Source organism: Triticum aestivum, chromosome 2D, assembly GCF_018294505.1.
Source record: "Triticum aestivum cultivar Chinese Spring chromosome 2D, IWGSC CS RefSeq v2.1, whole genome shotgun sequence".
Classification (NCBI taxonomy): Eukaryota; Viridiplantae; Streptophyta; class Magnoliopsida; order Poales; family Poaceae; genus Triticum; species Triticum aestivum.
Genome location: NC_057799.1, coordinates 651,783,825 through 651,855,913, shown reverse-complemented (window position 1 = coordinate 651,855,913; position 72,089 = coordinate 651,783,825). Strand labels below are relative to the sequence as shown.

Below are 72,089 nucleotides of genomic sequence, written 5' to 3'. Positions count from 1 at the left end.
TCACAAAGAGTCTGATGCCCTTTGAGGCTTTTGTACATCCCTGTTTCAAGCAATGTCTTCAACCTAGCATTCTCATCAGCAATAGTAGTGGTATCCTCAGAAGAGGGGTTAGTTTCCACATCAGCAGTTGAAGACATAGCAACTGTAGCAGCAGTAGAACATTCAGCAACACAGACAGCATTATCATGCTCAAGACATTTTAAACATGGTGGCCCAAAGTCTTCCTGAGCGGTACTGATCTGTTGAGCGCGAAGTGACTCGTTCTCCTTTTGAAGATCTTCATGAGATGCTCTCAGGTTCTCAAGTTCTTGCTTCCTTTGAAGATAATCATAGGAAAGCTTCTCATGAGTAGCTGAGAGTGTTTCTTGACGACTTTCAAGTTCTTCGTACTTAACATGAAGATTTTTAATGTCTTCAATTAAGGACTGAGTTCGAGTCATTTCCGCGTCCAACAGGTCATCGCTTTTGTCTAGCAACTTTTGAATATGTTCCATAGCATTTTGTTGTTCTGCTGCAATTTTAGCAAGTGTTTTGTAGCTAGGTTTAGATTCACATTCAGAGTCATCTTCACAGGATGTTTGAAAGTAAGCATCGCGTGAGTTTACCTTGGCACCACGTGCCATGAAGCAGTAGGTAGGAGCAGAGTCATCCTCATCATCAGCACCAGCGTTGGCGACGATGTCATTGTCTTCAGTGTTGAAGATAAACTTGGCGACATAGGCTGAAGCTAGAGCAAGGCTTGCCACGCCTGAATCGGACTCCTCCTCCGACTCCACCTCCGCCTCCTCAGAAGCAGACTCCTCCTCTGAATCCATCTCCTTGCCAACAAACGCACGAGCCTTGCTTGATGAGCTCTTCTTGTATGATGAAGGCTTTGATGAAGACTTTGAGGATTTCTTCTTCTTCTTGTCACCTGAATCATATTCTTTGCTCTTCTTCTTCTTCTTAGTCTCAATGTCCCATTGAGGATACTCAGAGATGTAGTGACCAGGTTTCTTGCATTTGTGGCATGTTCTCTTCTTCTAGTCACGAGAGGAAGATTCATCATTTCTTGAGCTGGATCTTTAAGACTTTCTGAAACCTTTCTTCTTGGAGAACTTCTGGAACTTCTTCACGAGCATAGCTAGCTCCCTTCCAATGTCTTCAGGATCCCCAGAACTGCAATCAAATTCTTCTTCAGATGAGGACACAACCTTTGCCTTCAAAGCCCGGGTTCGTCCATAGTTGGGGCCATAGATATCTCTCTTCTTAGATAACTGAAAATCATGTGTGTTGAGCCTCTCAAGTATGTTAGACAGATCGAGAGTCCTGAAGTCAGGATGTTCTTGAATCATCAAGGCCAGAGTGTCGAATGAGCTGTCAAGTGATCTCAGGAGCTTCTTGACGATTTCGTGCTTGGTGATCTCAATGGCGCCAAGTGCTCGAAGCTCATTTGTGATATCAGTGAGGCGATCAAATGTCAGCTGGACATTCTCATTGTCGTTTCTTTTAAAGCGGTTGAAGAGGTTGCGAAGAACATCAATCCTTGAATCTCTCTGAGTTGAGACGCCCTCGTTGACCTTGGAGAGCCAATCCCAGACTAGCTTCGCAGTTTCTAGTGCACTCACATGGCCATACTGTCCTTTGGTCAGATGACCATAGATGATGTTCTTGGCAGTCGAATCCAGTTGAATGAACCTCTTGACATCAGCAGCGGTGACACCTTCACCGACCTTGGGAACGCCATTCTTGACGACATACCAGAGGTCAACGTCAATGGCTTAGAGATGCATGCACATCTTGTTCTTCCAGTAGGGGTAATCAGTGCCATCGAAGACATGGCACGCAACGGAGACCTTGATTATCCTTGTAGTCGACATAGCTAAAACTCTAGGTGGTTAAACCGAATCACACAGAACAAGGGAGCACCTTGCTCTGATACCAATTGAAAGTGCTAGTTATCGACTAGAGGGGGGTGAATACGCGATTTTTATGAAAGTCTTCAAAACACGAGGTCTTTGAAGAGAAACGATAGAAATGAACCTATTGATATGTAGCGGAAGATAGACTACACTAGACAAGCCATAGTCAAGTATGCAATGAAGTGAAAGCACGAAGACTATCAACATCTAGGTAGTATGGATCAGGATGGAAAACAGTATGAAGCCAAACAGTAAACAGTCTTCACTCAGTTAAGTCAATCAGATCATATAGGCAAGCAATGACTTCACGAAGACAAACTGTAAAGTAAAGGGAAGTGAAGGATAGAACCAGTTGCTTGGTAAAGACAAGGATTTGGTAGACCAGTTCCAGTTGCTGTGACAACTGTACGTCTGGTTAGGGAGGCTGAGATTTAACTGAGAAGACCGCGTCTTCACCTTATTCCCTTTGAGCTGAGGACACCCAGTCCTTGCCCAATCACTCTGGTAAGTCTTCAAGGTAGACTTCCAAACCTTCACAGACTTCGTTCACTAGCGATCCACAATGACTCTTGGATGCTCAGAACGCGACGCCTAACCGGCTGGAGGATTCACAGTCCTCAAGTGTAACAAGTCTTCAGGTCACGCGGGCAGAAAGACTTCAGTGATGCCTAACACTCTTTGGCTCTGGGTGTTTAGGGCTTTGTCCTCGCAAGGATCTCTCTCTCAAATGCTTCCAAGCTAGGTTGCTCTCAAACAACAAAAGTCGTGCACTAACTCTGAGTCACCACCAATTTATGGTGTAGGGGTGGGCTATTTATAGCCAGGAGGCAACCCGACCTGATTTGTCCTAAATGACCCTGGGTCACTAAGGAACCGACACATGTCCAACGGTCGGATTTCAAACACACGCGTCAACTTGACTTGGGATACAAGTAAAGCTGACTCATCCAGCTCTGGATAAGATTTTCTCTCATTGTCTTCGCTGGAAGACATAGGATTCGGTTGAGCATCACTTCAGTCACTCTGACTTTGTTCACTTGGACCCCACTTAAAAGTACGGTGGTTTCTATGACTCAACAAAGAAGAAAAGGAAACTACGAAACAGCTATGTCTTCGCACTCCATAGTCTTCATATGAATGTCTTCTCATGTCATAATCTTCATCGTGAATGTCTTCCAGAACCACAATTGTCTTCAGTGTCTTCACACATTTTTAGGGGTCATCTCTGGTAGGTAAACCGAATCAATAAGGGACTACTACCTGTGTTATCCTGCAATTCTCACAAACACATTAGTCCCTCAACCAAGTTTGTCGTCAATACTCCAAAACCAACTAGGGGTGGCACTAGATGCACTTACAGTCCCCCTCGGTCGTGTCCATATCCGAGATCCCATCCGTCGGCTCGAACAACGGTGGACTTTCCATATCTATCTCTAGCTCATAAATCAAACCGCCGTGGAGCCACTTCACCACATCAGGAACAAGCTCAACATCTAGGACGCTCACCAGCAGACGTGCCACGCCATTTGCACGGGTGAAAGGCATGTCCACCTTCTCAGTCTTACCAATGAGCGACCCCAGGCTCCAGGTGATCCGGGAGTTATGCAAAGGCTTCGGCGGAGCCCCCAAAAAACAAACCCAAATCTGAGGAAGTGGCGTTCCTTGTGGCTCCTTCTTCCAAGGAGCAAACTCCATGATGCAGTTAGTGCTTGGCACTCTGCACATGTCGAACTTGAGGATCTTGATACGTCTCCAATGTATCATTGTTCCATGCTATTATATTATCTGTTGTGGATATTTTATATGCATTAATATGCTATTTTATATTATTTTTGGGACTAGCTTTTTAACCTAGAGCCCAGTGCCAGCTTCTGTTTTTTCCTTGTTTTTCAGCTTCGCAGAAAAGGAATATCAAACGAAGTCCAAACGGAATAAAACTTTCGCGATGATTTTTCATGGACCAGAAGACACCCAGGAGACTTGGAGTTCAAGTCAGAAGAGCCGCGAGGTGGCGGCAAGGGGGAGGGCGCGCCCTAGGGGGGGCGCCCCCTGCCTTGCCACCTCCTCAGGACTCCTCTGACCTAACATGTGTCCTATATATTCACATATATTCTCAAACCACCAGAAGCATCCACGAAAACACTTTTCCACAGCCGCAACCTTCTGTTCCCTTGAGATCCCATCTTGGGGCCTTTTTCGGCATCCTGCCGGAGGGGGATTCGATCACGGAGGGCATCTACATCGACCCTATTGCCCTTCCGATGAAGCATGAGTTGTTTACAACAGACCTATGGGTCCATAGCTAGTAGCTAGATGGCTTCTTCTCTCTCTTTGAATCTCAATACCATGTTCTCCTAAATGTTCTTGGAGATCTATCTGATGTAATCTTGTTTTGCGGTGTGTTTGTTGAGATCTGATGAATTGTGGATTTATGATCAGCTTATCTATGAATATTATTTGAATCTTCTCTGAATTTTTATATGCATGATTTGGTGTCTTTGTATTTCTCTTCGAACTATCGGTTTGCTTTGGCCAACTAGATCGGTTTTCCTTGCAATGGGAGAGGTGCTTAGCTTTGGGTTCAATCTTGCGGTGTCCTCACCGGGTGACAAAGTAGGGGTAGCGAGGCACGTATTGTATTGTTGCCATCGAGAATAAAAAGATGGGGTTTACGTCCTATTGCATGAGTTTATTCCTCTACATCATGTCATCTTATTTAAGGCGTTACTCCTTTCTTTATGAACTTAATACTCTAGATGCATGCTGGATAGCGGTCGATGTGTGGAGTAATAGTAGTAGATACAGGCAGGAGTCGGTCTACTTGACACGGACGTGATGCCTATATTGCATAATCATTGCCTTGGATATCTTCATAACACTGTGCTTTTCTATCAATTGCTCGACAGTAATTTGTTCACCCGCCGTATTAGTTGCCTTCAAGAGAGAAGCCTCTAGTGAAACCTATGGCCCCGGGGTCTATTTTCCATCACATTAGTTGAAGGAAATATGCCCTAGAGGCAATAATAAAGTTGTTATTTTATATTTCCTTATATCATGATAAATTTTTATTATTCATGCTAGAATTGTATTAATCGGAAACATGATACATGTGTGGATACATAGATAAAACACCGTGTCCCTAGTAAGCCTCTACTAGACTAGCTCATTAATCAAAGATGGGTAAGTTTCCTAACCATAGACATGTGTTGTCATTTGATGAACGGTATCACATCATTAGGAGAGTGATTTGATGGACAAGACCCATCCGTTAGCGTAGCATATTGATCGCTGAGTTTTATTGCTATTGCTTTCTTTATGTCAAATACATATTCCTTCGACTATGAGATTATGCAACTCCCGGATACCGTATGAATGCCTTGTGTGCTATCAAAAGTCACAACGTAACTGGGTGATTATAAAGATGCTCTACAGGTATCTCTAAAGGTGTTTGTTGGGTTGGCATAGATCGAGATTAGGATTTGTCACTCCGAGTATCGGAGAGGTATCTCTGGTCCCTCTCGGTAATACACATCATAAGAAGCCTTGCAAGCAAAGTGACTAAAGAGTTAGTTGCAGGATGATGTATTACGAAACGAGTAAAGAGACTTGTCGGTAACGATATTGAACTAGGTATGAAGATACCGATGATCGAATCTCGGGAAAGTAACATACCGATGGACAAAGGGAATTACGTATGCTGTCATAATGGTTCGACCGATAAAGATCTTCATAGAATATGTAGGAGCCAATATAAGCATCCAGGTTCCGCTATTGGATATTGACTAGACAGGTGTCTCAGTCATGTCTACATAGTTCTCGAACCCGTAGGGTCCGCACGCTTAACGTTCGATGACGATTTAGTCATATGAGTTATGTGATTTGGTGAACGAATGTTGTTCGGAGTTCCGGATGAGATCACGAACATGATGAGGAGTCTCAAAATGGTCGACAGGTAAAGATTGATATATAGGACGATGGTATTCGGACACCGGAAGTGTTCCGGAGGGTATCGGGTACTTATCGGGTCACTAGAAGGTGTTTCGGGTACCCCCGGCAATCCTATGGGCCATATGGGCCTTGTGAAGGAACACAGCAGCCCACAAGGGGTTGGTGCGCCCTATAAGGCTATAGGAGCAGGAGAAGGAAAGGGGGGAATGGAAAGGAAAGTGTGGATTAGGATTCCCACTTCCTTCCCTCACCCCCCTCTTTCCTTCCCCTTCATGCATCCATGTAAAGGGGGGCGCAGGGCAAGGCAGGGCCCCTAGGGGGCGGCGGCCAAGCCTAGGGCGGCCTTGTCTGCCTCTCCTCCCCCTCCCAACTATATATATGTGGGGAGGGGGCGCCTAGAACACACACCAACAATTGTTAGCCGTGTGCGGCGCCCCCCTCCACAGTTTACGCCTCCGGTCATATCTTCGTAGTGCTTAGGCGAAGCCCTGCGCGGATCACTTCACCATCACCGTCACCACGCCGTCGTACTGACGGAACTCATCTACTTCCTCGACACTTTGCTAGATCAAGAGTTCGAGGGACGTCATCGAGCTGAACGTGTGCAGAACTCGGAGGTGCCGTACGTTTGGTGCTTGATCCGTCGGAACGAGAAGAAAGTTCGACTACATCAACCGCGTTGTCAAACGCTTCCGCTTTCGGTCTACAAGGGTACGTGGACACACTCTCCCCCTCTCGTTGCTATGCATCTCCTAGATAGATCTTGCGTGAGCGTAGGCATTTTTTTGAAATTGCATGCTATGTTTCCCAACATTAATTTTCGATCTACTATTTTGCAATCTTTTACTTTTAGATCTATAAACCAAAAAATCCAAAAATATTTAATTTATCTTTTGTTTAGTTTTATCTATGTCTATCAGATCTCACCTTCGCAAGTGACCGTGAAGGGATTGACAACCCCTTTATCGCGTTGGGTGCAAGTGTTTGATTGTTTGTGCAGGTATTGGTGATTTGCGCGTTCTTCTCCTACTGGATTGATACCTTGGTTCTTAACTGAGGGAAATACTTATCTCTACTTTACTGCATCACCCTTTCCTCTTCAAAGGAAAAAACCAACGAAAGCTCAAGAAGTAGCAACCCTCCACAAAGCCGCCCGGAGGTCCGTTGAAGCCCTCCGCAACCGCATCACGGTAACCTCCCGACGGACCATTGAAACCACTTGTTACTATGGAAACCAATCCTTTGAGGGGTTTGTTCGGGGTATCTTCACCTCGTCTGGAACCACAATTAGCTACCCCTCAACCTACTGCACCTACTGAAAATATTGAATATGAAATTCCTTCGGGTATGATAGAACAACTGCTAGCTATTCCTTATGCAGGAGATGGAACCGAACATCCTGATATGCACTTGATATATGTGGAACAAATTTGTGGATTGATTAAGCTTGCAGGCTTACCCGGGGATAAAGTTATGAAGAAGGTTTTCCCTTTATCTTTAAAGGGAAAATCATTGGCATGGTATAGGCTATGCGATGACATTGGATCATGGAATTGGAATCGTTTGAAATTGGAGTTCCACCAAAAAAATTATCCTATGCATCTAGTTCATCGTGATCGGAATTATATATATAATTTTTGGCCTCGTGAAGGAGAAAATATCGCTCTAGCTTGGGGGAGGCTTAATTCAGTGTTATATTCATGCCCCAATCATGAGCTCTCAAGGGAAATTATTATCCAAAAATTTTATGCTCGGCTTTCTCGTAATGATCAAACCATGCTTGATACTTCTTGTGTTGGTTCCTTTATGAAGAAGACTATTGAATTTCAGTGGGATCTTTTGGAAAGAATTAAACGCAACTCTGAAGATTGGGAACTCGACAAAGGTAAAGAGTCAGGTATTAAACTTGAGTATGATTGTGTTAAATCTTTTATGGATACCGATGCTTTTCAAAAGTTTAGCACTAAATATGGACTTGACTCTGAGATAGTAGCCTCCTTTTGTGAATCATTTGCTACTCATGTTGAACTCCCTAAAGAGAAGTGGTTTAAATATCACCCACCAGTTAAAGAAGAAACTATACTTTATAATGTTGATCTAGTTGTTCCTTCTGCTTATATTGAGAAACCGCCTTTCCCTGTTAGGATAAAGGAACATGCTAAAGTCTCAACTGTGGTTAACAAAAGCTATATTAGAACACCTAAACCTGATGAACAAATTAAAGTTGAACCTAGTATTGCTATGGTTAAAGATCTCTTGGAAGAGGATTTGGATGGGCATGTTATTTACTTCTGTGAAGAAGCTGCTAGAATTGCCAAACCTGATAAAAAGATAAACATAGACCTGTTGTTGGCATGCCTGTCATCTCAGTTAAAATAGGAGATCACTGTTATCATGGTTTATGTGACATGGGTACTAGTGTGAGTGCTATTCCTTACACCTTATATCAAGAAATTATGAAAGACGTAGCACCTGGAGAGTTAGAAGAAATAGATGTTACTATTAAACTTGCTAATAGAGACACCATATCATCATTTGGGATTGTTAGAGACGTTGAAGTCTTGTGTGGGAAAATAAAATACCCTACTGATTTTCTTGTTCTTGGTTCCCCACAAGATGACGTTTGTCCCATTATTTTTGGTAGAACTTTCTTGAATACAGATAATGCTAAGATAGACTGTAAGAAACAAACTGTTGGTGTTAGCTTTGGTGATGAGTTTCATGATTTTAATTTTTCCAAGTTTAGTAGAAATCTTCATGAAAAAGAATTGCCTAGTAAGGATGAAGTAATTAGTCTTGCTTCTATTGTTGTACCACCTACTGATCCTTTAGAACAATATTTGCTAGACCATGAAAATTATTTTCATATGCATGAAAGAAATGAAATAGATAAAATTTTGTTTGAACAACGTCCTCTGCTTAAACAGAATTTGCCTATTTAAACTCTAGGAGGTCCTCCTCCACCTAAAGGTGATCCTGTGTTTGAATTAAAACAATAGCCAGACACTTTGAAATATGCTTAACTTGATGAAAAGAAGATATATCATGTTATTATTAGTGCTAACCTTTTAGAACATGAAGAAGAAAGATTATTGAAAGTTCTAAAGAAGCACCGAGCAGCTGTTGGATATACTCTTCATGATTTAAAGGGCATTGGTCCCACTCTATTTCAGCACAAAATTAATATGGAACCTGATGCTAAACCTGTTGTTGATCACCAACGTCAGTTAAATCCAAAGATGAAAGAAGTGGTAAGAATGGAGATATTAAAACTTCTGGAAGCAGGTATAATCTATCCTATAGCTGATAGTAGATGGGTAAGTCCTGTTCATTGTGTTCCTAAGAAAGGCGGTATAATTGTTGTTCCTAATGATAAGAATGAACTTATTCCACAAAGAATTGTCACAGGCTATAGAATCGTAACTGATTTTAGAAAATTAAACAAAGCAACTAGAAAAGATCATTACCCTCTACCTTTTATTGATCAAATGCTTGAAAGATTATCTAAGCACACGCACTTTTGCTTCCTTGGTGGATATTCTGGCTTTTCACAAATACCTGTTTCTCAACCTCGATCAAGAAAATACCACTTTTACTTGTCCCTTTGGAACTTATGCTTATAGATGTATGCCTTTTGGTTTATGTACTGCACCTGCTACCTTTCAAAGATGTATGACTGCTATATTCTCTGACTTTTGTGAAAAGATTGTTGAGGTTTTCATGGATGGCTTTTCTGTTTACGGGAAGTCTTTTGATGATTGATTAAGCAATCTTCATCGAGTTTTGCAGAGATGTGAACAAACAAATCTTTTCTTGAATTGGGAGAAGTGCCACTTTATGGTTAATGAAGGCATTGTCTTGGGTCATGAAATTTCTGAAAGAGGTATTGAAGTGGATCAAGCTAAGGTTGATGCAATTGAGAAAATTTCATGTCCTAAAAATATAAAAGGTATTCGTAGTTTCCTAGGTCATGCTGGTTTCTATAGGATATTTATCAAAGACTTTTCGAAAATTTCTAGGCCTCTTACTAATCTCTTGCAGAAGGATATTCCTTTTGTTTTTGATGATGATTGTTTAGAAGCCTTTGAAACACTTAAGAAAGCTTTAATTTTTGCACCTATTGTTCAACCACCTCATTGGAACTTGCCTTTTGAAATTATGTGTGATGCTAGTGATTATGCTGTTGGTGTTGTTCTAGGACAAAGAGTTGATAAGAAACTCAATGGCATTCATTATGCTAGTAAAACTCTAGACAGTGCTCAAAGAAATTATGCTACTACTGAAAAGGAATTCTTAGCAGTTGTGTTTGTCTGTGATAAATTTAGACCTTATATTGTTGATTCCAAAGTAACTATTCACACAGACCATGCTGCTATTAAATATCTTATGGAAAAGAAAGATGCTACACCTAGACTTATTCGATGGGTTCTCTTGTTACAAGAATTTTATTTACATATCATTGATAGAAAAGGAGCTGAGAACCTAGTGGCTGATAATTTGTCTAGGCTTGAAAATGTGCTTGATGACCCACTACCTATTGATGATAGTTTTCCTGATGAGCAGTTAGCTGCAATAAATGTTTCTCATGGTACTCCTTGGTATGTTGATTATGCTATTTACATTGTTGCTAAATATTTACCACCTAGCTTTACATACCAACAAAATAAAAAAATTCTTCTATGATTTAAGACATTACTTTTGGGATGGCCCACATCTTTATAAAGGAGTAGATGGTATTATTAGACGTTGTGTACCTGAGCATGAACAGGGACAAATCCTATGGAAATGTCACTCCGAAGCTTATGGAGGGCATCATGCTGGAGATAGAACTGCTCACAAGGTATTGCAATCTGGATTTTATTGGCCTACTCTCTTCAAGGATGCCCGTAAGTTTGTCTTATCTTGTGATGAATGTCAAAGGATAGGTAATATCGGTAAGCGTCAAGAAATGCCTATGAATTATTCACTTGCTGTTGAACCATTTGATGTTTGGGGCTTTGATTACATGGGACATTTTCCTTCCTCTTATGGGTATACACATATTTTGGTTGTTGTTGATTATGTTACTAAATGGGTAGAAGCTATTCCAACTAGTAGTGCTGATCACAACACCTCTATTAAAATGCTTAAGGAAGTTATTTTCCCAAGGTTTGGAGTCCCTAGATATTTAATGACTGATGGTGGTTCACACTTTATTCATGGTGCCTTTCGTAAAATGTTTGCCAAGTATGATGTTAACCATAGAATTGCATCACCTTATCATCCTCAGTCTAGTGGTCAAGTTGAACTTAGCAATAGAGAAATAAAATTAATTTTGCAAAAGACGGTCAATAGGTCCAGGAAGAATTGGTCTAAGAAATTAGATGATGCACTTTGGGCTTATAGAACAGCATATAAAAATCCTATGGGTATGTCTCCTTATAAAATGGTTTATGGAAAATCATGTCATTTGCCTCTTGAGTTAGAACATAAAGCATATTGGGCAATCAAGGAACTCAACTATGATTTCAAACTTGCTGGTGAAAAGAGGTTATTTGATATTAGTTCATTAGATGAATGGAGAACCCAAGCTTATGAAAATGCAAAATTATTTAAAGAAAAAGTAAAAAGATGGCATGACAAAAGAATTCAAAAGCGTGAGTTTAAAGTTGGAGAATATGTTCTTTTGTACAACTCTCGTTTTAGATTCTTTGCAGGAAAACTCCTCTCGAAATGGGAAGGCCCATACGTCATCGAGGAGGTCTACCGGTCTGGAGCCATCAAAATAAATAATTCCGAAGGTACTAACCCGAAGGTTGTCAATGGGCAACGAATAAAGCATTATATCTCAGGTACGCCTATTAATATTGAAAGTAATATTATCCAAACTATGACACCGGAAGAACACATAAAAGAGTCCTTCCAGAACACTCCAGAATTGTGAAAATAAGGAGGTACATGGTACGGTAAGTAAACGGACTCCGAAAAATCCGCGAAAATATTTTTTATCAGTTTTGGAATATTTTAGAATTTTGGTAATAAAGAAACTTCCAAGAAGCGTCCCCTGGTGGGCACAATACACCAGGGCACGCCAGGTGGGTTGTCCCCACCTGGGACACCTGCTGTACTCTGTTTTTCTACCTTATGCTTGTCCTCCAAGATAAAAAAATCTATATATACTTCCCGTACCTGTTGATCACCATATCTCGGAGAAATCCCATGTTCTCGTTTCTTGCTGTTTCCTGTCAGATCTGTTGGGCCAGGCATCATGTCTTCGTCTTCCTCCAACAACGTGGAAGAGGATGCTTGGTTGATGAAGATCGAGCTGAAGAGAGAAGAGCCCACGGGAGCTGTCGGAGGAGATGAGAGCAAGGAGGTCACCATAGACCATCCTCCGGTCTTCGAACAAGCACTGCCAGCTGATGAGGAGGAGGAAGATATCCTTAAACCTTACCTTATTCATCTTGCTCCTACTGAGATTGAAGCCTTTCGCATTATTGAGATAGTTCGCATACAAAATAAGTATCTCACTCGTGAAAATATTCTGCATCAAGAACACATCACCCACCTCCGAAGCATCATCCGTCGATTGGAGAATAGCTTGATCCTTAAGGATAGAATCGCTTCACCACCACCATCATCCTCTTCACCACCAAAGGAGAATTGAGTATCGGGTATGGGCACTCCCCTTGGCTTCCGCTAAGCTTGGGGGAGGTGCCCCGGTATCGTATCATCCCACTATCTTTTTGCTTTTACTTATTTTAGTTCGATCCTTTTGCTTTAGATGAGTAAAAGTTTAGTTTGATCCTTTCTTCTTTGAGAGTTTGCTTAGTGATCTATCCTTGTAATCGTGTGCAAGTTATATAATAAAGCTTAGTATGAGTTTTTGTTTTCTTTACTTTCATGTTGCAAATAAAAGAAAGAAATAAGAAAGGAAACAAATAAAAGAAAGGAAATAAATAAAGAAAATAGTATATACTAATCCTATGGTAGGTGATGGCACCACATAAGGAAAAGTATAAGTAGAAAATTTTATTAGAGATTGACAAACATAGCATTAGTCAATGATGCAACTCATGAAAGAATTAATAAGGGAAGAGTAGATTCACATATAAATATACTATCCTAGAAATCTTTTGTGATTGTGAGCCCTCGTCAAAATATTATATGCCAAAATTGTTGACGTTGGACAAGGAAGACAACTTAATGATTTATGTTTGTTCATATTCACATAGAAGTCATATTGTCATAGGTCCGTTAACATGTGGTGCTTGCCCCCTATCTTTGCTAGCCAAAAATTCTGTACTAAGTAGAGATACTACTTGTGCATCCAAAAACCCTTAAACCCAAATCTATTTTCAAGTGTCCACCATACCTACCTAGGGATTGACCAAGATCCCTCAAGTAAGTTGTCATCGGTGCAAAAAGGCAATAAAAATTGCTTCTAAAAATGTAAGATCATTTAGTGTAAGAGAAAATTGAGCATTGCACGAACTTGTGATGGTGAAGAATAAAAGCGACAGACTGCATAATAAAGGTCTCTATCACAACGGGCAATGTAACGTGACGTTCTTTTGCACTAAGGGATTGAGCATACAAACAAATAAGTGGATGGCAACCTCTGCTTCCCTTTGCGAAGGGCCTATCTTTTACTTTTATGCAAGAGTCAAAGTTTTTCTCTCTATTCCTTTTATTTTTCTCCTTTGGCAAGCATCATGTGGTGAGGAAAGATCTAGGCACATATGTCCAGTTGAATATGGGTGGCATGAGTTATTATTGTTGACGTCACCCGCGAGGTGAGTATGTTGGGAGGCGAAACCATAAGCCCCTATCTTTCTATGTGTCCGTTTGAAACGTTTTGCTCATGGGTACAAGGTGAGTGTTAGCAATCATAGAAGACTATATGATGGTTGAGTATGTGTACTTTCCTAAAGGCTCCGGCACATGACCCTTCCTAAAAAGATGATGAATTGTAGTTGCAAAGTTCACTGAGAACATAGTTTGTTGGTTTCTAATAGAGTTTTTGCTTTATACTTCGTTTGTGTGATGAACTATTACTTATGCATGAGAAGTATATGATGAAAGTTCTATGATAAAAGTCCTATGTTTAATTTTGTTGCTGTTATAATAATCAACATGATGCTTCTATGTCCGTATTTTGTTTTTTATCGACACCTCTCTCTCAAAGCATGTGGACATGTTTTTCAATTTCGGTTTTCGCTTGAGGACAAGCGAGGTCTAAGCTTGGGGGAGTTGAAACATCCATTTTGCATCATGTTTTCTTACAGTTATTTATAATGTTTTTATCCATAATAATGCTTTTTGGAGTAATTCTAATGCCTTTTCTCTCATAATATGCAAGGTACACACCAAGGGGGAGAATTCTGGCAGCTGGAAATCTGGACCTGGAAAAGCTACATCAGGCTACCTATTCTGCACAACTCCAAATGAGCTGAAACTTCACGGGCATTTTTATGGAATATATAAGAATTATTGGAGCAAATAACTACCAGAGGGGGCCACCAGGTGGGCTCAACCCACCTGGGCGCGCCAGGGCCCCCTGGCACGCCCTGGGGGGTTGTGGCATCCTCGGCCCACCTCCGGTGCCCATCTTTTGGTATATAAGTCATTTTGACCTAGAAAAAATAAGAGCAGGACTTTCGGGACGAAGCGCCGCTGCCTCGAGGCGGAACTTGGGCAGGAGCACTTTTGCCCTCCAGCGGAGCGATTCCGCCGGGGGAACTTCCCTCCCGGAGGGGGATATCATCGTCATCATCCTCACCAACAACTCTCCCATCTTAGGAAGGGTAATCTCCATCAACATTTTCAACAGAACCATCTCCTCTCAAACCCTATTTCATCTCTTGTGTTCAATCTTGTTACCGGAACTATAGATTGGTACTTGTGGGTGACTAGTAGTGTTGATTACATCTTGTAGTTGACTACTATATGGTTTATTTGGTGCAAGATTATATGTTCAAATCCAATATGCTATTTAATACCCCTCTTATCATGAGCATGTTTATCATTTGTGAGTAGTTACCTTTGTTCTTGAGGTCACGGGAGAAATCATGTTGCAAGTAATCTTGTGAATTTGATATGTGTTCGATATTTTGATAGTATGTATGTTGTGATTCCCTTAGTGGTGTCATGTGAACGTCGACTACATGACACTTCGCCATATTTGGGCCTAAGGGAATGCATTGTGGAGTAGCAATTAGATGATGGGTTGCGAGAGTGACAGAAGGTTAAACCCCAGTTTATGTGTTATTCCGTAAGGGACCGATTGGATCGCAAAGTTTAATGCTATGGTTAGAATTTATTCTTAATACTTTTCTCGTAGTTGCGGATAATTGCGGGAGGGTTAATCATAAGTAGGATGTTTGTTCAAGTAAGAACAGCACCTAAGCACCGGTCCACCCACATATCAAATTATCAAAGCAGCGAACACGAATTAAACCAACATGATGAAAGTGACTACATAAAATTCCCGTGTACCCTCAAGAACGCTTTGCTTATTATAAGAGACCGTTCTGGCTTGTCCTTTGCCTCAAAAGGATTGGGCTACTTTGCTGCACTTTTGTTACTACTATCATTACTTGCTCGTTACAAATTATCTTGCTATCAAACTACCCAGCTACTTATAATTTCAGCACTTGCAGACATCACCTTACTGGAAACTACTTGTCATTTCCTTCTGCTCCTTGTTGGGTTTGACACTCTTACTTATCGAAAAGAGCTACAATTGATCCCCTATACTTGTGGGTCATCAGCGGCCAACCCTAGGGCGCCCCTGGCTGCCTCTCCTCCCCCTCCCACCTATATATATATATATATATGTGTGGGAAGGGGCGCCTTGAACACACACCAACAATTGTTAGCCGTGTGCGGCGCCCCCCTCCACAGTTTACGCCTCCGGTCATATCTTCGTAGTGCTCAGGCGAAGCCCTGCGCAGATCACTTCATCATCACCGTCACCACGCCGTCGTACTGACGGAACTCATCTACTTCCTCGACACTTTGCTAGATCAAGAGTTCGAGGGACGTCATCGAGCTGAACGTGTGCAGAACTCGGAGGTGTCGTACGTTCGGTGCTTGATCAGTCGGAACGAGAAGAAAGTTCGACTACATCAACCGCGTTGTCAAATGCTTCCGCTTTCGGTCTACGAGGGTACGTGGACACACTCTCCCCCTCTCGTTGCTATGCATATCCTATATAGATCTTGCGTGAGCGTAGGAATTTTTTTGAAATTGCATGCTACATTTCCCAACATTAATTTTCGATCTACTATTTTGCAATCTTTTACTTTCAGATCTATAAACCAAAAAATCCAAAAATATTTACTTTATCTTTTGTTTAGTTTTATCTATGTCTATCAGATCTCACCTTCGCAAGTGACCGTGAAGGGATTGACAACCCCTTTATCGCGTTGGGTGCAAGTGTTTGATTGTTTGTGCAGGTATTGGTGATTTGTGCGTTCTTTTCCTACTGGATTGATACCTTGGTTCTTAACTGAGGGAAATACTTATCTCTACTTTGTTGCATCACCCTTTCCTCTTCAAAGGAAAAAACCAACGAAAGCTCAAGAAGTAGCAACCCTCCACAAAGCCGCCCGGAGGTCCGTTGAAGCCCTCAGCAGCCGCATCACGGTAACCTCCCGACGGACCATTGAAACCACTGCCTAGACCGCCATCTCCCTGCCATGCATATCCACGGTCACCGCCTGTAGACGAGGAGCCCAGGTGCTGCCCGTTGTCGTATGCCTCGTAGCCGTTGTCCCCCACCGACCTCGCGGGGGATTCTGGTTGGTGTCGAAACCGGCCAACGCCAGGCCAGGCCCGTAGCCGTGCCCGCGACCAGCAGCAGCCGCGCCCGCGCCCATGTCGGAGGCGGGACGCTGCACGCCACGGCCAGCGGCTGGTGCCTCCACGGCCACCCGACCGAAAGGACGCTGCACGCCGGCCCTCGCCTGCGTTTGCTGGGTCGCAGCCATCCGGGGCTGCTGGTGCTGTGTTCCAGCCACATGATGTTGCGGCACCCACGGCGCGCCAGCAGCCGGAGGCACCGACGCAGCAGCCTGTTGCTGCAGCGGTCCGCTGCCACCCCGGCCAGCCATGGCCTCGAGTGTGGGATGCGAGCGGCGCGACCCGGCTGACGAGCGGTGATGTGACCCGAGTCTTTCGTAGGCTCGATCTTTCACGGTACACAAAATTCAGCGACGAACAATTGTCGTGATAATAGAAATAGACATAGAAGCAATAGGTAGCTCTTCGGATCAAGCGATTCGCGAGAAGACCAAAGATCAAAATCTGCGCAAGATCAAATCACACCCCGCGTAGCAGCTCCTGAAACCCTCAAGGATCAGCAAACAAATCACAGCTATTTTGGCGCATCCAACATGATGCCTTTTGTGTATATTTTCCAACTAAAAAATTCCCCCCTTACACGATCAACCTATCGGTCTTTTTATAGTGCACGCAGGCACGGGACTATGACTCCTAATTGGACTCGTATGAATCCAAACAAACCTGCCCAAAAGCTGGCAACCGACCTCTAATCTTTTCCTATTTTAAAGCTCACGTACAGACTTCAAAAACATCTTTAGTACTAGGACTCTCTAATTAGTATAAGGAAACTAATTAAATATTCCAGCCATGTTGATCACATAGCATCTAATCAAATAAAGACAAATGATATATTCCTTGCACGCTCTAGATTACCATCTTGGAAGAGTCCTGAAGTTTGGCATCACCGTATTTTTCTTTGGCTCGGCTGGTGGCACCTTCATGCAAATAAAACCGATGTAAAACACAGATGGAGTTTGTATAGTTGCTTGCACGGAAGCGTTGACGTTACATGCATCTTTCTCCTCTTGATTAATGTGTGGCAGAGCTTCTATAACACATGCGATATCCTTTACTTTGCTATTGATGGTCACATCATCTCCTCCTCCTTTAAGAAAAACCATCCTCGGTTTTAATTTTGTTTTCTCAGTTTTCTTCTATAATGAAACAACAACATCCACCTTGATTGCACTATCAAACATCAGCCGCAACACATGTCGCTTCCCAGCATTCCAGAATGAATACGTGTTGGTTCGACCTTCATGCGTTGCGTTATGGTCGTATTGCCATGGCCTTCCCAATAACAAGTGGCATGCATCCATGGGTATAACATCACAAATGACCATATCAGCATAATCTTCAACAGAGAAATTAACACGCACCTTGTGAGTAACCTTCAACTTCCCAATATGATACATCCACTCGACACGATGGGGCTGTGGGTGCTTCCATGCAGGCAACCCTAAAGCATCAACTAAGCCTTTGCTGACTGCATTGGTGTAGTTTCGACCATCTATGATCACCTTGCAATTGGTCTTGTTGATCTTACACTCAGACTGAAAAATATTCCATCGCTGCCCCTTATCCTATATATGATCTTCTTGCACCCGTTGCACCATTAATGATGGGTATGCTTCTGCAGCTTCAATACTTGCGGTCACTTTTTCATCATCTTCAGATTTCTCACTAGACGTGTCAGTATTTTTCTCTCCATCGCTCGCAGACATGTATCCTTCTTCCGTGAGGAGTACTCTCCTCTCATTCGGACACTCAAACTTCTTATGCCCCCTGCCACCACACTTAAAGCACACAATATCACTGGTACGAGAGTTAGAAGCACGAGACGATTCAACCTTGGATGGAGATAGTTCCTTGGTAGCCGACTTAGAATCAGATTTGAAACCACTATTACCACCACCCTCTCTCTGAAAATTATGTCGCACCGAGTTTGATGAATTATCATGACTGGCACGACGCTTTACTTGTTGCTCCGCTCGAATGGCATGGTGTAATAATCCTTGTAATCCATTATATTCTACCATATCGACACGATCTCGTACCTCTGATTTCAGACCATGCATGAATCGTGCCATTGTAGCCTCTTCTTGCTCCTCTACCCCTGTACGAATCAATAATATTTCCATCTCCTTATAATACTCCTCAACACTAGAGTTACCTTGTCGAAGCTCCTGCAAGCGTGTGTACAAGGTCCTAGTGAAGTGCTCCGGAACAAAGCGTCTCTTCATGATACTCTTCATCTGATTCCAAGACTCTGAATGTCCTCCCGCGCGACATAATTGGTTCCACCATATTAAAGCATAGCCTGTGAACTCAATAGATGCATCACGAACCTTTTTCTCCTCGGTGTACCGCTGTCCATCAAAAATCTGATCCACGCGCATCTCCCACTGCAAATAATCATCCGGTTTGTCTTTGCCGCTAAACGACGGTATGGAAAATTTTATTCTTCCAATACCATCATCTTCGTAGGCGCGCCGCGGACGTTCATGTCCTCCTCCATGGTGTAGACCACCTCCATGATGGTTATAAGCACGCCGTAGAGGGTCATAATAGCTACCAGCCCCCTCAGACTGATGGTCTTGATGCTCACCATTGTTGCGAACTTGTTCGCCTACCCGTTGTCCAGATAATTGTCGATGACGACGCGGTGCAGCAGATCCATCACTAGGTGGTGAACGTGGTCTCAACCGATGAACGGCCTCAGTCAAATCAGCAATCTTTTTTCCTAGACTTTCCTCAACCTTGTCGATGTGCCTCCCCACTAGATTCAGCACATAGTCACGAGTTGCCTCCAATCCTAGCACGATAGCCGGCGCAACACTCGGATCATAGGTGGGCAAGGGCAGCTCGTCTTCCGCATCTCCTTCATGTGCACCATGCACACTTGAATTTGATTTCTGAGAATTCACCATTGTAGCAACTCAAGTAGATCAACTGAAGAACTAGAGAGAGAAAATTATACCGTGATCAACCTTGCTCTGAATACCACTTGATGTGACCCAACCAGACGACGAGTCGTTCGTAGGCCCGATCTTTCACGGTACACAAAATTCAGCGACGAACAATTGTCGTGATAATAGAAATAGACAAAGAAGCAATAGGTAGCTCTTCGGATTAAGCGATTCGCGAGAAGACCAAAGATCAAAATCTGCGCAAGAATAAGATCAAATCACACCCCGCGTAGCAGCTCCTGAAACCCTCAAGGATCAGCAAACAAATCACGGCTATTTTGGCGCATCCAACATGATGCCTTTTGTGTATATTTTCCAGCTAAAAAATTCCCCCCTTACATGATCAACCTATCGGTCTTTTATAGTGCACGTAGGCACGGGACTATGACTCCTAATTGGACTCGTACGAATCAAAACAAACCTGCCCAAAAGCTGGCAACCGAACCTCTAATCTTTTCCTATTTTAAAGCTCATGTGCAGACTTCAAAAACATCTCTAGTACTAGGACTCTCTAATTAGTATAAGGAAACTAATTAAATATTCCGGTCACGTTGATCACATAGCATCTAATCAAATAAAGATAAATGATATATTCCTTGCACGCTCTAGATTACCATCTTGAAGGAGCACTAGTACAAAACAGGGCTTTCGTCACAGGGCAATATTCACATTAGTCCCGGTTCAGTCACGAACCGGGACTAATGTGAGCATTGGCCCCGGTTCGTGCGGGTAAGGCATTAGTCCCGGTTCACCTGGGCCCTTTAGTCCCGGTTGGTGCAACGAACCGGGACTAAAGGGTGCGATGCCCATTAGTACCGGTTGGTGGCACCAACCGGGACTAAAGGTTAGTCCTTTAGTCCCGGTTGGTGCCACCAACCGGGACCAAAGGACATGTGCTGCCCGCGTCGCGGCCAAAGTTTAGTCCCACCTCGCTAGTTGAGAGAGCTCGAGAGTGGTTTATAAGCGCTACTGCGCCCACCCTCTCGAGCTCCTCTCAATCGCAGGCTTTCGGGCCTAATCGTACACTGTGTGCATGTGGGCCTACTGGGCCACCTGCGGGCCTGAATCCTGGCCCATGGTTGGGTTTCTAGTCGTATTCAGGCCGTGGTGGCCCAGTAGATGGCACTTTTTTTTCTTTGTTGCTTTATTTATTTTATTTTGTTTCTACTTACAACAAAATACTTACTGTTGCTATTTTTATTTATTTTATTAAATTTTATTTTTTAATTCTTTTTTGCTTTTAGGTCACAAAAATTATAAACTTTCTGTTAGTGCCATTAGTTTTCGAATTTGAATTCTTTGATTTTGTTATTACTGTGTTTTATGATTCTATTCAAAAACATATTTTGTTATTTTAGTTTCTAACAAAAAATCCTCAAAAACATTTTCAAAATTCTCAAAAACCTAACAGAAAAAAAGATACGGGGCTTTTAAGATCTGGAGAGGCAAAAAAATTCAAAAAATTTCAAATTGTGGTCAAACTGTGGTCAAACAATGGTCAAACTAATTATTCTAGAATATTAGTGTTACTAAATAATTATTTCAGTTTGTTTGAATTTTGGTCAAATCTGGTCAAACTGTGGTCAAACTAATTATTCCAGAAATATTAGTGTTACCAAATAATTATTGTTTTTTAAAACAATAGTTTCAAACTCAAACAGTGAAATGTGTCACTTCATACTCAAGCTAAATTCCTGAGGTTAATAGAATTGACATCTTAGTATTGTCAGGAAAGCAACAAGTGCAGACTTGGAAACGAGGGAGAATAGAACCCGGAAGTTAAGCATGCTCAGGCTGGAGTAGTGAGAGGATGGGTGACCGTCCGGGAAGTTACATGATTTGGAGGGTGATTAGAGATTAGAGGATAAATTGAGCAGTAATGAGGGGTGGTGATTAGAGATTAGAGGTTAAAATAATTAAGAAATTTGAAAATCAAAAATAAAAATAAAAAAAATTCGCAAAAAAAGTTTTCAAAAAAAAAATCATAAAATTTCCTTTAGTGAATTCCAGGCTGCGTCCACGTGGACGGCCTTTAGTCCCGGTTCGTGTAAGAACCGGGACTAAAGGGGGGAGGCATTAGTAACGACCCTTTAGTCCCGGTTCAAAAACCGGGACTAAAGGCCCTTATCAACCGGGACAAAAGCCTCCTTTTCTACTAGTGGAGTCCTGAAGTTTGGCGTCACCGTATTTTTCTTTGGCTCGGCTGGTGGCACCTCCATGCAAATAGAACCGATGTAAAACACAGATGAAGTTTGTATAGTTGCTTGCAAAGAAGCGTTGACGTTACGTGCATCTTTCTCCTCTTGATTAATGTGTGGCGGAGCTTCTATGACACATGCAATATCCTTTACTTTGCTATTGATGGTCACATCAAGCGGGAAACCCCGGCAGCACGTGGCGCGGGCGAACCCTAATTTCATGAGGCGCAGCACGAGGACGGTCACAACTTTCACGAACAGAGCCGTCGATCGACCCCTGGCCGGTTTTGTCGATCGGGGCATTGGGTTCCGAGTCAGCCTGGGCCTCATACCCATCTAGAATCGGCCCAATCACCCTCGGCTCGCATTGGGCCAAATACCCAGCGTCTTGCGAGCCCAAACCATCAACGCACTCGCCAGGTCCATTGCGGCCCAGGAGGCAATTCAAACGCAACGACCGCGCAGCCCGGATATCGCCGATCTGGCTGGTCGCCGGTGCCGACGACAGCGCCATCCTTGAACGTCGTTTCTTCTTCCTCTCAACAACTGTCCATGCTGACTCGGAATCCCCGATCGACAAAACCGGCCAGGGGCCGATCGACAGCTCTATTCGTGAAGATTAGAAGAAAAATAAAAAAATGAAGATTAGAAGAAAACAGATAGAAAGAAACATAGAAAACGAAAAGCCAGCTACGCACTGTTTTTTTTAAGCTGGTGGGAAAATGACATGGAAAATAAACTTCAAATGGACTGGTCCGTTAGCCTCACTTTGGGTGCGCACGTTTGCACTGTATCCACCGTGTTTTACGTTAAATCTAAATAGGATTGAGTTGACTGTGTCTCCATTGTAGCGAGATGGAGGTCAGGCACACGAAAATGGTTAACATGTATATTAAAAAATGTTCAAAACATGTATTGGAAAACTATGTTTATACAGTGTGAAAACCACCATACAACGACCTAGTAGTGAGCGTGTGCTACATCGCCGAGCAGCGACCCCAACGAGCAACGGCTAACTAGAAACCCGGTTGCTGGACCGGGCTAAATGTGCAGACGCCATAGGCGAGGCTGAGTAATGTCTCGATCTCGCCCATCTAGAAAGAGCTATAGGCCTATTTAGTCTTTCTCTTAGTTGGGCCACAACAACCCAACATATGACGCTACACGCTCGTGAAGGGAAATTCCTATTGGACGCTCGTTGCGTCAAAATGTCGAGCGAACCCATAGGGGAGCGATCAGATGGGCCGGCCCATCTACCACTGTAGGCAGTTTCGGTTTTGGGAACTTTCTAGAAGTTTCCCAGCCGGTTTTCATCGGTTTTGGGAACCTTCTAGAAGGTTCATTAAGCTGGTTTTCTATTTTACTTTTTATTTCTTCTTTTTCTGTTTCCTTTTCGTCTGTTTCTTTTTTTCTTTTTTCTTCCTCTCCTTTTTTCTTTTTTATTTTTATTTTTCCCTTTTTCATTTTATTTTTATTTATTTCAAAAAAAGTTTTGCTTTTGGAAAAATGTTCGTCAATTTCAAAAAGTGTTTGCATTTATCATAAATGGTTTCAAATTTCAAAAAATATTTCCACTTTCGAATTTTGTTCAGAAATTCGAAAAATGTTCTCTTTTAAAAAAATTGTGGTTTTCAAAAATTGTGCAGAAGTTTCAAAAATGTTCCTGTTTTCAATTTTGGTTCAGAAATTAAAAAACTGTTCTTATTTTTACGAAAAGTGTTTCCGTTTTAAAATTTTGTTCAGAAATTCCAAAATTGTTCAAGAATTTAAAAAATGTTCTTGCTATTAAAAAAGTGTTGAGAAGTTCCAAAAATGTTCCCGTTTTCAATTTTGGTTCACAATTTATAAAAAGTTCGTGCTTTTACGAAAAATGTTCCCGTTTTCAAATATTGTTCAAAAATTCAAAAAATGTTCTTGCTATTCAAAATTTGTTCAGAAGTTCAAAAAATGTTCATGTTTCAATTTTTGTTCACAAATTCAGAATATTTTGCAAATTTGAAAAATTGTTCGGAATTAAGAAAAAGACAGCTACAGTTCTAGGTGCTACAGTACAAAAATGTTCGCATTTAGAAATTTCAAAAAATGTTTCAGAATCTGGCACTGATGTTTGTTCTTGAACATTTCGGGCTGTGTACTAGACAACAACTGTCGTCATCTCCCGTGGCTAGCTGCATGCGTTTACTAGCGGGAGGGCTGGAGTTTGATCCCTAGCTAGCGTACTTCATTTTCTGCGGGATTTTCAGTTTGCGCCGTTTGCTACCGCACCCGCAAATGGGCTGGCCCAACATAGCGTCGTATGTGCGTTTGCTCGGCTGTTCGATGCAAAACGCGTCGAACAGGAGTTCCCCTCGTGAAGGCTCGTATCGAATTGGAATGGTTGCTAATCGTTGGCTAAGACTATTATTTGAGATGCGAACCAACCTGTGATTGGATGGTTAGAGGTACAGTGATATCCATTATTTCAGGATTTTCGGCGATGCACTTTCAGCGGGAGGAGACGTTTCCGTCGACAACGAGGCACCTACGGTGATTTCGTAAATCTGAAAATGATATGCCGGCTGAGTCTCTCGAAGCTGCTCATTGGGGTAGGTTGTGCGTGTGTACATTCATAGGCGTGAGTGTATGCGCATATGTATGAGCGCTTCTATCTGTACTGTGTTAAAAAAAGATTGTTTGTTGAGATAATAACCAAAATACCACTAATCAAAATCAGACATGCTTTTCTAGGCCTTTTGGTTAAGATCAAGTGTAGTATCGGTCTTATCAGTTTGATATTTGGTATGTAGATTTTTAAGTCTAAATAATATGAAATTAATTTTTTTCTGTTGAGAAGGATCCCGGTATGTAGCTTGCGACATGGGTCCTTTGTGTCGCGCTAGTGCTGCACAACTACTAGGGGTGTGTTTGGTAGGGTGCATGGGAGGGTGCATGAGGTTAAAAGTTCTCAATCCGACTCACTTTTGCTTGTTTGGTAGGGTGCATGGGCTCACATTGGCTATGCTCAACTGATGCAAAAAGGGCCCTCAGCTATGCCCATCTCATGCATCCCGGACACGACCCTCGTCCCCATCCAATAGACCACATCCAGATATGTTTAAATTTTTAAAACTTGTTCAGAATTTCAAATTTTGTTTAATTTTTCAAAAAGAAATACAAAAAATATTCAGAATTTCAAAAAAAAATTGAAAATGTTCACAATTTCAAAAAAAATTGAATTGTTCAGAATTTCAAGATTTGTTGAAATTTTCAGAAAATGTTTAGAATTTAAAACTTCGTTTCAATTTTAAAAAATGTTCATTATTTCAAAATTTATTTAAATTTCAGAAAAGTTCAGAATTTCAGATTTAATTTATTTAAAAAATCAAAATTCAATTTTTCGAAAAAATTTCAAAAAAGTTCAGGCTTCCAAATTTTTTTAAATTTTTTAAAATGTTCAGAATTTTAGATTTTCAAATTTTGTTTATATTCTCTATAAAAGTTCAGAATTTCAAAATATGTTTAATTTTTTCCCACATTTTTTCAATTTCTCACCATTTAAAATAATTATTCGGAATTTGAAATTGTTCAGCATGTCGAAACACATGCAGGATGCCAAACAAAGTCTCAACTCAGTATGTCTCAGCGCATACACCGCTACCAAACAACAGCAAATGCATGGACACAGCATGTCTACACTCAGCATGTATGAGAGGAGAACAACTAGGCTAGGTCCATACATGGTACCAAACACACCCCAGGGCTCGGCACACCCCAATCAAAAAAAATCAAACATGCCAAAATGCCTACCTAAACAAACATGTCAAAGTACAACAAGTGAAAACTAACTTGTCAAAATAGCACTACAGTCTCAGTTTTTCATGCCAAAATACCACTTCCATTACATGTAAAAGGAATTCCGTTAGTCAAGCGGTCAACAACTTGCCACCTTTTATTAAATAGCAAACATACCCTCGTGGGACCTAGTGCTTTTCTATTCCAATTTTTTCTGCAACAGAAAATAAACCAACTGCATGGCGGCGCACCAAAGAATCTCTGTCAGCGCCGGCTTCTGCCATTGACCCCCCTCTCTCCCTAATACCTTGTTCGCTACTAGCCGCCCATCTCCTTTCTCTGCTGCTCCAGGACGATCTCCTTACGGCCCTGGCCCCTGTGTCTTAGCCGCCGCTTGCCGCCCACGACCTTGTAGTGGGACATGCTACACAAAAAAATTATGCTACACGATTACACCCAAGAACACTATGAAGATGCACGTGATCAAAGTCACTGATGAGCAGAGTAGCATAAGCGGTGTAGCTTGTCGATGAAGCGTGATGATTTCCTCAGCTAGGTTATACCTCCCAGACACGAGAATTTAAGCAAGATGATCCGCCGATCGAGATTGGAAGTAGACGACCCCTTCGAGGTAATCCCGCGTTTCAATGTGGTAATCCGGCAGCACTCCGACGTCCAGAAACAAGAGGTTCCAGGAAACTAGACAGAGAGAAGCCTAGCGATGTCCAGGAAGAAGAGCTCCTGATTGACCAACCCAATAGGGCGGGTTTTAGAAACTTTTATGTACAAAGACTCTAGTTTGCAGAACCTTCTGTCTGGTCTTGAGAAGGTTCTGGCCGGGATTTTTGTTTAAATTTTCTCGGTGGTTTTTTGTACCATTTTATCAGTTTTCGTTGGGTTTTCCATTTTCATTTTCTTTCATCTTATTTGCACCATTTTTCTATTTTGAATTCACGTTGGTGTTTTTCCAAATACACGTTGAATTGTTTTGGAATGCATGTTAAACATTTTTCAGATAGATGTCGAACATTTTTAGACACACGCTGAGCATTCGTCAAATGCACATTGACCATATATAGAATACATGGCGAACGTTTAAAAAAATACAATGTGAACATTTTAAATGCAACATTGAATATTTTTTCGAAACACACATCAAACGTTTTCCTAAATGCATGATGATATTTTTTACATACGTTTAAGATTTTTTAAGATACATGGTGAAACTTTTAAATATGTTGAACATTTCTAGGATACATAGTGAAAAATTATTCAATATACAATGATCATTTTTGTTAACCCATGATGAACATTTTAAAAATAATACAACGTACAAACTTTCATACGTGGTAGACATTTTTTAAATAAACGTTGAACATTTTCTAGGTACGTAATGAACATTATACATTCTAACTGTATTGACACCATTTCTTAGTTGTAGGCGCAGGTGACACCGGAACGCACGAAAGAAGAAGATTGTACGGGACGAGACGCTACATCTCGCAATAGGTTAGATATAACATTCGTGCCCATCTATCAAGACCTCATTGTACGGAAATGCCTGCTGGGGCTTGTTTTTTTTTTCTTGATAAAAGCTAAAAATCATATTTTTCACGTTTTGAAATTTCTGAAAAAAATACAAATGAATATAGGGATGTATACTACTTCTCTGTAAATTTTCATGATGAAATACTTTTTGATGAAAGCTACAGAAAAAAATCATGTATTTCTAGCACATGCTATTCACTCTAGTGGACGGTGGCTTATTGGCGCTCCATTTAGCAGTAGCCAAGGGGGCAGTACCGGCGAATTCCCAAGCTGCGCAAGGCTAGAACCAAAAAAAAGTAGCAAGCAGCAGCAGGTCGGCGCTGGGCAAACAAGCCAACAGGAAAACATAAAAAAAAAAGTGAAGTTGTACATCATAAACTACTCATTTGGAAGGAAAGTGGAAATAGGATAGTTCATCATGAACTAGGTAGCTTTATCGAAAAAATCATGAACTAGGTAGCTTTCAAGCAGTGAACTTAGGACCTTACAAATGTAATGGTTCCTGAAGCGAGGAAAGCAAGAACATAATAGAGGATCATGCGATTTTATCTTACAAGAATGTAGACAGTATTCAACACAACAATAGAAAGGGAAATAGGTTCGCTGAGTTCGACGCACACCAGGAAAACCCTCTAGTTACGTTCTCTGGGAACATAACCTAAGGGACAAAAAACCTGGCGCACCACCAAACTAGCCTTATTACACACTGAACAAATCAGTTTCACCAAATAAATATGTACAGGCAAAAGCACACAGAAGTTCATCTCGCTTACACGGAAGGAACATGAAATGAAAATAGTGACCGGGAGGATGGAGAATTGCACGATGGAGAGTCGATGCCGCCAACGAAATCACCTCCTGCTAGCTGAAACGAAAGGCAGAGACAAAGAATCACATACAGTGCAGGTTGCACAAGGAAAATGCTGAAGTAAACAGACAGTGGAGAGCTGAAGAAGATGCTGAAAGAATAATGCGTTTACTAGTTACTAACTAGCACATGCCTGATGTAGAAAACAACCGCACGGACCTTCAGGACACAGGATTTTGTTCATCGCTCGCTCGACTCGACTTGGCCTGAAATTGGAGAAACAATTGTTAAAGAAGCCAAAATAAACAGGGAACTGAATTAATGCAGAAACGACAGAAGTACCTCTCCATCATGTCAGTATTTATCGGCACGAAGGGTGGGGCTTTTGGGATGCTCATCTGCCACATGCCTCAGCACGTCCATGGGTTGAGAATAATCCCCAGGTCTGTTTCCCTCATTGAAAAGGTCAATTCTGAGTTTCTTGAGCGAATCAAGGTTCCTTATGCTCAAATCGAACTCAGGACTGAGAATGTCATTCACTCGGAGACCGAAGCGAAGGCGTTGAACCATTGGCATAGCTCCTGGTTGGAACGTAGGGTGCACCAGTAAAAGATTGTGAAAAAGGCACACTCTTGCTCTGGGGAAGGCACCAACGGTAAGCACCAACTTTTCCACTGTGTTCTTGCCATCACCTAGATCTGACATGAGAGTGACATAACGGAGAGCCGGCAGCATCCCAAGGATCTGGATATCCTCAAATCGCACTTTAGTAACATATAGATATAGGTTGGAGAGTAGGGGAAGCGACGAAGAACAAATCCATGTAGGCAAGCTCTCGAGATGTCCGTCATATTTAAGCCTGCGGAGGTTTGGAGACGGCACCCAATCCTGCATAAGGTTGGCATCCCAAGGACCAGCAGAGGAGATCTCCAGACTCTCGAGTTCGGGCAGGTTGCCTAGGGACTCAATCAAAGCTTTATCAATTTTCAGGTGATTTCCTAGGGTCTCAACTACACCTTCTTTTCCTTTCAGACTAGGGTATATGAAATGAGTCATAGGTTCGTTAGTTCTCCTCCGATTATCCGGCTCCGCAAATAATCGTCTTGGAGTTTTTCTCCTGGAATCCCACTTAAAGGAGAGCTACCTTAGCCTATCCAGGCGGCCCAGCTCTTCTGCACTGTCGGCAGAGAAATGGCCCACCCCGTCTCCCTTCAGCTGTTCAAGGCATGCCAGGTTGCAGAACCCTTTTGGTAGTTGCATATTTGAATCAAGGATTAGGCACATCAAATTCCCCAGCTGAAAAACACTCGACGGCAATTCTGTTGAATTGGTCCAGTGCAAGTCCAGTGTCTGCAAAAGCTGTAGCTTTCCTATTTCCTTGGGAAGATTGCCAACCTTTGTACCCCTTAACCCCAGGTGTCTCAAGAGTAACAAGTTCTCAACATGCCTAAGGTCAACACCTTGAAGATCACAACCTTCCAGATCCAATACCCCTAAAAATTGAAATATAGAAAGAGGGGGGATCCTTTTAGTAATAGCAGGACTAAAAATGCTAAAAGACCTCACTTTTGTCATGCTTGTGGTAGCCATCTGAGCATTGGTGAGATCTGTCATGCTCTTCTGGATGTCCAATCTGCAGAACTTCTTTGCCAAAGGTGTACCTCCCTTGATAACATCCAGTATAGTAACAAAGTTTTCTCCACTTGCTAATTCAAATATAAGATCCAGCATGATATCATGTACGCAACAAGCTTCAACCCTTCCATCAGCATGTATGTTTATCGGCATGATCATGTTTCTGTTTACTAGCTCATTGAAGTAGCTCTCTCCAAGCTCAAGCAGGCTAGCAGTTTCATCTTTTACTTGGATAAATCCTCCACAAATCCATATACTTATCAACTCATCTCTGCTAATTTGATGATCCTCTGGAAAGATACTTAGATATAAAAGGCAAGTCTTCAAATAAGGAGAGAGATCATAATAGCTCAATGATAATATCCTCTTCATCTTCTTGACATGATCATCACCATTTTGAAGTCCATGGCCAATAGAATTGAGCAAAACATACCATTGGTCAATTTGGTTGACCCTCTGATTATTAGCCAAATAACTAGCAAGACTGATGATGGCTAATGGCACCCCGGCACATTTCTTCAGGATCTCTCTGGATACTTGCTCGAATCCAGAAGGACACACTTCACTTGAAAATATTCTTCCATAGAAAAGTTTATGGGAGTCATGGTAAGAGAGAGGTTTCATCTGATGAATCATATCATCTTTAGAAGAGCAGCAAATTTCTGAGACATCCAAAAGGCGGGTTGTAGTGATTATTATACTTCCACACCCATCGTCGATAAGTGCATATCTGATTGTTGTCCATGCCACTTTATTCCATAAATCATCAATAATTATGAAGTACCTATGCACATGGCAACACGAGAGCTACAAGTTAGCAAAACGAAACAAATATTTACCAAAAGCATGGAAGCATGTCAACCACAACCACTTCGATAATGCAATGAGGTACTATTGTTACCACTTGAGCAGTGGGTGTGTTTGATTCTTAGATTTGAATGTCAAGAAACTTTGATGGCTGGGTGTTTGGGAAAGGGGCTCAATACCGACTCACAACCCATAACTTTGAATGTACTACCACGGCCCCACAGAACAGTGTGCACGCGACCACAAATAGTGTGTTATGTACTGGAGATGTATGTGCCACTAGCGTGGATGGCATCTGCAGCAATATAAATGAGTACATGGTTCGTTTGGTGGGTGACGCGTACCTTTTCATTCTAAGCAATTCTCGGACTACGATGATGAGCTGCTCAACGTCCAAGTTTGCTGCATTCAGACTAGCATGCCTTTTTTTGTCAAGTTTAAAGAGAAGATTGCTTAATACTTTATGCATGTCCTGATTCCGAGACACAGAGACAAATGCTTTGTAATCAAATTTTGTTGGAAGGGTTTCATATACTTCTCTGGCAAGTGTAGTCTTGCCCAATCCTCCAAATCCGACAATAGAGAGTATCTTGAGTTGCGCCTTGGACACAAGGTCCCCCTCAGTGATCTTCTTGATAATATCGTCCCTTGCTTTATCTAGGCCGATGATATTCTTCTTATCTCCATATAGAACCTCCAAGAAAGGGTCAACTGTGGTCCTTGTGGCTGCAGGTAGATTAGCAAGATTATACCTTTCATGTCGTCTGGTGACATCTTGCAACCGTTTGTGGATTTCGTTGATTGCTGTGGAAATCTCATGGCGAGCCTTGCCCTTTTTAAACTGGTTTGCCATATTGGCCATGAGCTTCTTGAATCTGGCCTGATTTGCGTCGGAGCCACAACCCTCAACACGCATCAAGAAAGAGTCGACAACGTCCTCCATGTAGTAAGACAGCTCCCTAACATCGGCAGCCCAAAGGTTGACCTGCTCATCGAGCTGATCCCATGGCACATCTGCCACCTTGCCAAGGGCAGCACGCATAACATCCAGCTCGGCAGAGAAGGACTTGACCTTTTTCTGAACTCCCTTCTGTAGCTTGTACTCATCCTTGATAACCTCGCCCAGTTTGAGAAGGAGGGAGCCCATGGCCCCTATGGCGAAGACGAGTGATTGTGCGTGATGCTTTAGGGGACTGGAAACACGATCCGTTCTCGCATGTCTGGAAAGATTGAATGTGATGAAGAAATGGGAATGGTAACCCTAAGAAGATTAGCCAAATGGCATGTTTTGGCCTCAGAAGTAAAACCGTACCTGCTCTCAACTTGCGTTGGTGGTCTGTTTCTTGTCTGTTTCTTGTCTTCCTGAATCTCCAGTTTATTTTTGTCTTGTATCTCCGAAATTTCAGATATCCTTTTCTTGTCCACATTAATCTCCAGTCTATTTTCCTCTTCTACATGAATAATTTTCTTGTCTATGTGAATCTTCTGTAGATTTTCCTCTTGTTCCTCCAAATGTTCCGTGATCTGCTTCTTGCCTTCTTGAATCTCCTGAAGTTTTCCCTCTATTTCTTCAGTCTCGGTACTCTGATCCTCCATGGTGTAAGAAATCACATCAACACGCTGTACTCTGATCACAGGTGTGTTTGGATGATTTCTAATAGCGGCCTCCAATTCAGACTCCGCATCGTTTATGTTGAATTCCTCAGCATCCTGAACCCCAAATTTTATACAGACCTCTCTAAGTCCAATCAAGTGATGGAAGCCAACAATTTCAATGGCATGTGGTTCCATTTTGTTTAAATTGAAGCCTAATTTGAGCTTTTGGACTTTGGGCACTGCTCCTTGCGCAAAGAACATGCATGGTTCAGCACACATGAACTTGAAGTAGGCGAGTACTTGGAATCCTTCGTTGTCCATCAGGATCCTTCCTGCAGGAGGTTTCTGGATATACAGGGTGAGAGCAGTGAGGGCAGATAATTTTTTCAGGATATCAATATCTTCCCCTGACAACTCCCTAATTGCAATCTTTATAATGCACAGTTTCCTCAGCTCTCCAAACCACTTAGGGAGGGTGAAGAAGATGCAACAGTGCCGCGACAGTTCAATCGTCCGAAGAAGCAGGTCCGGAGGAGGAGTCACCATGTTGAAGCCATCCTCAGGGATATTTACACAAGACGAGCCTGAAGCAGATGGTACCAGAGTTAGGGACTGCAAGACGGTGAGTTCGGCAAGAATAGAGCCTAGGAGCTGTACATTTCTTTCCAGATTTTCTGCTGGCTGTACAGTAGTACATGTGAGCTGAAGATCCTGAAGATTTTTCAGCCGTCCAAGATGCAATATATTTTCTTCTGAGTGACTGCCGATATCAAAATACCCAAGAGTGCGTAAAGATGTCATGTGGGCAACTACACTGTGTTGAATATACTCGCTCAGAAGGCGGAGGTGCAGTAATCTATCCAGAAGAACAATATCTGATGGAAAAGCAACTACTTTTGCATGTACTTTCAGTGTCTCCAAGGGTTGCAGCCATCGAATCATGTCTGTGCCTGGAAGTTTGATGGTGTTATTACATTCAATCTCAAGATACTTCAAAAGAAATAAGTCCCCGATTCCAGTGAGGTCAAGACTCTCGTTGTCTTCATCAGCCCAAATATGAAGAATCAGAATACGAAGAAATCTATAATCCACAAAGGAAGAAGATAAACACTTGAAGAAACCCCAAAATATAAGAGACCGAACATTGGATGTTACGATGCTTTCTGGTATGTATGCACTTTTTACCCCTCCAAACTGGGCGGACAATCGGCGAACTTTCTCAGGAAGTCTAGAGTTGATTGATCATAGTCAATAGTGATGATAAAATTTTCCTCTCTGGATTTGTGCCTAATGAAATCCAGTACAATCTGGTGAACTGAACATGACAATACCTCGCCGTGATAAGTGGTGTCCACGGCTTGGACCATTCCTCTGCTGACAAGCTCATCAAAATAACGCTGGGCAATTTCTTCTGGGCCTTGTTCTCCCACGGCACTGAGAAAACCCTCAGCTACCCACAGCTTCAGCAACTCATCCTTCTTGATCACGTAGCCATGTGCATACATGCTGAGATATAGCAGACATGTCTTCAGGCGAGGTGGAAGACTGCTGTAGATAAGGTTTAGCACGTCTTTCATCTGTTCGAAATATTCTTTGTCCTCACGTAGCCACTTTTCCTTTTGGATGTTTGGAACTTCTTTGATGCCGAAGAATAACTCTAGATATTTATAATCATTAAGAGGTTCCATCTTGTATATATGGACTGGGTAATAACCACAGCATGCCAATGCTACATCATCAATTTGTGTAGTCGTTATTATTCTGCTGCAAGAATCACCCAGGGGAAAAGCACGGCTAATAATATTCCATACTGATGCAGTCCATAAATCATCGATTACAATGAAGTACCTGCAGAATTATTTATGTTAGGTCACACAAAAATAACAAAATAATATATACCTTGTTCAAGAGACAACATCTATTGAAAATACAACAAATTATTTATACCTTGTTCACCATTTTAGTTATCAGGAATTAAGCCTACCTAAATTGAAGACATGTCTTTACATTTTAACCATTCTCCATCCTCATAGGTGTTTGCAGGTAAGTTATTTTTTTTTTTGCTTCATTTCACATTAATGGGGACCCAAAAAAATGTTCCTTGTTTATTGCAAGGATAACATAGGTTAGCCCGTAGCGCCCATGCATCTTTTTCGGTCGATCATTCTCTCTGTTCTGTTTTTTGGGGGGTTTTCCTTGTGATTTTTTTGCAGGGCTATAGGGACCAATCCATAAATGTGGTTAATTAACGTAAATTTTTTGGACAAGGTAGGATTTGAACTCTAGTGGGTTGGTTAAGACTTTAGCTAACTATAGCCAACTAGCCAACTTATGGACTAGTGTTTGTTGGTTAGATTGAAGGCAATCCAGAATGTTGTCATTCATGCTAACTATATGAGATCTATGGTGAGACAAAAAGAACTAAAGAGCTTGTAGGAGGATTAAACCTACGACCTTTTGTGTGTAGAAGTAATTTACCCAATGCACTACCAACTCACCCATTTTTTAGTTTTCCTACTAGATTTCCCTTTTCAGCCATCAGAAATATGTTCTAGTGGTGTGTTGTTAAATAAACGGAAAAAAGATACTTGAACTTTCCCTATTTCTATATAAAACAAAAATATTTTTTTCTTTGTTATCTTCAGATCGATTTTCTCTAGTGCATAATTTGTTCATGTTTCCATATATTTTGACCCCGAAAAAAGTTTTTTAAACATACCCGATAACTTCTATGTAAATAGGATCGCAATTTACGTACCGCAAATCTAATAACTTGCCTATAATCACCATGGTAATTTTGCTCGGACGGAAAAAGTTGTTGAAAACATACCCCCGATAACTTCTATGTAAATAGCATTGTAATATACGCACCACGGACCTGATAACTCACATAAGAATACCGTGGTGGCTTTTTGGCCAGAGGGAAAAAAATTATTGAAAACATAACCCCGATAACTTCTGTGTAAGTAGCATGGTAATATATGCACCGCAAACAAAAGAACTTACATACAAACACCGCGGTAACTTTTACCCGGGTATTTTTTTTCGTGAATGCATAACCCCGGAAATAGCATGATAATGTACACACCATAGACCTGATAACCTATGTAAGAAAACTACGATAACTTTTGACCCAAGAAAAATAGGTTGTTGAAAAACATACCCTCAGTAACTTATGTATAAGTAGCATGCTATTATACGTGACGTAGTACTGATAACCTATTTACAGACACCGTGGTAACATTTTTTACCTGCGGGGGGAAATGTTGTTGAGAAACATACCATCGTTAATTTATGTCTAAATAACATGCATTCATGTGTAAACATACATTAGACTTGATAACTTATGTACAAAACACTGTGGTAAATTTGATCCAAGGGGGAAAGTTGTTTAAATATACCCGGTAACTTCTGTGTAAAGTTACCATGATGTCCAAGCGAAAGCTATCATGCTTCTCATGCTATAATTAACAAGCTTCTCATGATATAGCTACATCCTTATCATGCTATTTGTTACCATGCAGTTACTGTAGAAGCTACCAAGATGTTAATGTCAAAGTTATCACGTTGCTCATGCCAAAGTTACCAACCCTAAACTTAATACTTTTTGTGACAAGATAGAAAAGAAGAAGGGTTCAAATTCCCTTATTTATGTGCATTTGTCAACAACAGAAGTATGGATGAGTTGGTTATTGGGCTTAGTAGCTCAGCACGTTTTCTCTCGCATTGGTAGACTAACCGACATAAAACAAGGCGAGTAATAAAAATCTGTGAACCGGGATGAGAATAAAAATCAGGGAGAAAGAAAATTTTGAAAACGGGACAACTGAAACCAAGCCAGGTATCACACTCCTTTCTTTCTTGGTTTTCTTCGTTTTTCTTTGTTGTTTTTGCTGGTTTTCAACAGTTACTTTTTTGTTCAACAAATGTCTACTTTTTTTTAGCACACCATGTACATTCTTAGTGTACATGTGCAACATTTTGCTTCATATGGTTTGAACATTTTTCAAATACATGATGCATATTTTTTCTTCAATACATGTTTCAAACAATTTTTTTAAAACATTTTCCAAATACATGGTGAAAATTTTCTGAAATGGAAATAATTTTTTAGTAAACATTAGAAACATTTTTACATACATGTTTAACATTTTTATACACGTTTAAAATTTTATAAATTCATGAGAATTTTTCATATACAACTGAAACATATTTTGCGTACACGTTGAGCATTTTCAAATATGTTATTAATATTTTTCAATTATAAGTTTTTGATGAGTATTTTATTTTTCATACACATTATACATTCTTGTTATACATATAAATTTTTTTATATCATTTATAAAAAATTCAAAGACATTACTAATATTTGCCGCTGTCTACTTGTTTCCATAGACCGTGTACATTTTTACAAACACCAGGAACACTTTCTATACACGGGTTGAAATTTTTTAAATCAATGATTAACCTTTTTAAATGTATGCTTCTAATGTCTAGTTTTTTTCATAAACGGTGTACCATTTTTATATAAATTTGGAAAAAAATTGTACCCATTTAGCATATTTCAAATATATGTGTATCAACATTTTTTTCAATATGAATTAAATTTTTGTTTGAATATGTGTTATATATATATATATTTTATAATATTTCAAATATATGTGTACCATTTTTGTTTGAATTTTTGTTTGAATATGGGTGAGGAATAGTTATTTTTCACCCTCCCTCTATTTTAATATCAATGCACCATAATTTTACATTTCATAAATTTTGTCTTATTTCGTACGTAAAAAGAGACCATAAGAAAATATATAGTCGCTGTAAAAATATATTTTATGTTATGTAAACTTACAAATGTAAAAACATAGTGTAAAATATACATAAAATGCAATTTTTCTGGTCTTATGGCATATAATTCTGTTTTCTTATGTCAAATTTTACGTAGTGAATCAATATGAATGTAACTATTGGTATTTCAAATGTAATTTATTTGTGAAACGATAGTAAAGTTACCTCGGATGAAAAATAACTTATTCTGCACCCTAGGTGATAAATAGCATTACTATATATATAGGGTAACATCATTCTAAGCGTGAGTGTAGAATAGCTTATTCTACACCCCCTAGTAAGGATATATACAAAATCTAGTAAAATATTGTATAAAATGTAGTAATTAGAAAAATATATTTTTTACTACATAAGTTTGTAATTTACTTCATTTTTACGAAAATTACTATATTTTACATACTGTGTTACTATATTCTGTATGTACCGTTACTGGGGTGTAGAATAATCTATTCTACACTCACGCTATATATTATTATATTAGACAAATTTTATATCATCAGTGGTATTTACCACCACTTCATTTTTATACGTTGTATGTAGTATCTATCAAATCAGAGTATGTACACGTACTATGTAGTATATAAGAATGTTTACGTAGTATATACATACTAGTTTTTAGGTAGTATGCATTGTATTTTAAGTATGCCCTTATTTACATACAAATATATACGTATTTCACAAATATAATAAAAACTATGGGTCGACTCGCAATTTTTTCATGTAACTCACTTTGAAATATGTTATATATAATATATGAACATATTTATAATAATAAAGTTGTATATATAATACCATATGGTACTATATGAGATATGTGGGATAACTACCACTGGGTGGTAGAATGAATTTTGCATATTTTTATATATTCCAAATACATGATTAGCAATTTTGAAATATGTGATGAACGCTTAAAAATGAAAGGAAAAAGGGGAAATAAAATAAAAAAATAAAAGAGAAGAAAGCATAAACAAAATAAAAGGCAAAAATGCAAAACAGAGGGAAACGGAGAAGAAAAATCAAGATTTTGCTGGACCGGCCCACTAGCTATTAGCACTGTTGGCGAGCGCTGGTTTCTATCTCGCATAAAGCGAGGTATAGTCCAGCCCGGCATATGACAACTGTAATGGTTGTTATGGCGACCACACGATGACTAAAGAGATTGGCTCCGCGCGAGTGAAGGGTAGAAGAGGGTGAAGTGGTCAAACGCACGCAAGGAAGGAGAAGATGTGGAGAGCAACTAGTTAACGAGCGCTCCTTTGAAAGCCTCGTAACAATCAGCGTCACTTGGCGCGCTTTCAGCCATTTGCCACGTGTCGCGCTTTGGGTGCATCCTCTGGATTTTTTTTCCGCACGCGTTTTTGGCTTTTTAAACGGTTTTTTAACGGGTGTTTTTGACGTTTTGGTTTTCCACCGGTCTTCCTTAGCTTTTCGACCAAAAAAATTCGTGAAAAAACGCTTTTTCTTTTTTCCCTTTCGTTAGAGTCACGGTTTTGCTTCCGCGAGAGGCGCGATTTTGCTTTCGCGAGAGTCACGGCCGTGCCTCTCGGAAACGAATTTTTTTCCTTTAGCGAGAGTCACGGTTTTACTTCCGCAAGAGGCACAGGTGTGTTTTCGCGAGAGTCAGGGCCGTGCCTCTAGGAAACAGAAAAAAATACGTTTTCTGTTTTTTTATTTCGCGAGAGTCACGGTTTTGCTTCCGCGAGAGGCATGGTTGTGCTTTCGCGAGAGTCACGGCCGTGCCTCTCGGAAACGAAAGAAAAACTCGTTTTCTGTTTTTTTTTTCTTTCGCGAGAGTCACGATTTTGCTTCCGCGAGAGGCACAGTTATGCTTTCGCGAGAGTCACGACCGTGCCTCTCGGAAACGGAAAAAAATGCGTTTTTTTCCTTTCGCGAGTGTCACGGTTTTGCTTCCGCGAGAGGCACGGTTGTGCTTTCGCGAGAGTCACGGCCGTGCCTCCTCGAAAACGAAAAAAACGCGTTTTCTATTTTTTCTTCTTCCGCGAGAGTCACGGTTTTGCTTCCGCGAGAGGCACGGTTGTGATTTCGCGGCCGTGCCTCCTCGGAAACGGAAAAAACCCGTGCTCCTGGTTTGGTTTTTTCGTCCGGTTTTTTTCATGAAAAAAATGTTCGTCAAAACCTGTCAACATGGGATCTAGGTTTGAAGATCTCGACACGAGGAATCGAACAGTGAAAGCGGTTCGAGATTTGGACGCACGGTTTGAGATATAAAACGTTTTGAATAAGCGAATCTATGAAAAAAGGGAAAACTCACAGGTTGTGACAAGTGGCACGCTGCATATGCGCCACTTGTCGCAAATAGGAGAGTTAGAGTAATCTTTGCAACGAGTAATCCACAACTAATGATTTCGAAAGATGTGTTTGTGCTTCGCGGCGTGAGATAATAAACGCAGGCACGCAGGAAAGAAGAAGAAGATGGGCTCAAGAGGCAGAGCGCTGCATGGGCCCATACCGAGACGCGTGGTGATCATGGGAAGCGGCTTATTTGTTGGCAGAAATCAGTTGGGCAATTTGGAGAGATTTCCTGTAAAGCTGTCCAGGGAGAGACACGTAGGGAACAACAACATTGCGTACATGACCGACATGAATGATAAAAACCGAGCGTTTCCCGTGACAAACCGAGACATGTGGTGATGGTGGAAAGCGGCTGATTTGTTCCCAAAAATCAGTCGGGCAATTTAAATAGATTTCCGGTAATTTAGTGTCCAAGAAATACGGCCGCGTGTGAGCAATCTACTACTGGGAAAATGCAGCAGTCCGTGGAGGGATGAAATATTGCGTACATGACCGACATGAATGGTACAAACCAAGCGCTTCCCGTCTGTACCGACTCGTGACAAACTGAGACACGTGGTGATCGCGGGAAGCAGCTGAATTGGTCCCAGAAATCAGTCGTACAGTACAATTTAAAGAGATCTCCGGTAATTAAGCGCACTAGAAACACTGCCCCATGTGAGAAACCTACTGCTGGGAAAATGCAGTAGTCCGTGGAGAGGCTCGTTCTCGTGACAAACAGGTGTATGCTGTTTTGATGCATACCAGGTGTAGGACCTGAATTGTTCGAAAAAGTCTGCAAAAATATGAATATGGAGTGGAATACACCTCCCAGCGCACATCACTATATTCTTTCTTTTTTTGGCGGGTAAAACACATCATCTATTAATTAATCATCGCTTGACCAGTCCAGTTTACAAATAGCCTCAATCTCATCTGGCACACACCGCATCCAGACAACAGTTTAAAGGATGGCTCGCCCATACGAGCTAACGCATGGCTCGCCCCATTCTGGTTACGCTCTATGATATTTATTTCATGTGATCTCAAACTAAGTAAATGTCTTCCCCGCAAAAAAAAACTAAGTAAATGCCTAACATCATTTACCATCCTGCCACCGGTGATCTATCTGAGCTTTGGCCATTGATCATATGTGCTGCCGTCGCACAGTCCGTCTCAATAACAAGATGCTCCATGTTGTTATCCAGTGCAAGGGTCACCCCCTCCTTGATGCGGGCCATCTCCGCTTCGAGTGCACTCACACAGCGTGGGATGAATCGACACGATAAAAAAATGACAGCACATGTATCATCCCGGAGAATCATACCGGCGCCTCCTATACCTTCTTCATGAACCCACGAGCCATCAACGTTTAGTTTCACTGAGCCATGTGATGGCTTCCTCCAGTGCTCCATCGGCTTTATGCAGGTTCTCATTTCATGTGCATTCCGCTTCCCTTTAGGATCATCATAGAGGACCACAGTCTTCCCCTTGACGATATCGGCATTAGGACGCTGCCGGATGTTCAGTAGAGTTTCAATATATTAATCGACATGACGCTTCCACTAACGGAGCTGGCTTTCCATGGTACACCTCATTCTGTACATGCCAATTCCGTCTAAGTGTCATGATAACAGGGAGTCGATTATCCGTTGTGCACCCATCCAAAAGATGAATGATCCATTCAGGGCCAGTATTGGTCATAGTTTCCACCTTGGGCAATGTCCATATATCCGCCATTGCCGACCATAGTTGCTGGGCAAGAGGGCACCTACATAGTGCATGGAATGGGTTCTCGCATTCCATACCACAAAGAGCACATACGTTAGATGTTTCAAGTTTCCTCTTTTTTTTCAAGAGTGGCCAAAGAATTTGTTGTGATCCGCCAGGCAAACACTCGTACCTTAGGCGGGGCAGTGCACCACCACACTTACTTCTAGATGGCACGCATGCCATCCGGTGCCCTGCTCGTGGCGCACATGATAGTGTAGTTCTATTTCTCCAGTGCAAGCCTGTATGCATTTCGGACGTTGAAGATGCCTCATATATCAGGCGCCCACAAAAGGACGTCCTCCAGACGCCGTGGGTTGGCCTTGATAGCCAATATACATTGGACGTCTGGGTCCCAAAAGTGCTGCTGGAGGAGATCGGTGCGCCGCCGTCCGTTGGCATCGAGGAGCTCAGGCACACGCCGAAGGCGGCTGGTGGAGCGAGATGTGATCGGCCTATGTGACGTGGGTCGTGGGAGCCGGGGGTCGAGCCATATGTGAATAGATTCGCCATTCCCGACCCGCCATATGAGCCCCTGTTTAAGGAGCTCAAGACCATGCGGGATAGCATGCCATGTTGGTGATGCATTACCTGAAAAAACAGTGTCATCAAGCGAGCCGTTAGGATAGTATGTTGCCTTCAATACCTGGGAGCATAACGAATTTGGTTTGGTTAAAAGGAGCCAAGCTTTTCTCGCGAGGAGGGCTTGGTTGAACAGGCGAAAGTCATGGAAACCAAGTCCACCCTTCCCCTTTGGCTCGATAATTTTCTCCCAAGCAAGCCAGTGAGTTTTCCTTTGTCCTTGCTTTGAGCCCCACCAGAAATTTCTCACAAGCCGTGTGAGATCATCACATACTGAGCACGACAACTTAAACACTCCCACAATATAGGTTGGTATGGCTTGAAGGAGAGATTTCACCAAAGTTTCCTTCCCTAATTTGGAAAGACTGCCCCCCCAAGCCATGATTCTTTTAGTTAGACTTGCCTGCAACATCTGAAATTTCCCTTTGTGCATGCGCCCATCAGGTGTAGGTAAGCCAAGGTATTTCTCTTTAAATTTAGAATTATGCACTTGAAGCACTTGTTTGACTCCGGTTTGCATAACTAGAGGACATTTATCACCAAACTGGACAAAACACTTATGTGGGTTTATAAGCTGACCCGTGGCACATGCATATCGTTGGATGACATCCTTCACATAAGTGTCATGTGCGACATTTGCTTTGAAGAACAGAAGAGTATCATCAGCAAACAACAAGTGTGATATTCCCGGTGCCCTATTACATATCCTGATAGGTTCTGTAGCTTGTGGCTCAACTACCTGTCTCAACAACGCGGATAAACCATCAACCACAAAAAAATTAAGAAAGGAGACAGGGGGTCACCTTGCCGAAGAGCATGCGACGGTGCAAAGGAATCCAAGATGGCTCCATTAAGTTTGACGGAATATCTTACCGAGGTAACACATGACATTATCCATTGTACCCACTGATGAGAGAAGGCCAACTTGATCACTGCTTTCTCCAAGTAACCCCTACTCCACCCTATCATATGCTTTTGAAAGATCAGTTTGTATGCACAGAAGCTATTTTCTGGTTTTTCCCCATGCTGAATAAAATGCAGGCACTCAAAGGCTAACATCGCATTATCAGTAATCAGTTGCAACCTATTTACCAAGCACTTCACGGCAATTTTATAAATGACATTGCAGAGACTTATTGGTCCGAAATCTGTAAGCCGGATCGGATGGTCAACTTTTGGAATAAGCACCATTACCGTGTCATTTACGTCATCTCGCATATGTCCTATGCGGAAGAATTCTTTGACAGCCAAGACAACTTCCCCCTTCATCACCACCCAATTTTTCTAGGAAAACCTTGATGGAAATCCATCCTTTCCCACGGCTTTCAACGGACCCATCTGGAACAAACTATCTGAAATTTCTTTCTCAGTAAACTCCGCACACAATTGGTTGTTCATCTCAAGTGAAACTCTTTCTTGGAATAAAGGTACAAGGGATGCAAATCAAGTTTATTGTCACATGTAAAAAGTGTTTGGAAAAAGGCCGTAGCCATACCTCCCATGACCGACCTGTCCCCATGGCTGCAATCAGCATCATCTATCAGCGTTTCACCTTGTTCTTTCTAGCCCGCCACTTAGCTCGGTTCTGGAAAAAAATCGTGTTCCTGTCACCTTCCCTGAGCCAATCCACTCCTCTGCGCTGCATCCACATCATTTCCTCATGATATAAGAGCTCATGCATATGATCAGATAGAACACGTATTTCACTACGGTCCGCATTCATATTCATTAGTTCCTCCAAACGACTTCTGGATCTCTCAATATCCCGCGTGATGTTACCAAATTTCATTTTGCTCCAAGCATGAAGATCAAACATGAGCTTACTTAGTTATGCTCGAATGTCACCCAGACTGAATTTGCGGCCTGCTTGCTCCCAAGAAGCAGCAACTTTCTCAGGTAAAGAAGCATCACGTTCCCAAAACATTTCATACCTGCGAAAATTGCACCAGACGCTGTACACATCTTCTTTGATGCATTCCAGTACTAGTGGCGTATGATCAGAGCATGGCGAAACATTGTGGACCACTCTAGCTTCCGAGAAAATATCTTGCCATCAGTTGTCCACAACCGCTCTATCAAGCCTCACCCGCCCATTCTTCCTTCCACGTTGCTTGTTATCATAGGTAAAAGGTAAGCCAGAGAAACCGAGATCAATAAGCTCACACACCTCTAGAGTATCCCGAAATGCCAACATCTGGTAATCATTACATGGTGTAAGCGAGAAGTGTTCAAAGGACCACATTGCTTCATTGAATTCTCCAATGACACACCATGGTAAATCAGAAGTTTGTTTTAGGTCTCTCACGTGTGTCCACATACGGTATATGTTTTCTATACGTGGTTCCCCATACACACAAGTCATTCGCCACAAAGGGTCATGATCAGAGAGCCGCACATACGCATCAATATATATCTTTCATTAGCAGACTGAACTTCCACATATAAAGTTTCAAACCATAACAGGGCTAGTCCTCCACTCAAACCATCACTACTAACTCCCGAAAACTTCTTAATCCTATTCTACCACACAAACGCTTAACTTTTTCCCGAACTTTGTCAGGTCTCACACAAAAAACTAATTTTGCTTTCGCAGATTTCACCATGCCAACCAAGTTGCGAACTGTCAGTTTGTTGGCCACCCCCCGACAGTTCCAGCTTAAGCAACTCATTGCACTTGATGGGGCGTCGCCTGTGACCCCGTCAGTTTACCGGCGGCCCTTGGACCGATTGCCTCCAAAGTGTTTGTAGCCTCCTCCTCCATTGCCAATGAGCCCGCCCCTGTATTTCCTGTACCAAGTAGTTTATGTTCTTTTGGGGTGCCTCTAGGACACCTTCCTCCTTCATATCATTCAGCACCAGTTCCTCGTCCATTACGTCATCCTCACCTTCCACAATTTCTTCTGGTCTTATTAACGGAGTTTTCTCCTTCTGTACTTCCCTGTCCTATTGCTGAACCCGTGGGTGAGGTCTCTCCATCGCCATCGTCGCCGTCACAGCGCACACAACCGGCCTCTCCATTGCCGTGACCGAAGTTTCATCATCGGGCGGCTTCGGGCGGGCAGCATCCGCAGAGGGAGCCCCTTGATCGCCCCCACTGCCGTCAGGTTTCTTGCTGATCACAACAACCAGGATCACCAAGGGCCTGGCGGCCGCCAACGAGTAGGTTTCCGTCAGCACCTTGCCCTCCAAGTACTTCTGCCGATATGGGGGGACACGATCACGACAGGTTGATGCAGACCATGCCTTGCCTCTGATGTGTCCTTGTCGAGCTATTCCCACAGAATCCTTCCTGATCCAAACTCTAGCAGGGACACCAAGAGCGTGAGGCTCATAGGGCAGACGGGCGGACACAGCCGCAATAGAACCATAGTACGCCTGGATGGCGCACATGGCAACAATGCCATAGTACACATGGATGGCACACATGGAAACAACGCCGGCGGCCACGAGGCCGGGGCTAGGCGGCAGCGATGTCGGCGGCGAGGATGGGGGCGACGGCGGGGCGGGTGCGGGGGCGACGACGGGGGCGGGGGCGGGGGCGCCCCCGAGTCGCACATCACTATGATCATTGGGACCCCGAATAGAAAAAGAAAGGCCTATCATGAACTTTGAGCTATATATGATTTGTTAGAGTTGTGTCGAATATAGTGTACGAGGTAGGTTACAGTTGGACTTGTAGTTGTATTGTGTTTAGATAGGATATGGAGTCGTGTCCTAGTAGGACACTTGTATCCTAGACCTCTCATATATAGCGGGGTTAGACACACAATCTAACCTATGCCAACATAATAGCACCGGAACGCAGGGGAAGCCGCCGGCATGTGCCGGTGTCCAGGCCGACTGGGTGCAGTATTGTGACGGTGTCACGGAGAGGAGAGCCCGTAGTCAGGCCCCGGGGATGTAGCCATATCGGTGAACCTCGTTAACAAAACTCGATGTCGTGCTCGTGTGATTGGTTGGTCCTCGGATGATCGATGGTGTGCCTCGGATTTATTCTAACATGATTAGTCTGAACTACATATGTTTTGAGAGTGGTTTTTCTACACCTACCCTTGGTGCACCTACGGTGCGCCCACGCAAGAAAACATATCAAAATATTTCGAAAAAATCTGAAACTTTGTGGGAATAATCATCAACAAATGTTAGAGAGGCTTGTAAATTTTGGTGGTCAAATGACATCCAAGGAGCTCTATACAGAAAACACAAAATTACTCAAAATGTACTTGCACTATCGGAACTCAGATTTTCTGGAACTATGTTGAGAAACTTCCAAAGTACTTAGGATGCAAAAATGCTACACTTATGGAAATCTGATTCGGATTGGTTCGACGGACTCCTGTCTCACCAACCAACCTCCTGATTTCAGTTGGTGGCACCTCTCCTCCCTAATCTTCTTTAACCATCTACGTTGCGCGGATACTTCAGAAAGCGTGCGTATCCAGTCGGATACTGCCCCGATACTCGGAAACTGCCCCGATACGGCCCGATACGTATCCCGTAAGTATCCCTCGGTTTTTTAATTTAAAAAAGAAGAAAATAATGTTTGATACTCCTGGGATACTTCTGCGATATGTTTTGGATACCTCAAACCCCTTGTTCGATGTGAAATCCCCGTGCACCTTTTGAAGATTCACAAGATGGGCGTGAGTTTCATGTCAAAACATGACTGGCAATTTTTATTCAATTGAGAGGTGAGCAAGAGAGAGTCGATGCACTGATTGGAACAACAAACCTAGGGAAATCTCACTGCCAATTGATGGAAGTGGACCAAGTGCAAGAAAAGAAAAGGGGTAATCCTACTGAGGCATTCTTTGTCCTGGAAGCTCCTTATTTTTCCGTATTTTTAATAATTAATATATGTAATATCTATATATAAACGTATCCCCGTATCCATATTTTTTAAAAATTGGCGTATCGGGCGTGTCCCCGTGTCGCGTATCCGATACGTATCCAAGTATACATGCAACGTAGTTAACCAGAACTTTACACATGAGTCAGTAACAAAAATCACGTAGGGATCTGTCCATAAGCCTAGCAATTGTTGCTTAGGATGTGTGTTATGGTGCAACCAGAACACCTATTTCCTTTCTAAGAAAAATAGAACACAATATTTTCGAGAAATAAACAATCAAAAATTTAACGACACTAAAAAAATTTCTCTGATTTTTTGAATTAGACACAGTTATCACTTTTTAAGGTTATATAGTAGTATCGAGATTAATTACCTTTTGCCTCGGAGATGTTTGCTGATAGCATGAATAAGGTCCGGCACATCAGGAAAGCCATTGAGCCATGGCGCTTTAAGCTGTGAGAGCATGCTAGTGAGAAATCCCCTCATATGTGGATTCCGTGACACAGTTACGAAAGCCCGGCACTGAAATTTCCACCCATGCCTGTGATACAAGGCTCTTGCAACTGTTGTCTTCCCCACACCTGCAAATCATTAAAAAGTAAAAATAAAAAATTGTGCAGGAGAAACTTGATGTATTCTAGTATTAATGGAGTTGGAGAAGGCTTGAAATTGGAGTTTTAAGATAGATTTGTACCTACCTGCACATCCAGTTATAGGTATCACCTTGAGTGTCTTCTGGTCGTCGTCTAAAGCTAGCAGCTCCACAAGTTGCTCTGGGAGCTCCACATGACTAACTGTGCTACAGCCGGAGATGGGAACTGTGAGGCCGCTGGCACCGGCTTCCGCCCCGCCAGCCTTTGGAGAAGACAACTGGAAACGCTGTCGCCTTTCACACGCATCCTTAACACGGGCAAGTAATCCTGAAAGTTCATCCTTCGCACGAGCTGGAAAATGGAGATGAAGCCCGATGCCGCTGAACTCGTCTAGGAGATCATCCGTGTCATAACAAAGCTCCCGAGCCATCTTCATCCACCACTGGACCATGCAGTTAGCGTCCTGGTCTTCCGACATAATTTTCAGGCACATGCATAAGTCCTTGAGACGACGAATATCATCATCATCTCTGAGCAGATCTGGAGGCAGACTGTGTGCGAGATGGAGTTTCCGGAGGAGGGGGCCGACAGGCCCCAGCCAGGCAGTAATAGGATCTTGCATCGCCACTTGAAGCAAAACAGGATCAGGATCCGCCATCGCCGGCAGAGACGATGCGGCATCTAGATCCTCCATCTTAGCCGAGAGCGCCAGGAATTAGATTACCAGAACATCCATCTACACCTGAAGTAAAAACCAGATGATTATGTTTTTCTGATTGTACGCATCCATGAGAAGCAAACCTACAGATAATATATGAGACAAACGGGAAATATTACCGAAGGCAATCTCAATTTTGACGAGCACGACGCGGAGGCTACCAGATGGGAGAGAGTTTTTTTTTGTCGAGTTGTCAGACGAGAGATAAAAAGTGAAACAACCCAACTCGACAAGCCGGCGGGTGTCTCTTTGTAGGCGGAGAGAGCGGAATATTCGTTTTTGATCATGCGCCAGCTGGTTCTGTATCGGGCGGTCGATACTTCTCGTGATGGCTTTTTTTATACGGAAACCTGCTAGGCTTTATTGATCGATCGAGTAACAAAATCACAGGTATGATATCGGTGTCATGATACGTACCCAACAAGATATGAGGGCCATTATCTAAGGATAAAGAAAAGCTAGCTAGGCTATAAGCTTCATAATTACAGCTCCTACTTTCGAAAGCAAAGTTACAAGAGGGACAAGAAACCATCCAGTCTCAAATTTCCTTAAGTATGCCGGCATATACCCCTTTTGAACATTCTTGCACATCCTTCATGACACTTTGCAATTTGAAGCAACGTGAAGATGATCGAGACCTAGATCAGTAGCAAGGGCAAGAGCTTCTCTACACGCAACTAACTCCAACGCAAGTCGTCGGGTCTGATAGACCATGAATAGCACCGAAGAAAAGAGATAGCTGGTTTTGAGATTGTGCAGACGTGCTCCTCACCCCCGCGCCGCCTCCCCCGCGGGCGGCTCGGTTGGCGCCGCCGTCCCCCATCTCTAGCCTCCTCCCTCGCTCTTCCTCCACGCCGCCGCTGGCCGGAGCCGCCAGGGCAAAGCCCCTGCGGTGGCTGGCGGCGGGGGCTTCTTCCTCCTCCGCTCGGATGTGGGCGACGCGGGGTGGCCTGCCCGTTGGAGGCGTCAGGTGCACGTGGGGCCTGGCGGCGCTGCGGCGGTGGCTACGGTCGGCGACGTGCCGCGGCACGACGGCGTCCTGGCGGCTGCGGCCCGCAACGCGGCGGCTACGTGCCCGTGACCGTGTCCTGGATCAGATCTGGGCGTCGGTGGGTTGCGGACGGCTCGGGAGGTCTTGCGTCGGTCTTCTCCAACTCTGGTTGGTTCTCTGGGGGCGGATGGTGGCGGCGGAGCAGCGGCTTCGGGTGGTTGCGTGCCCGGCCGGGTCTCACGGCTGGAATCTGGCGGGCGGTGCGGGTTGGGGCAGTGGCCCGGCGTGGTTGCTGCTCCGGCCTTGGGCGGCCGCGGTGTTGTAGGGTCCATGCGGCGGCCGTCCGGCAGCGCGGCAGCTACACGGTGGTTCGGCGGCGCTGCCTGCGGCGACGGCCGGTTCTCCTCCGGTGTCGGCTCGTCTGCGGTCGGACCGTGTCGACCTTCGCTTCATCTCCTTGTCGTTTGGGCTCTACTTTTATCGAAGGGCTGGTGTCGGTGTCAAAATCGGCGGATCTCGGGTAGGGGGTCCCGAACTGTGCGTCTTAGGATCGAGGGTAACAGGAGGCAGGGACACGATATTTACCCAGATTCGGGCCCTCTTGATGAATATAAGGGTTACAAGAGTTGATCTACCACGAGATCGTAATGGACAAACCCTAGATGTCTAGCCTATATGATTATGATTGCCTCTACGGACTAAACCATCTGGTTTATATAGACACTGGAGGGAGCTAGGGTCATACAAAGTCGGTTTACAGAGAAAGAAAACTATACGACTAGCCGTCAAGCTTGCTATCCACGCCAAGGAGAGCCCCATCCGGACAAGAGGAAAGGCCTTCTATCTTGTACCTTCATGGCCCATTAGTCTGGCCCACGCCACATAGCTCGACCATCCGAGGACCCCTTAATCCAAGACTCCCTCAGTAGCCCCCGAACTTGCCTTCAATGACGATGTAGTATCCGGTTTTTTGTCTTCGGCTTTGCAAGACAGGTTCTTCATTATACTTGGATCGATGAGAGTTCGGCTGCCCATTAAATACCGTGTCTTCAGCGCCGTCGCCTCGGCTTCCACGGGTCAAATGAATGTGAACAGTTTTGGTGTTTTTACAAATAACCCCTCGACCAGGCGGGAAAGGTGCCTATATAGAGAGATTGGATCTGAGCAACCATTCCCCACCACGCGGAAATCCTTAGAATCAGCCCAAGGAAATTGCCCAAACATGGCCAGCGCTCCAAGCTCCTCCTCGTGACCCGACGGCCCTAAAAAAGGCGACTGGGAGAGTTGTTCGGTATCCCATGCTCATCTTAGAAAGCTTCAGATGCAGGGGTACCTTCCTCCCACGGATCTAGTCTCCGTTCGGGCTGGATTAACTTCCATCGACGACAAAGCTTTAGCGGAGAATTTCCCCAACCCTTCTAAAGAGGAGCGGGTGTGCTTTGTTTCCTTCCTCTTGAGAGGCGTAGGATTCCCTATTCATCCTTTCCTCAGAGGTCTTCTGGAGTATTATGGCCTTCAACTGCACAATCTGACGCCGGGCTCCATCCTGCATATCGCGGGTTTCGTTGCTCTTTGCGAGCTGTTCTTGGGCTGTGAGGCCCATTTCGAGTTGTGGCGTAAGTTTTTCTGCCTCGTCCCTCGCTCCTCAAACCAGTGTTTATCTGACTCCTTTAAGGATCGCACTAGTCTGGGTTTAGTGCCGCTCATTATTAGGCCATTAGCCCGTTCGACTTGACCGTGTGTTTGAGGGTGATAGACGGAGGCATAATCGAGCTTGCTGCCCAGATTAGCACACCAAGTTTTTACTTCGTCGGCTGTGAAGTTAGAGCCGTTATCGGCGATGATGCTATGTGGGACACCATAACGGTGTACGACACCGGATGTGAAATCTATCACTGGTCTGGCTTCGGCCATTTTAACTGGTTTGGCCTCTATCCCCTTAGTGAATTTATCTACCATGACCAGCAAGTATTTTTTCTTATGGCTTCCCCCTTTAAGGGGTCCGACCATGTCAAGCCCCCAGACCGCAAAAGGCCAAGTAATGGGGATTGTTTGTAGGGTGGTAGGCAGCATATGGCTTTGATTGGAGAAAAGCAGGCATCCTACACAACGTTGGTCGAGGTCTTGTGCGTCTGCTCGGGCCGTAGGCCAGATAAAACCGGTACGGAAGGCCTTACTTACAAGGGCCCGGGCTGCGACGTGATGGCCGCCAAAACCAGCATGGATTTCAGCCAAGAGCTGCCGCCCCTCTTCTTCGGAGATACATCTTTGAAGGACTCCGGTAGTACTTTTCTTATAGAGCTCTCTTTCATGAACCTTGTAGGCTTTCGAGCGTCGAACGATGCATCGAGCCTCATTCTGGTCCTCAGGGAGCTCTTGCCAAGGTAGGCCAGGAAGGGTTCGGTCCATGGGGCGATTACTGCCATAATTACATGGGCCGATGGTGTTATTTCGGTGGCCGAGCCCCCGATGAGATCGGAATTGTGTTTGGAGTCTGGGGGTATGATCGGCTCCGGACTGGTGTTGCTGCTCTCGTCCTGCCATACCACGGATGGCTTTAAGAGCCTCTCTACAAAGGTATTGGGTGGGACGGGGTCGCGCTTAGCGCCCATGCGAGCAAGGATGTCCGCTGCTTGATTACTTTCTCGGGCCACATGATGAAACTCGAGCCCTCAAACCAAGCTGAAATTTTAAGTACGGCGTTGCGGTAAGCCGACATCTTCGGATCTTTGGCATCAAATTCTCCGTTTATTTGGGATATTGCGAGGTTTGAGTCCCCGTGCACCTCGAGGCGTTGTATGCCCATGGAGACGGCCATTCGAAGACCATACAATAGGGCCTCATATTCGGCTGTGTTATTAGAGTCTGTATACAGTATTTGGAGCACATAACGGACTGTGTCTCCTATGGGGGATGTCAAGACGACACCAGCCCCAAGTCCGGCTAGCATTTTAGAGCCATCAAAGTGCATCACCCAGTTGGAATATGTGTCGTACTCTTTAGGGAGTTCGGCCTCTATCCATTCGGCGACGAAGTCAGCCAACACCTGAGATTTAATGGCTCGGCGTGGCTTATACATTATTTCAAATGGTAGGAGCTCAATAGCCCATTTGGCAATCCGGCCGGTGGCGTCCTGGTTGTTTATGATATCATTAAGTGGTACTTCGAAAGCCACTGTGATTGAACACTCTTGAAAGTAGTGCCGCAGTTTCCAGGATGCCATGAAGACCGCATACGCTATTTTTTGATAGTGTGGGTATCGAGATTTGCATGGTGTGAGGACGGTCGATACATAGTATACTGGTTTTTGAAGTGGGAATTTATGTCCCTCTTCCTCTCGTTCGACGACGAGCACCGCTCTCACCACCTGGTGCGTTGCAGATATGTATAGTAACATGGGTCCGCCGACATTTGGCGCGACCAGGATTGGGTTGCTTGCTAACAAAGCTTTTATTTCTTCCAGTACGGCCGTTGCAGTATCCGTCCACGCAAAGTGGTCGGTGCGTCGGAGCAGGCAATACAATGGCAGTGCCTTTTCTCCTAATCTGGAGATAAAGCGGCTCAAAGCTGCCACGCACCCGGCTAGTTTTTGGACCTGCTTGAGATCTGTTGGTGTAGCCAACTATGACAGGGCTCGGATTTTAGCTGGGTTTGCTTCGATTCCCCTACTGGAAAAAATGAACCCAAGCAATTTTCCGGCGGGAACGCCGAAAACGCACTTTTCCGGATTGAGTCGTATGTCGTATCTTCGGAGGTTGTCGAATGTAAGGTGCAAGTCGTCCACCAATGACTCGACATGCTTAGCTTTGATGACGACATCATCTACATATGCCTCAACTGTTTTGCCGATTTGCTTTTCCAGGCACGTTTGAATCATGCATTGGTATGTGGCGCCGGCGTTTTTGAGCCCGAAAGGCATGGTGTTAAAGCAGAATGGCCCATATGGGGTGATGAATGCTGTTGCGGCTTGGTCGGATTCCTTCATTTTGATTTGATGGTATCCGGAGTATGCATCGAGGAAACACAGTGAGTCGTGTCCTGCGGTTGCATCAATAATCTGGTCGGCTTTGTTAAGGTCTTTGAAGTCGACACACAAGCACCTAATTTATCCTTCTTCGGCACCATGACCAGGTTTGCTAGCCAGTCCGGATGTTTGATCTCTTTGATAAACCCGGCTTCGAGTAACTTGGCTAGCTCCTCACCCATAGCCTGTCATTTGGGTTCAGAAAATCGCCGCAACATTTGCTTGACTGGTTTGTATCCCTTCAGTATATTGAGACTATGTTCGTCCAGCGCGCGTAGGATTCCTGGCATATCTAAGGGGTGCCAGGCGAAGATGTCCCAATTCTTGCGCAATAACGCGCGTAATGCGGTGTCGACCGTCGGATCCAGTTGTGCCCCAATGGAAGCTGTCTTCTTGGGGTCCGTCTGGTGAACTTGAAATTTGACTATTTCGTCTACTGGCTTGAAAGAAGTGGATTTAGGCCTTTTATCAAGAATTACGTCGCCTCTATCCACTGTGGAACGCAGAGCGCTGAGCTCCTCGGCCGCCAGGGCTTCGGACAGTGCCTCGAGGGCCAGTGATGCGGTTTTGTTTTCGGCATGGAGTGCTATGTCCGGATCACTGGCGATAGTGATAACACAGTTGGGCCCGTGCATTTTGAGCTTCTTGTACCCGTAATGAGGTATGGCTTGAAAGCGTGTGAATGCGTCTCGCCCTAACAGGGCATGATATCCGCTGTTGAAAGGGGCCACCTGGAAGATTATCTCTTTGGACCTATAGTTCTCTGGCGTGCCGAATACCACGTCGAGTTTAATTTTCCCCGAGCATCTTGCTTCCCGATTAGGGATAATTCCTTGAAAGGTTGTATTACTTTGCTCAATGCGACTCCTGTCCATTTGCATTTTATTGAGTGTGTCTTCGTAGATGAGGTTCAATCCGCTGCCGCCATCCATGAGCACTTTAGTGAGGCGAAAGCCGTCTACAATTGGGTTTAGAACCAAAGCGGTTGGTGCTCGGACTAATCGGGCCCTTGGCTCGTCATTGGCGTTGAAGGTTATTGCCATATCGTTCCAAGGATTTATTGCGGTTACGTGATTGACTTCGGTGAGGTCGCGGAGCGCCCTTTTACGCCAGTTGTTTGAAGAAAAAGTCTCGAAGACCGTGAACACATTGAGGTCGTTGTCCTCGGGGGAATGCCTTGCCGGGGTAGTGTTGGTGAGAATAGCCTCCTCGCTTTTAGCCACCTGCCAGAGTATCCAACATGCCCGAAGGCTATGAGTTGGTTTAGAATTTGGCGTTGCGTGTATCTGACAGGGCTTGTCGAGCCATTCATCAAGGACAGTTATGTGTCCCGGTAAGGGCTTAATTTTTCTTTCCGTGAAGTGATGATTAGGTGCCCCGTAAGGGTGCATCCTTTTTGTCCGGCTGGTCGGTGGCTTAAAGGCCGGTGGTTCCCACCGAGCTGTCTGGGCTTTCCAAGCGCTTTCCATTGCGCAATACTTCTGTACTATGTGTGCCAAATCTGCAAAGTGCAGTATGTGGCGCCGATTGAGGGCATTGAGGATCGCTTCGTCCGTACAGTTGCGGCAAAAGACTGATACCGCATCATGGTCGCGGCAATCTTTGATCTTGTTTTTAACAAGTAGGAATCTAGCCCAAAAGTGATGGACTGTTTCCTGAGGTTGCTGTCGTATATACATTAAATCGCATATGTCCGGGGGACCGGAATTGCTTGGAGAGTATTGATTGTGGTGGGTGGGTGGGCTTAAATCTGAACCCTGACCCACTGTGAAATCCGGATTTTGAAAAATTTCTGAAGTCATTGGTCCAGGATCCGGAGTGTCCTGGGGGTTTTTAGACTCAGGACCTGATTCTATGTTCGAAGGACAGATGATCTCTTCTCGAAGATAAGTATCTGGCTCGTAGGGCTCGGAGATCCGAACATAGATTGTTTTCAGCATAGGAGGAGCGGTATCCTCAACTTGTTCTTCCACGGACAGTCACCAGGTGGGTGACAGGTGGAGACCTGATTTCCCTCTGATCGGGTTTAAGCCTAATCAGATCATAATCTGTTGTGACCCCCAGGGCGCGATGCGATCTAGCAGTTCGTTTAAAGACGAGACATCGGCCGGATCCATCTTATCGACACTTTCAGGGTTGATGCGGAGATGATTTTCGGCAATCCGAGGGGCCGCCTCGGGCTTAATGGTTGGGCAGGCGCCTATGGTGAAATTGCCGATCTGGAGGATCTGCCCAGGAGCTATGGCCCTTCTGGAGGTGATTTTGTCGTTGATGACGAGGCGAGCCATCGATCCTGCTATCGACAACACGGAGGAACTCTCAATGAAAGCACCAATGTCAGTGTCAAAACCGGTGGATCTCGGGTAGGGGTCCCGAACTGTGCGTCTTAGGATCGAGGGTAACAGGAGGCAGGGACACGATGTTTACCCAGGTTCAGGCCCTCTTAATGGAGGTAATACCCTACTTCCTGCTTGATTGACTTTGATGAATATAAGGGTTACAAGAGCTGATCTACCACGAGATCGTAATGGCCAAACCCTAGATGTCTAGCCTGTATGATTATGATTGCCTCTACGGACAAAACCCTCCGGTTTATATAGACACCGGAGGGAGCTAGGGTCATACAAAGTCGGTTTACAGAGAAAGGAAAATATACGACTAGCCGTCAAGCTTGCTATCCACGCCAAGGAGAGCCCCATCTGGACATGAGGAAAGGCCTTCTATCTTGTAGCTTCATGGCCCATTAGGCCGGCCCACGCCACATAGCTCGACCATCCGAGGATCCCTTAATCCATGACTCCCTCAGCTGGTCCTCTCCCAGTTGCGGTCCATCATTCGTCTCGCGCCCAGTGCGGCGGGACCGACCTCATCTCACGCACGGTGTCATCGGACCGAGCTCGTCTCGCGCACAGTGCAGCAGGACCGACCTCGTCTCACACATGGTGCAGCAGGACCGAGCTTGTCCCGCGCCCGGTGCGGCATGACGAGTCGATGGAGGCCTGATTTGGCCGACCTATTGGGTCTCGGCGCTGGGGATGTCCAGGGGTGGGAAAGTCGGGATCTTTCCACTCGTCTCTTTGGTTGGGGTAGCGGCGGATCTCGGGTGAGATGGTGTCTAGGTCTCGGATGCTGGGGCGGCGGCCCTGGGGGTGTTGGTTGCGCGCTGCTTTTAGGCCGAGCCCGTGGCTTGGTGCTGCCTGGTGGCCATGGTCGTGTGGGCGGCCTGGTAGCCGGGGTGTGGAGATCGGTGGCGGTGAGTGTTGTTCGGGGTGAAAACCTGTTCTATCTTCGAATGGACCGGCGGCGGCGAAACTCGTTCCCTTCTTGAAGGCGTCGTCACGGCTCTCACTGCCCTTCGTGCGGCTCCAGGGGAAACTCTGATCCTCGGATCGGGTGGTGGCGCGCTCTGGTGTCCTATCCTTTCTGAAGGCGCCGTCTTGGAGCCTACGGTTCGTCGTATGCGGCTTCGTCTCTTCAAGATAGTGCTAGGGATGGTGTTGCTGCGCTCAACGCCTATGTATCTTGCCATGGGTGTGTGCATGTGTTATGATGGCGTGCATTTGTATCAGGTGATGTTGATATGTGCTTTATATATAAAGCGGGGCGAAAGCCTTTTTCGATAAAAGAGATAGCTCCCATCAATATTTTGTTGTAATGTTCCTTTCTTGTGATGGCCGCATTGCAATTTTTGGATAAAAAATTCAACGGGCCCACCACATTAATTCTTGTTGGAGATAAACGCAGCATTAGTCACACAACACACCAGTGATGAATACTATTTTATTTACGGATCCTTCAAAATGTCGTACAAATGGTCGCTTAGTAGGACCGGGAGCCGAGGTGTGTTGCCGACTATGATGTTTCTTTGCTCATGGCTATATTTTAGAGGTGCTTTTTATTTTTTGGTAGTAGTAGGCGCCGGCCCGCCTAAATTTCGGCGGTTGCGCGCTAGACCTTGGATTGGCCCCCCGCTTCGCGACTATTCCTTGTTCTCCTCCGCACGTATTTTGCCGCATGCAATCCCCCCTCTCCCTCGCGCCCCTGCAACACCTGTTACCGCCCTCACCTCTTTGCCTCGTCCATGCGATGCATGTCATCCAGCCTCGCCACTGATACTCGTCATTGTCAACCGTAACAAAAGCCATTGACTGTATCAACTTTTTTGTCCGCCTTCTGTGTTGCATCCGTGGTGGCCGCCCCACGGCGCCGACCATAAACCCGTTCCTCGTCGGTGCCGCTGACCCACGGTTGCAACATTAATGAAGACGACAGCATCGTTCGTGGTAGCAGCTGCCGGGTGTGGTTCCAGCATCTGGCAAAGGTTTTCCCAGCATTCTGCGGTGCAATTGCGCTCGCCAGCTTGCAAGGATGCAGCTCGCCCGCGTGCCTGCACAAACAATGGCGGGGGAGGGCACCGGGAGGTTGTAGCTCGCCGCTTGCAGGATGCAACTCGTCACCTTGCAAGTTGCAGCTAAAACCGTAAACAATGGTGGGGCAGGGCACTGGGAGGAAGAGAAGATGGGTTGGGGCAAAACGAGATCTGCGGGGGGTGAGAGGGAGGAGAAGGACGGCCGGGTTCAGCCGCGCGCAGATTAGCGTGGGTGAAGAAGAAAAGAAAAAGGTCAATGAGCGTGAGTGGCTGGATAAGGTTGGCCATAGTGGGGGTATCATAGCCGGTATCATGCACTCAGGAATAGTAAACATGATGATGTGGCAGAGAATTAAAGAAGAGAGACAGGGTTAGAGTACCATAGATAGATACCGCAATACAATAAATAATATACTACTTTGTGTCATGCATGGCCATAAATAAGGTCATCTATAATACTAATTTATGATACTATGCACTATGAAGATAGTATCATACACTAGTATCATATGCATGATACTAGTATATGATACTCCTCACTATGAGTAGACTAAGGGAAGAGTAAGGCGTCGTGGGTGGGGGTGGCTCCTCGCACCCCACTTGTCGCAGCTTGAATAGCTGGGTGCGTAAGCGAGTGGACGCGACCGGCCATCGATGCAAAATGTTTTCCTTTTGCTGGCCGAATTAGCACTACCACGACCCTATGAAAGAAATACAACGGTCAGGACCTCCAAAGCTTGTTCAACACATAGAGCAAAACAGGAAAGATTCAACCTAAGTACAGATGACACAACATTAATAGCAAAAGTTGTTAATTTAAAGGAATAAAACAAAAGGTACAATAAGTGGAAGGACTGATCTCTCCGAAACATCAAAGCAAAAGATATAATGATCCGATGCACACCCCTAACATGGAAATTGTAAATCGAACACATATGAAATCTTATTGTAGTAAAAACTCCATACAACGAGAGAGCAAGCTCCTAAAACATTTGTTCATAAACAATGCCATGACGTTTTTTTTATTTGCTCTCATTGTACCCTTCATTGTGGGTGCATGAAACTTTTTCATTGTAGAAGGATTCAGGTCAAGTTGTTGCATAGATCCAGCAGGCAGCAAAGCTGGGGGTGCCTCCATTGTTCATTTGCACTGCACCAACATAGTGAAAGAGTATGCATGCTTTAATTAACTAGAATGAAAGATATATACTCCAGGTGAAGACGAAAGAGGGGAAGAGATGAGAACTAACCTTGTTTGATGAAATCTGCATTGTCGATCAGGGGCCTTTAATGAATGATAGGACGGGCTTATTGGGATGGCCACTTGTTCCTTCTTCCCATTTAGTTCTTATTCCACTCGCGAGCTGATGATGGAGCGTGATTTTCTCCAGCTTGTTCATGTGGTTGATTTGGATGTTGGCAGTTGCAGGACTAACATCCAGAGCTTGACAGAGGATTTGAAGTGACACAAGAAGTGGCAGCTCCTCATCTGGGATTGTTATGTCTAGCCTTCGCGAGGACACAATGGATATCCGCTCAATGCTCCTGAGGTGGTCAGCTTTAGGCGGCATGTCGAAGTGCACAAGGTTATCTTCAACAAGCCTGAGATATTTCAGCCCCTTCACCATGATCAACCCATTTTGAATAACCTCCCAGCTCAGACCAGTGGAACAGAGGCACAACTCCTCAATAACACTAAGTCCTGCAACAAACGGAGGGAATTGGCTTAGTTTGCCGTGTAGCTGGAGCGAGGCAAGTATGCCGGCCGTCACTGGGTCTATTTCATTCATGAATCCTCTCAAGCATGCTTCGAAGTCGACCGATAAGGACCGACCGCAATGAGGCTCATCGGTCCCACGACGAATGAACTTCCTAATGGCGCTTGAAAGAATATCCAGGTTTGCTTGACTTGCGTCGGATTTGCACCATATCTTCACTATCCTCAAACACTTCATCAGACTCATCAGAGCTTGAAATCCATATCTCGTACCGGTCACAAATCCTTCCAGCGTCTCCAGTGTACTCTTGTTTGTCAGGAAGTCCCTTAGACCCGAGTGAGACTTCAATGGGTTGCTCTCCATTATGTTAAGCTGGAACTTGCCAAGGAGATGCTTTAGTTTGGGCAGCAGGAGGACTTCTTTGTGCACCGTCACTGTTTCGCTAGCAGTTCCACTCAGGTCAAGTGTCTCTAACTGATTCAGTTCCATGATTGACCTTGGAAGCTCGTTAATGTTGCCCAAATTGATGCTCAGATATTTCATCAGAAACTGCGGGTGCTTGATTATGATATCCTTGAGACGTTGCTCACTCAAGGGAGCACATTTTTTCAGATCCAACACCCGCAGCACTTTATACCTGAAAAAATCAAGAGCAGCTTCATACCTGTCGGGATTCGCCTCATCAGCAGGGAATACCGCCAGGGTCCGTAGACGAGGTAAATCATCAGGCAAATTCAGCTCCGGAATGCCGTTTGCGGGAGGATGCACAGATAGCCTGCGGGCCTCGGCCAGCTCTGTTATGCGGGCCGCGCCGTCACACACCAGGACGAAATTCTGGGACTTGGACTTCTCAGAGATGCACGCGTGCATCTGGCTGGTAGATTGACATGTCTCCACCTCGCCATTGTTGCTTGTGTGGATGGATCTGATGATACTTTTGTCGATGAAGAAGCGCAGATTCTCAGCAGCGACATTGGCTCCATCCACTAGTCCTTCAGCCACCCATCTCCTCATTAGGGGCTTAGTACTGACATCTTGATTAGGAGGGAACAAGCACAAATATAGCAAGCAGTTGAAATTCTTATCAACCCAAAAACGGTGGTTCGAGTCATCAAGAAGATCCCGAAGCTCTTGGGGGACAGCAGCAGCCCATTGTGAAGCTCTTTCGACGCCCCAGTGTGAAGTCCCTAGCAAGCGTCTGTGGTCTTCAACAAGTCTATCAGTCCCAATGGGGACCATCTTTTTTTCTATCTCCAAATATGTGTGTATCCGTTCTCTCATCTCAAGTGATTTGGTCTTGAGTCGATCAATATCATAAGTCAAAGTATTGGTCTTGCCGGTGTGGAACAAATCTACGCAGTCTTCGATTTCACATGCCAAGCGACTCAGTTGTACAATGCATTGAGTCTGTAAGGGCGACAGCCCCAGCTCCTTGGGCATCGACTTTATGAGACTATTGATAAACCGGACTTCATCTTTGATGAATTGGGCTTTCTCCTTCACCGTCGCCTCACAATGTCGGTTGCCTATCAGGGTGGTGAGCTTGGACGCAGCGGTGGTAGCAGCAGCGGTAGCTATGGCACCGACTAACGCTGCGGCAATCTCCATCTCGCTTTCCCCTAGATCTGCATGCATGTCAAGGCGAGGTCAGTGTTGCTTCAATGGAAAGGAGAAGCAGAAGGAGGGGGTGAGGAGGCGCATACCGCTGATCGAGTAGTGGATGGCTCAGAACATCACTACTGCTGTGGAGGGAGCTTCAGCCGTGTTTCCTCTCGCCTTCAGCGCGGAGGCTGGGCATGGTCAAGGCGGAGTGTGCGCGCCAAAAGACTCCGGCGGCAGCGGATCTATACTGGCAGTGGTGATGTGGAGCTTCAGGTGTGATTATCCGCCATCCTCTCGGCTGCAGGGTAGAGGCAACACGCTCAAGACAGAGTGTGCGCGGCAGCCTCAGACGGGCAGTGGTGATCAGGTCCTCCGCTGGGACTCCAGGATCAAGAGAAGATCAGCGGGTACAGGCAGCGCTATGCCCATCCAATTCCACGGTTCCACTTCCACTTCCACTTCCACATCACCTCCCCATAGGTGTGAAGAGCAAATTTCCAGACCTGTAGGGCCATAGGCCGCCGGATCTAGTGTCATGGTTGTTTCCAGCCGTTGGATCACCTCTTGATCCTGCCCAGGTCTTCTATATTGCAAAACAGAAAAATACGTACAACCCCCAGGGTAATGCCAAAAATCTGAAGACGGAATTTTAAGCATGGTGAATTGAACATTTTTTATGACAAAGTTAGTTAGTGGCCAGGATGACAAATTTAGTTTACGAGCACGGCAATTTTCTGAAAAAATAATGAATTGAGATGAATTTGCCATGCTTGCTAAGTAAACTTCCATCCTCGGCAAATACAAATTGCCATAAAAAATGTTTGATTTGCCATGGTCAAAAATCTGATGTCAAATTTGTAGTGGAGTCCAAATTTTTATTTTCATGTATATTCCAAAAGTCTATTTTTTGCTGGAAAAAGTATCCTTGTAGCTAAAAACAAGTATTTAGGTGGCGCAACAACGTTCACAAAGTTTGAGAATGAATACTCGTGTACTTTTAAAGCTCATGTGATTTTCTTTCGCCCTGTTGTCAATCCTTTGTCGGTGTTGGTTTCATTTGGTGTGCCGATTTGAGCGACCGGCCGGCAGTCATGTTGGGGGACCAGATGATATAATCTCAAAGTTTCAACATCACATCATTGGTCGGGAAATAAGGGGGTCAGACTCGGTGGGACATTAGCTTACAATCGGATTCGAGGAGGGTGGGTGGGCCGGCCATCAGCAACTACAGTGGTGTGGCGGAGAGCGTGCGAAGGTTGAAGTCGTAACTAATTGATGGTTTCATGGCCCCTGGGTATACCCTTTAGCACCAGGGTGGATCAAGCCGATGACTTGGAGTCCACGAGCTATATGGGGTGGTATTTCTGGTTCCGTTTCCGGGGAGGTGAGTGCTTGAAGGTATATCTTTAGATCTTGCAATTGATTATTCTAGTTTCTTGCTTTTCACTAATTTTGTTTATAAAATAAAAATAAAAATGAAATTGAAGTTGCATCAAAATTCTTTATCTTTATGGAGTCTTTCTTGAAAATATGAATTCCGATAATTGCTATGAAGTGTTAAAATAAGAATTTAACACAATGTTTTGTGTGAACGTTAAGCATGATTGCAATGATATTAGTATAAATTCTTTGAATATACATGATCCTAATGATATGCAAAGCCATAAGCTTGGGGATGGTATGTTTGATGAATATGTATTTTTTAGTCCCCTCTAATTTTGATGCGGAGATTTATTATGATGATAACATGCCTCCTATTTATGATGATTACAATAATAAAAGTGGTTTTGAAAGAGCGTCAACTTCATGTAATAGTGATCCCACTATTTTGGAGGGTGTAGAATCTCATTGTAATAATTATGAAAATTGATTTGAATAGGTCATGACTTTATTTAATGATGATTCCACTATTTTGGAAGAGGTTTCAACTGATTATGACAACAAAGTGGCTAGCTATGATGATTATGGTGATGACATGTATGCTATAAAAAGTAATGATAACAATGAAACTTGTCATCATGATTTTAATGTTCAACTGGGTTATGTCAGTCAAGTACCACATGATAATCATTTTGTTGAGTTTGCTCCCACTATTATGAATGAGAATAAATTTGCTTATGTGGAGAGTAATAAAATTTCTATGCTTGTGGATCATGAAAAGAATGCTTTATGTGATAGTTATATTGTTGAATTTTCTCATGATGCTACTTGAAATTATTATGAGAGAGGAATATATGCTTATATATATTTCAACAACATCAAGTTTCCTCTCTTTATGTTGAAAGTTTTGAAGTCATGCTTGTTTTACCATCCTATGCTAGTTGATTCTTGCTCCAATAGATTGTTTGAGTACAAAATCCCTATGCATAGGAAGTGGGTTAAGCATAAATGTGCTTGCCATATTATTCATGATGCTCTCTTATATGTTTCAATTCCTATTCTTACGTAAGTATCACTAAAATCATCATGCCTAGCTAAAAGGCTTAAAAAACGCTTGTTGGGAGGCAACCCAATATTTATATTTTCTATTTTTGTGTGTTTACAAGTTTAAAGCTAATGTAGTAATCATGTTTTGTGTTTTTCTTTCAATAATGTGCCAAGTAAAACCTTTGGGATAGTGTGTATACTTGTTGATTTTATTATGTGCAAAAATAAAAACTTTTGCGTCCAGTATATGAATTTTCAGATTTTACTGAAGCATGATAATCTTCTAAAGAAATTATATTGTATTGTGATACAAATTTCCTACGTTGCCCTAATTTTTCAGAATTTGTAGAGTTACATAAGTGTAGTTTTAGTTCAGATCATTACAAATGGTTCTGTTTTTTGACACATTTTGTTTTTATTGCATAGTTGTCTTGTTTTAGTGTTTCCATTTACTACTAGGGAAAAGCCAAGCAGTAGCGCGGGTATTTGGTGTATCAGTAGCACGGGTTACCGCGACACGTGCTACTGCTTTAGCAGTAGCGTTTTCCTGTCCCCTGCGCTAAAGAGCGCCACTGCTATATTTTCTCATATCTTTTTTTTCTGCGTATTTGCGATGTTTTTGTATAGGTTTTATACAGTATTCTAATCATATCATAAACATGCAATATGCTTCATTATATCATATACATAATAGTCTCATCATTCATCCAACACAAATCATGTCGTCACATCATAATCACGATATAGCTATACAAGTAACATGACATGTCTCATCATACATAATGTAGTACTTCTTGAGGCGTCGATTCGTATCCCTCTCTCGCACTAGCATGAACCTAAACTAACTACTGGATGTCGCTCCGAAACCAGAAACCGGTACACCTGGGCCTGACACTCCGGCCACTCATCGTACACTCCTGGCGTAGCACTTCTTCGTCATCGATGATCTATGCACCTGCATTGTCACATGAGTCGATGATATGCAACATATATAGTTGAGCAACAGAAAGAGACGGACTTGACAAAAATAGAAGCAACATATCATAAGCATAAATAACAAAGTTCATCATACCCAAAATGCCCTAACTAGAGTGATCTTCGCTAGTTGAGGAGGACGGTTTAATTACATCACAAATGAAGTTTCATCGTGCATAACTCAAAGTTTTGTCATTCAGAAAGTATGGACTAAACGGACACATTGTCATATATCGACAATCACTCCAACATGTCGCGCCATCCATCCAAGTCAGGGAGATAGTCCCCGAGCTTAGTGAAAGGCTTCAGGTCGAGACGCTGAGCGGCTACGCGTGTTCGGACGTCTTCTCGCGATATTTTCCCTTCCTCGTAGAACATCCCTGTTTTTTCGAGGACCTCCTTCATGATGATTTGGGCAAGTTCATGTTGGATGTGATAGAACTCTGCTCGAAGTCGATGAATCGGGATATCTCCTACGTTCTTTGCCCATTGTAGAATATGGGCATCGTCGGATGTAATTGACATGCGAAGGTTCTGCTGATCCCGTCTGTACTTCAGCATGTGGTGTAGGACATAGAATCCATCACTAAGAGTATCACTCGGTTGCTGGATGCAACAAAAGTCAGTCTTATGGCCGAAGGCGGGCCTGCCATTCCTAGCCTTCTTGGCCTTGATCTCTCCACCCTGTACGCCGTAGTAAAAGATAGCACTGTCGAGAACAGACTTGATGTGGGTGTAATCCTTTTTGTTCATGTTCTTCGACGAGTCCAAGTAAAGAGCGTGGGAGTATCGGGGGTAAAGGATGATGAGGATGGCGCGCCCGTGGCTACGCAAAATAAGTACACCTCAAATTAATTAGCCTCCACTATGCAAATGAATGATTGAAATCGAAGGAAGGATATCCGCGCGGATGACTTACATGGGATGATAAGGCACGAGAATCGTCTCCTTGTCCTTATTGGAGACCATGAAATCGACGATGTAGTCATTTGCGTATTCAGGGTGCTCTGCGCAGACTGCCAAGAAGCCCTCGTGCATGAAGTACGGGTCAACGACACAGATATAAGGTATATGCTCAATCAGGATGATGTAGTTCATGTACAAGGCATAAAGGAGGACAAACGTAAAATCCAGCTTCTTCAAGTGAAACATGTCGAAGATGTAATCGAATCGAAGGAAGAACTTCTCCACGGGGAATGTGTCGACGTACGACCTTTTCCGCGGCACGTTAACCACGTAGAGTGGTTATCCTGGATTTTCTGAGGCGATGAGGCTTTTCTCTCTCCGCAGCGCATCGTCATGAAGTCTCCTTAGATCGTCGTATATGGCCTCTACCACTGCCTTAGGTAGGATTGGTTCATTGGTGATATGCAATTTTGCCACACCGGGGATAGGTATATGGTCTTGAACCCGACGCTACTAAGGCGGCTGGACCATAGAAGCAGCTTTGTTGCCTTTTCTCAGTCTTTTCCTATGCTTCTTTGCTACCGAAAGGTCGTCTATAATACGTTCATCCTCCGGCAATTCAGGCACCGACTCATGACGCTCAAACCCTGAGTACTCATACTGATGAGCCATCAATCCTCCGTCATCATAGGCGCCAGTATTGAGATACTGTAGAGGGTCATCATCATCCTCGTCGATGGCATCATGCATTGCTTCTTCGATGGCGGCGACGTCATCAGCGACTAATGGAGCCTCTTCCTCACCCCGTCCACTATCACCCGGCACGACAGGAGGTGCTAATTGGGTAGGTGGGGTGTTGATGTTCATACCTTGCTGAGGCTGCATGCTCGTGGTGGGTGTCCCGGCCGCCTCCAGACAAAGCAGACTCTTTGGCCACAACAGGACCCAAGTCTTGCAATCGCCAAGCCGCCGCGGGGTCTCATCGTCATCTCCCCCTAGTATCGGAGAAGCCAAATTCTCGTGGCCCGGTTTGACACTTGCCACGGAAACCTTGAAGACGTCAGGGGGGATCGGCCGGCTGTGGAACAATGGTTCCTTCGGCGTCACTATCGTCGCCTTCCCCACGTCAACCTTCTAGCCGCTAATAGTGTACAGTATGGTGCACGGGGTTTCGTCGGCCTGCAAAGACATGTCTGCGACATGATACATCCGAAAGGCAACGGAAACGGGAGATTATACATTTATTGAAGAGGGCCGGTGTGACAGGTATTGTGAGGGCATCGAGCTCAGCCAAAGACGAAGCACCGCCGAGCACGTCCGAGACGGAGGACAGGCTGCTATGAGCAGGTGGGGAAGCCGGTGCAGGAGCTGGTGCGGGAGCAAGTGCTGGTGCAACGCTAGTCAAGCTACTCCCGAAGAAGTTGGAAAGGGGAAAGTCCGCTGCATCTTTATTTGGATTTTCCCTGCTCCAAGCAACGATAGCCGGAAGCAGCACACCATACGAAGCTGCCATTTCCTCTTTTGCGGCAGCTACCACTGCTTTGACTGTCTCGGTTGATTTCTTATCAACCGCAATCGTAACCTTCTTGCCGATGTTTTCTTCAGTTAACCTCCGTTTTTCCTTTCTCTCCTCCGTGGACTCACGGTAGTACTTCTTCCACGTGGCGCCATCTCCGACGCCGTGCACGCGTCCATACGACGGCCGAGTATCCACCGGGAGTCCTTTCAATATGTTCAAGGCCCGGATGAATGGGGTGTCCCACTTGGGCCTCGCCAAAGCCTCAGACGGCAAGTCGCTTTCGTCCGCGATCCTGTGTTGCTCTCTCTGCAAAAGGAACAAGGATGTTTACAAATATGACTAAACATGTAGTCAAATTGATCAGAAGCTAAAATTAGGGGGTACATTAAAAATTATCAGCAGTCTCATGAACTCCATCGTGACCGGGCCCGTCTCGAAAACCTTCTTGACTGGATCCCAATGGTACCGGGCCCTGAGTACGTCACGCTCCTGCGGGACGGTGAACTTTGCCAAGGGGTCCGGGATGCCCAGACTTTCGCGTTCCGCGTCCTCCTTGGCCCAATGGACCTCTTCCCCGCGTAACCACGGCTTCCGAGGTGGTGGCACCCCACGTTCCTCTCTTGAAGCCCCTTCATGTACTCCGACTTTTCTTTGGCAGCTTCGGCAACACAAGTCGCCTTGAATATTTCAAACCGCTCTTCCGTAATTGTCGGATTATCCTTTACAATCTCGGAGTAGAGCTCCTTTTTGTCGATTATCCTTGCTTTCACCCTTACTTTCCAGGCGGACAACGCGCCGCTAAACTTTCCCATGGTGCGCTTCTGTTTATCTTCTTCATTGTCGGGTCTTTATCTAGATTTTTATATTTGCTTTCATCCCGACCCAGGAACAAGAACACCTAGTGCAACTTTGTTAGGAGGGACTGCTTCATATCTGGTATCTTCCGTAGTCTCACATCGTTGATGGTGGCGCAAGCCCGTAGTATGCAGCCTATTTGATTGTCGTAGCACGCGCGCGCTTCCGCGGGCTCTTTTGGCTCAAAATTGCCATCATCCACCTCCGTGACCACCACTCTGGTAGTGATGAGCTGGTTTTGGCTCTTTGGTTTCGGTTCTATACCAGCGTCGCCAATCTCGGTGCCGGTCTCAGTGCCGGTCTCAGTCTCATCGCCGGTCTCGATGTCGGTCTCAGTCTCCGATTTGACAGGTGGGCCCTGCAACAACCGTTGCTCGTCGAGAAGGTTCAAATAGGCGTCTGCTGCCTCGTACACGTTGAAATCACTAGAACCCTATCATTCATCGTTGCTAGCCATGTTTCCTACGATTAAATCTAGTCAATTAATTCTAGACCTAATAAAATAGATAATGACATAAAAAGGCCTATGTTTCGCTAGAACATTGATTCATTCCTGGTGCGGCAAATCCCAGGCACTCGATATGTCCTAGTTTGTAGCACAAGTCATGCTGAAATTCACAGGAAATTTCGGCATGACCTTTGCTAAAAAGTGGACAAATCGAGCACCTGAAATTTGCCGAAACAGAAATGAATCAACATTCCGGCAAAACATAGACCACTCGGAATCATTCCCTGCAAACAACAAAAGGCCACTTGGGCACAATCGAACCACTTCAATGTTGCATATAACAGGACCACTTAAGAACATGTACATGAGCAACTACAATAGAAGATAAACATGAGCAAACACAATTGAGGAATTTGCATATATCATGACCACTTCAATGTTTGACACTTCAAGAAAATCTACACAAATTTCAAATTATGAACCCTAGAACTCATTCAAATTATGTCCTAAATTTCTGTCATAATAAAAAATCAGTAAAAATTAAGAACCTAGTACACTTTCAACACTAATAGAAATTTATATTTTTGTACTAATTTTTCTCTCTAAAATAAACCCTACTGCCCTAATTAACATCTAGTTAAACCCTACTGCCCTAGTACTTAAGAATCTACAAGTACTAACTAATTAGATGAACCCTAGCTAGCTACTTAAGCATCTACAACTACTTAAGCTACTAATTTCATTCATTTAGGTCATTCATTTAACTTCACCTAATTAACCTAGTAAAACCCTACTTCCCTAACTAAAAAACATCTAATTAACATCTACTAGTACCACTACTACCCTAACCTAATTAACATCTACTTAGTTACCTAACCTAGTTAGTTAACCAAATTAACCTAAATTAACATCTACTTAGTTACCTAACCTAATTAACATCTAATTAGTTACCTAACCTACTTCCCTAACTAAAAATCATCTAATTAACAGTACCACTACTACCCTAACCTAATTAACATCTACTTAGTTACCTAACCTAGTTAGTTAACCAAATTAGTTAACCAAACATCTAATTAACCTAGCTAGTTCACTTAGTTACCTAACCTAGTTAGTTTACCTAAATTAACCTAGCTAGTTCACTTAGTTAACCTAATAAACTAAATTCACCTAAGTTAATTAACCTAGAGGGAGGGGTGGGGCTTACAGAGAGGAGGGATGACGAGGGAGCAGGGGTGGCGAGGGAGCAGGGGCTCCAGTGACGGCAATGGCGGCTCTGGCGGCGATGGGGCAGGGCGACGAGGGAGCAGGGGCAGCGAGGAGCGGACGAGGGTGGCTCCGCGCGCGCGCTGCTCCGGGGGTGGCGATGGCGTGCCGCTCCGGTGGCGGCTCTGGCGGTGACGGAGGCAGGGCGATGAGGGAGCAGGGGCGGCGAGGGAGAGGTTGGGGTCTGGCGAGAAGAATGGGGAATTGGGGGAAGGAGGGATGCCCGCGCAGCGGCAAGTCAAACTTAGTAGTAGCGCTTTTGCAGGAATGCGCTACTGCTATAGATAAGTTAGCTATAGGGCGTGTTGGAAAAACACGCTATAGCTAAAGTAGCTATAGCGCTTCCGTAAAAAGACGCTACTACTAAGGCTTTCATTTTTTTCTTTTTCTTTAATTTTCCTTTTCTTTTTTCATTTCCTTTTTTATTTTATTTTCCTTTTGTTAGTTGCAGCACTGTTGCCTTAAAACGCGCTGCTACTATTTTGTTACCAGTAGCACGGTTTGTACAAGCGTGCTGCTACTATACCAAGCCTGGCAGCCACGGTTCTGGTCGTCATAGTAGTAGCGCGTTTTATGGCTGAAGCGCTACTGCTATCTTTGTAGTAGTAGCGTTCTGTTTAGTCCCGCGCTACTGCTACGTAGCAGTAGCGCTTTGCTTTAACAAGCGCTACTGATAAGTCTCTGTGTATAAGCTTTTTCCTAGTAGTGATTGCTTATATTAGGTGATATAAATTGTGGAAATGATAGAATATAGCAGCCATTATGTGACAACAATTATGAATCTTGTCTTGATAGTAAAGTGAATGGTTTTCTCTTTATCGTACTAACATATATCTCGCGATGTTCCGTTAAGTTTTGTGTGATTGAAGTTTTCAAGTTTTGGGTGAGATATCGATATGAGAAGAATAAGGAGTGGCAAGACCCTAAGCTTAGGGATGCCCAAGTCACCCCAAGGTATTATTCAAGGAAGAATCAAGTGCCTAAGCTTGAGAATGCCACATAACGCATCCCCTCTTTCGTCTTCAACACTATCGGTATACCTCACTCGGAACTATATTTTTATTCGTCACATGATATGAGTTTTGCTTGGAGCGTTATTTCCCTTTTATTTTGATTTGCTTGATGCTATTTAAAATCATGTTTTGTATCTTGTACTTCAATAAAAGTGTCAAGTATAGCCATTACCATGCTCAGTTTGCAAGTTTATGAGTTGTTGTTTGAAAACAGAAAGTTTTCTATTATGTCCTGAATAGTCAGAACATGATTAATTCTTGAAAGTTTTACACGGTAAGTATGCATGAGTTAACTGTCACATGGTAATTATTCAGAATTTTTGGACTTATATAAGTATGAAGTTTTATTCATCCTTACACACTGTTCTGTTTAGGCTGATTGCTATTATAGTTGCATTGTTAGTGGATAGGAGTATTAAATATGTAGAGGAATTTAGTATGCAATGTTTAATAATAATTTTAGTAATTTGCTACAGTAGAGAATGCTAAGGTTTTTAATTGATTTATACTAACAGTTATCGGTTAGTCCCGGTTGAGCCTAAGTTTTTATTTGTTCACATGATATGTGCTATTCTTGGATTGTCCTTTCATTTTTGTTTTGTTTGATGTTTGATACATTATTTAGATCCGAAAATATTATTGGGAGATAGTCTTTACATAGCTACCTATTTACTTAACTACTCTTTGATTCTCACTTATATCTTTTGGTGTAGTTTGTCATTTACTATCATGCTTCACTTATACCCTAAGAGTAAATGTTTGAATGAATTGAATATCATAAATCTGAAATTATACATGTTCAATATGCCTAGTATTAGTTTCACATTGGGTTTAGAAAGTAAAATCAATTGAAATTTGACAATCACAATATTTGTCATGAAAGAAATTCATGAAAGATTGGTATAAGGAAGAGAAATTTCACATTCAAATGTATTATCTTGGACATCTTTTATGATTTTGAATACCCATTAATTATTTTCAAACTTCATCAAATAAGTTGAAGTCGGACAAGGAAGACAACGTAATGAGTTATGATTGGGTATATTTGCATAGAAGTTATATTGTTATGGATCCTCCAACATGTGGTGCTTGTTTATAATCTTTGCCAGAAAAAACAAATTTTGTACTAAGCGAGAATACTGCTTGTACTTCCAAACCCTTGAACCAAAGTTTCTTCCATGAGAGTCCATCATATCTACCTATATATGGTATGACCCTCCCGTTCCAAGTAATTTGCATTTGCAATCTCTAAAACATTCAAATGAATATCTGTTTTGTCTACCCGTACCGCTCATGGAGCGATGAGGTAGTCAATATCTTCCATGCTAAGTGTGTTTACTCATCGACAAGAGTTTATTCACTTGTCAAATTTGAGGGAGCACTACTGGGAAAGGGCTTATAGGTGAACCCAAATGAGTGGCGGGCAACGTCAGGCACCCACCACAGCTATTTTGGAAAACAAGCAATGGTGGGTGATAAAAAGCGCTCGCCACTCCTATGCGTCTAATAGTCCCCGACACACCAGATGGCCCGCCATAGCTATACAATTTCTAATTTCTTCATGGCCGAAAAGCAGCTGTGGCGAGCAAAAGTTCCAGCCCGCCACTGGTCTGTCCTACAGTAGTGGCGAGCAACTGTAAGCAACCGCCACAACTATATTTGGGTACCCATGCACCAAACTATTTCAAATGTTTTTAGAGTGTGCAGTGGCGGGTGCTATCATGCACAAACCACAACTATATTTGATCACGCTGCCACCTACCACGCATATATAGTAGTGACAGGCTCTCCTCAACGCCTATCAGTGCTACACATGACCTTATCGACCACATCCACCTATCGGATCTAATTCCAAACACAAACATCTCATTCTCCCATCTGTCTTGTCGTCGACAGCATCGTTGTGTTGTCCGTCGCCACCGGTGAGGTCGTTGTCCACCGCCTCGAACAACGTTGAGGACCAAATCTTCCCCGTCGCCCGTGCCGGCCATCCCCACCTCGAAGCTCGTCGGCGTCACCTTGCAACGCTACCTCCAACTACTTCCCCGTGACTGTCGCCCGTGCCTTCCTCCGCATCCAACGTCGTCCTCGTGTCTGTCGAACTCGCCGTCCGTCGACGCCTTCGCCATCGACCTCGGCTTCTTGCTGCCCAATGTCCGACTTCGCCCGGTAAGCACACCTCCCTTTTCTCAGTTAATGGTGATTTCAGTTGTTCTCATTATTGTATTTCTAGATCTGCAACGTTTTGTTAGTGTAGTTAAAATTTGTTATATGATGTAAAAATGAACCTTCGTAAGTAGATGTCTTAAATTGAGA

At 43.8% G+C, this 72,089-nt stretch overlaps 2 protein-coding genes, 1 non-coding gene and 1 pseudogene across 3 annotated transcripts; 1 reads left to right on the top strand and 3 right to left on the bottom strand.

Annotated features, from left to right (window-relative positions):
• Positions 1 to 24,558: 24,558 nt before the first annotated feature.
• On the top strand, positions 24,559 to 24,754 carry LOC123056401 (U2 spliceosomal RNA). The gene has a single exon (XR_006426778.1). It is a non-coding gene; the product is annotated as a U2 spliceosomal RNA (small nuclear RNA).
• Positions 24,755 to 28,212: 3,458 nt separating this feature from the next.
• Positions 28,213 to 40,389, bottom strand: LOC123056191 (disease resistance protein RGA5-like; annotated as a pseudogene).
• Positions 40,053 to 47,874, bottom strand: LOC123050851 (disease resistance protein RGA5-like). The gene is made up of 4 exons (XM_044473581.1): positions 47,783 to 47,874; positions 47,051 to 47,687; positions 46,726 to 46,933; positions 40,053 to 41,509 (listed from the first exon to the last, which is right to left on the bottom strand). Exons 2-4 carry the CDS (start codon positions 47,637 to 47,639, stop codon positions 41,506 to 41,508), a joined length of 801 nt encoding a protein of 266 aa, XP_044329516.1. The 5' UTR covers positions 47,640 to 47,687; positions 47,783 to 47,874; the 3' UTR covers positions 40,053 to 41,505.
• A 10,094-nt stretch (positions 47,875 to 57,968) lies between these two features.
• Positions 57,969 to 60,709, bottom strand: LOC123050850 (disease resistance protein RGA4-like). Its single transcript, XM_044473580.1, has 3 exons — positions 60,469 to 60,709; positions 58,298 to 60,390; positions 57,969 to 58,197 (listed from the first exon to the last, which is right to left on the bottom strand). Exon 2 carries the CDS (start codon positions 60,371 to 60,373, stop codon positions 58,325 to 58,327), a length of 2,049 nt encoding a protein of 682 aa, XP_044329515.1. The 5' UTR covers positions 60,374 to 60,390; positions 60,469 to 60,709; the 3' UTR covers positions 57,969 to 58,197; positions 58,298 to 58,324.
• Between the last annotated feature and the right edge of the window lie 11,380 nt (positions 60,710 to 72,089).

Excerpts from the sequence above, each read along its gene's own strand:
- LOC123050851 (XM_044473581.1), bottom strand. The coding sequence starts at position 47,639 with ATGGAGGATCTAGATGCCGCATCGTCTCTGCCGGCGATGGCGGATCCT. Across the intron at positions 46,934-47,050 it reads ACCTATAACTGGATGTGCAG|GTGTGGGGAAGACAACAGTT; the intron begins GTAGGTACAAAT and ends AATGATTTGCAG.
- LOC123050850 (XM_044473580.1), bottom strand. The coding sequence starts at position 60,373 with ATGGAGATTGCCGCAGCGTTAGTCGGTGCCATAGCTACCGCTGCTGCT.